At 39.8% G+C, this 50,856-nt stretch overlaps 1 protein-coding gene across 1 annotated transcript; it reads left to right on the top strand.

The window, feature by feature from the left end:
• The first annotated feature begins 793 nt into the window (after positions 1–793).
• Positions 794–20,907, top strand: PSMD12 (proteasome 26S subunit, non-ATPase 12). The gene is made up of 11 exons (XM_031468911.2): positions 794–1,001; positions 7,020–7,079; positions 7,164–7,292; positions 10,507–10,614; positions 12,208–12,312; positions 13,394–13,543; positions 13,632–13,766; positions 14,397–14,509; positions 15,188–15,362; positions 17,347–17,424; positions 18,409–20,907. Exons 1-11 carry the CDS (start codon positions 894–896, stop codon positions 18,616–18,618), a joined length of 1,371 nt encoding a protein of 456 aa, XP_031324771.1. The 5' UTR covers positions 794–893; the 3' UTR covers positions 18,619–20,907.
• The last annotated feature ends 29,949 nt before the right edge of the window (positions 20,908–50,856 follow it).

Below are 50,856 nucleotides of genomic sequence, written 5' to 3'. Positions count from 1 at the left end.
ACAAACAAAAAGGTCTATTCAGCATATATAAAGGGAGGTTGGTGCTGATTAAACTGAGAACTACTAACATCACAGGTAAGCCACTCCACAATTTCCCATTTGCTTTCCAGGATACTGTTGACACATGGACCACAACACATACATCCTCATTTCCACTTTCAAGGATCTTAAGCTTCTTCTTCTTCTTTTTTTTAAAATATAGGGACCCAGAGGGTGTGGATGATAATTTAAAAAAAAAAAAAACAACAACTTTTATGGTCCTTAAGAATTGAAAACAGTCTGATATGCGTGATCTCGTTTGACGCTGGCTCAAGAGTCCTATAGGGAAAGTAAATAAAAATCTTTCTAAAGATTCTTACCAACATAATATTTACCTATTATACTACTGAACCACTGCCGTGTCTTCTCTTATGAGCTTTAAGAGATCCCACAGATTAAGCCACCAAGAGTCTCAAACAGACGAAACCTGAGAACCCTTTTCCTCAGGGTTTACTTCAGACTGCTCACGTAGACCTGAGAAAACCGAGATGCAAGAAAAGTTAAGCGACTTGCCCACGGTTCTGAGAAATCATACTATTTCAAAGCAGAGGTGTAATAATACATATGACAGCCTCTTCTTTTACACTAGCTTTCCTCACCGCAAATTTTAGGCGAGAAGGCTGTCACCAAAGATAAAGCCGGACGAGGCGGGGAAGGGGCGAGTCCCGGCCCCCGGCTCCGCCCCCAGGGCTGTCCGCGGCGGTGCCTGACTGGCGGCCAGCGCAGGGGGCTTCATGGGGTCCTTCGCGCGGGCTCCCGACGCACTGCCTGAGCGGGTGAGCCGGCGGCTTCCGGTGTGGGTGACGAGTGGTGGCCGAAGCAGGGGGACATCGAGAGACTCTCAGACAGGGACCATGGCGGACGGCGGCTCGGAGCGGGCTGATGGGCGCATCGTCAAGATGGAGGTGGACTACAGCGCCACGGTGGATCAGCGACTGCCCGAGTGCGAGAAGCTGGCCAAGGTGAGGGGAGGCCGGCTGGCTGTTGGCGGGCGCCAGGGGCTGAGTCACGGCGCGGAGCTTGCTTAGGCCTCAGGGGGCCTGCGGGCTGGAGCGCTCATCCCCGTTGCCTGCCCAGCCCGAGTGAGGCCTGCGTAAGTAGGAGATCCCAGGTCTACCCGACCAGAGAGACCCCGCAGCCGGAGTACGCTACTGTGTACAGCTTCCCAGACCCTCCCCAGGGCAGATGGTCAGTCACTTCATTCCCGTAGGAGTTGGGGCTCCATAGTGCTTTTTGCCTTTTCACGTTTACTTTAGTAGTTTCTCAGGGGTTAAGGCCACTACAGCATTCAAGCTAGATCAGAGAGTTTAGTTCTCTTGCTCGTCCTGCATCAATTTATGTCGTTAAGTTGCTTACGGATCATGGCGATGTGCCTGGTCTTTGGCCAGGAGAAGGGACAGTAACGTGATAGCGCGAAGATGATTAATACGCAGCCCTGTCCTTAAGGAGTTCTTGGATTAGACAAGTCAAGCGTGGCGTTGAGTGCCATATAAGTATGAAAGCGTTAGTGGAACACAAAAGGAAGCTGTTCATTCTTCTGGTGGGGTAAGGGAGGATTTTACAGAGAAGCTGACGTATTAAAGATTCGGTAAGATTCGGATGGGGAGGAGTCATCCCTGGAGCGGGCACTGCACAAATAAAGACACACAGGCACAGCAGTGCAGAATAACATAATTAGCGGAGGTCGTGAACAGTAGTTTAGCCCGACTGCGTATTTCCCATGAAATAAATAATAATAAATAATAGAAATTTTACTTGATCCAAACATTTACCATGCCCCCTGCTGTGTGTCAGGCAACTTTATGTATCATTTCACATGCAAAGAAACCAAGGCTCAGAATTGTTGGTCCGTCATAATAGTTAGTAATAGATAGAGCCAGGGATCTGACTAGGGTTTGGGTGTTAGTTGAATCAGCTCCCTTATGGGATGTTGTTAAGGATTATACTCAGGGCTCATAAAATTCCTTGATCAATCCAGCCATGAACATTTATTGCTATTCATTTGGGGTACATTCACTAATAGGGTTGTTTTTGTCATTTGAGCTTACTACCTAAGTACATAGTAAATTCAGGGGCAAGAGGAGTCTCAAGTAATACTTCACATTTAGTTTTTAGAAAGAACCCTTTTAATGCTTCCTTTTTTTCTGAAAAAGAATTTAGTGGGGCTTTACAAAAGACAAGGATAGGGGAAAATGATAAAGTTGATACACTTATACTTCTTGGGTTCAGTGCCCTAAGTGGAGGGGATCCATAAATTCATCTCTGAGCTTCCTAGCAGCTAGTATAGAGAAGCATCACCAGTTACACAGAGGTTGGAAAACTCAAAACACCTACAGTGCCAGGCAGATGATCACTCTGACATTTATTGAGTGCTTTTACAGTGCCAGAGTTTCTACTCTTCTAAGTGCTTACATGTATTAACTCATTTGATCTTCATCTTAGTCCTGTGTAGTAGGTATTATTATTATTTTTATTTTACAGACAGGAAAACAGTCTAAGAGAAATTGAGTTACATGCTCCAAAGTCTTCAGCTAGTGAAGTGGTGGAGCCAGGATGCAAACCCAGGCAGACTGATTCTAGGGCCTCTGCTCTCCGCAAGCTGTCCTGCCTAATGAGCAAAATGTAATGAAAACCTGAACTTTTGAGCACCCGCTCAGGGAACAGGGGCAGGAATTCTGCACCTCAGGTTAATCTTTGTTAGTTGGGGATGAAGGCCAAGCCTTGTCAACTCTTCTAAGTTAAGGGAGAGACCAGGAATATGGATTTTTATATGAATTGCCTCTATATTTAGAAACTGGGCACTAAACTGTTTGAGCCAATACTACATACATCAAACAAAACATACCAACGGGCCAAAGGCAGCCCCTGAACCACCTCTTTGGAATGAATAGACTGATATTGTCCGTACAAAGAAATTAATTGCTTTAAAGAAGTACAGCTATTCCTAGAACTGAGACTTGGGCAAAAAAAAACTCTTTACCAGTTTCTTCTGATAAGCTACTGTGTGCAAGACCCATTCAGTGCTAGACATTGGGGTAGAAACTATTATTACACTCATATCACTGAAGAGAAAATTGAGGGTCAGAGAGGGTAAGTGTCTTTTCTAAAGTAACACAGTAGTAGATGTTTTTGACCATTACCTTCTGCTGCCTCTGTGATTGATATTTGAGGACTCTGCATCAGATTGATGAGATAATAAAAGTGATACTAGCTCTTGATAATGGTTATTGTTTCGCCCTTGGATTAGAGAGTTAAAAATTAATCTAGTGAGGGCCTTTTCTGAACTGTAAAGATGTAGTATTTAACAGTTCTTAATACTCAGAAGGTTCCCTTCCAACCCCCACACCCTGCTTTTGGGTTACAGTGTATTTGGCACATGGTTATTCAGGGACAACTTGCATTCTTAAATTGAATATATCCATTGTTTTTCCCTCCTCTTAATGCCTTTTCATTTCATTTGGTCACCTGCAACCTCTTCTCGTGGTTAATACAAGATAAAGAGGAAGTGAAATGTAAAACAGTTTACTGATTGATAGCAGCTTGGACAAAAGACCCCTTCAAGAAATAAACATTTAAAAAAATTGAATTGGCATTGCATTTAAACTATTCATGGTTAAGTTTTTATTGGCCTTTTCTTACTTGCTTAGGTTATTTAACAAATCATTAAAAGATTGGATCCATTTAGGAGTAAAAGGACACAGACATAAACAATGTACAAGATCCAACATGTATTGATGTTGAACAAATGCCTTAGTCATTTACCTCATTGACAAAGACTATTTTAATGAGAAAAGTGAGTCACAAAAGTCCCATGTTCTAACAAGTTGGTTTTGATAGCTCTGACTATCTTGTTCCTCTGATTTGAAAGGTGGCATTGAGGAGGTACAATTTCAATGAACATATGTGAATAGATAGGAAAGGAAGGAGGAAGATGTTTGGCCATAGGATTGAACATGAAGGATAAGGTGAAAAGTGGGATGATGAGAGAATTGGGAGTTGTATTTAATGAAGTTGTTGGTAGTGTCCCTCAGATAGCTCTGAATTGTCAGCCATTTAACTTGTCACATTCGACTTACTGTCACAGTAAAAATCAGGAAGCCAAGATCAGCTGAATAGTTCAGGTCAGTGTCGATCCATTCAGCCCATACTATGTGCAAGTTGGTGCAGGGGAAGCAATTAATCAAACAAGGTCCAACCCTAAAGGAACTTATACACCACTTAGGAGGCAAGACATGCACATTAATAACTATGGTACCAGGTATAAAGGGATGTACCAGAATATCTACGGAAGCACCATTATATGCTTGGGTAGGTGCACAGCACTGAGCTGCTGTGGTGAACAGTATAGATGTTTTCCCTGCTCTCACACTCTAGTGAGATTAGAAGGACAGTGAACATTAAAATAGAATAGAGTTTGGGGTTGTCACCCGAAGGAAATGCACAACCTAGAAGTTGAGAATTATGTCTTACTCAGAGCATTACTGGGAACTGTAGCCTGGGAGGGCTTTCTCTCAGGTGTTTTTGCTTGGAAAAAACCAAACATGTAGTTGACCATCAAAAGATTACTGCTAATCACAAATACAGACACCTCAAGTTAATGATTTTAGTGTTTTTCTGTGTATGAGAAGATGCAAGAGTCTGGGCTTATTGAAATCATTCCTTTGATGTGCATCTTAACCACCTAGGGCCAGTATCCTGTCATAGGTCCACAACATCCTTTGTTTACTGAGATGGCAGGTGATGTTTTTTGTCCACAGGGTCATTGTAAAGCAGAAAGTCAGTGGACTGGAGTGTTAAAGGCGGTGCTGAGTAACCACAGATTTTAGAGAATGTAATCCAAGAACGCCTTTCTGAGACGGTGACAGTGACATTTAATATTTCATTGGTACCTGTAGACCCCGACTCTAGAGTGATGTATGATTCCTTCATGTGTAGGGTACAGTTCTTTAAAATCCATATTTCTGAATTAAAATACTACATAGTAAACTATATTCTGTTAATTTCAATCATGTGACTAATAATTACAAGAGTGACAAGAAGGGACCATCAGTAAGCAGTATCTTGCATTTTAGCTATTTTTGCACTACATTTTGTTGCCAAATAACCATTTCGCTATAGAAATTACAGTTGACCCTTGAACAACACAGGTTTGAATTGCATGGGTCCATTTACACATACGTGAAGATTTTTTTCAGTAGTAACCACTATAGTACTACACCATCTGTGGTTGGTTGAATCTTTGGATATGGAGGGCTGGCTATAAATTATACTCGGATCTTCAAGTGCTCAGAGGGTTTGGCCCCCCATAACCCCCGGCTTGTTCAAGGGTGAACTATACTTTAACTGAAATTACCTTGATGGAAGCAAAGGCATGATTTAAACTAATATGGTTGAGTGTAGTGGAGGGAGCATTGGACCAGGAGGCAAGAGCCCTGGCTTCTGGTTCTGTTGATGAAGTTTTGTGGCTGAGCTGTTTGGTCCTCAGTCTTTTTAATCTCTAAAATGAAGTGAATCTCCAGGTGTCTTTCCAGTTCTAAGATTCTTTGATTTTTATGATTTATAAGCCTTTAACTTTGGAGAATTTATAGATTGTTCTTTGTTCATTTGCTCTGATGGACATTTAGCCAGCGTTTATTGTATGCACGAATCTAGTCAGCTTTCAGAACTGATGCTCCCCTTTGCATAGGAAACATTGTTAAAATGTTAGTAATTGTATATGTTTCAGACTTAATCAAAATAAATTTAGACAATGGCTATACAGTACATATTTTGTGCTGCATAGAAAATTCATAGTTTAAAAGTTATCTTGGAAAATATGGGTACAGTATTTTGGAAAGTCCAAGCATTATTTGTGCCCTTAATTCAAAAGCTGTTTAGTTTCTTTCAACAGTAAAAGAGTAGTACTCATATACTGTCTATGAATGTCATTAAAATAAAAATAAATTTCCTTTATGATTAGAAAATTCATTTATAAATAAAACCCTCATCATTTCTAATTCATTCATTGTTATATCTTTACCTTAAATAAATGCAATTTTTGTGCTGTGGGCTGTTTTTTTTTTAATCAAGATATGTGGTTCCTGATAGATGGCTTATTTTAGTCCTGGTGTATTATCATCTAGGTTTTTATCATATGAATTTTGTTATTCTCATTTCTTAATGTATGTCCAAGGGAGAATGTTTTGTTTGCACATGAGGTAGAGGTTGCTCTAAGTTGATTACTTTTGTTGTAGCGTGCATGGGTATTCTCAGGTAGTCTTCATTTTCTTTAAGCACAATTATAATTTATTTCCAAAGTCATTGAAAAATTAAACCAAGGTTTCCTATCTTTTTACCATCAAATAACCTTTTTATTTCTCCTCAGGACTTCATGTTTTAAAATATTAATGATGGGGAGAGGGTGTAGCTCAGTGGTATAGAGTGCATGCCTGTCATGCACAAGATGCTGGGTTCAATCCCCAGTACCTCCATTAAAATAAATAACCTAATTACCTCCTCCCTCCAAAATAAAAAAATATATATATATATATAAATGGTGGCTTTGTAAAGAAATCATTCATTTTCCCATTATTATTCTTCAAAGACACATGTGACTGCCAGTTAGAAGTCTGTTCAGAACAAGATAAACAGGAGTTACCACACTGAGATGATAAATTGGAATCCAAAACAAAGATTTGATGTTTTTTTCAGGTGTTAAATCATTGTTGTTCTAGATTCACTTTCTCTTAGGCATTTCAAAATGTTAAAAATAGCTTGTGGGCCCCAAGTTGGGAACCACTGACTTACAGAATCCACTGAGGAAGATGAAATCATGAAAAGAAGAAAATCACAACGAAAGTAGTTATAGAGCTGGTCTCGTTCCTCTAAAATAGGCTATTGATTTTTTTCCTTTTCTGTATCAGAAACATCTCATTTTAGACTAGTTATTTGGTTTTGTGTTGGTGGTGGTGTTTTCATTGTTCACTTATCTTTGGTTTTAGGAAGGAAGACTTCAAGAAGTCATTGAAACCCTTCTCTCTTTGGAAAAACAGACCCGTACTGTGAGTAGATTATAGTGAAAACCTCAATTGCCATTAATTTAATTTGACATTGTTCCATTAACTTTCAATATATTTTTATTACAGGCTTCTGATATGGTGTCTACGTCCCGTATCTTAGTTGCAGTAGTGAAGATGTGCTATGAGGCTAAAGAATGGGATTTACTTAATGAAAATATTATGCTTTTGTCAAAAAGACGGAGTCAGTTAAAACAAGTGAGTTCATGATTGCTCAAAAAAAATTCACATTCAAATAAGGACTTTTAGCAAACCTTTCCGTAAATCTACTTTAAATCTGTTAAATATTACAAAATTTAGAGAGTTTTTAAAAATTCTATCCATATTCTCATTGACAACTGCTTTTACTTTTGTTTTCTCTTCTAGTCTTTATATATTTGCATATTTTTACAAAATGTACTGAGTGTTGACACAGCTTTCTTCTATTTCCATGTTGCTCCTTCGTATTTATTATTTTAAATGGTTATGTTATAATCTATCAAGTTGATAATCTGTAATTCACTTAATCATATCTTTTATTAAGCCCTTAATATTTAACTTATTTTTGAGGCCATTTTCAGATTATTGTGACTACTCATTTTGTTTAAAGCTTATGTAAGTTCTCTTTTTTATTTATTTATTTTTATTGAAGTATAGTCGATTTACAGTGTTGTATTAATTTCTGGTGTACTCTTGCTGTTTTTGTGAAGCTGGATTTTCTTTAGTGCTTCCCTGTTGTGCTTGAGACATATTTCAGTGATCTGCTGTAGTGGAAGATTCCACTTTTTACATTTGTATCTCATCTTTAAAATGCTGTTCCCTAAGTAGCTTCTGTGTTTTTATTTTTTTGCTTTCAAATGATAAAACAGAGTAGTAGTGGAACCAAAAATAGAAACATGAGGTTCCTGTCCAAATCCCTTATTTTGTTAATTAGTCTGCTGCTAGAGTGAGTGTAGTATTAGAGTGAGTTAAATTATTTTTTGCAGAAAGCAAAGTTACTGGGCTTGTTTGTTTGTTTGTTTTAAGATAACTTTGCATGCACATAAAATTCACTGTTAAGAATTAACATAGATTTAACTTAGGCACTCTAGTACATGTGAATGTCGAATTCATTTAAATATGCCCTTTTAGTGCTCAGTTCTGTGATTTGAGAGGCCAACATAGATGAACAATCATCTTCCTCTGAATTTTTGAGACTTGCTTTCTATGGGGCAATTTTGAAAGGGCTACTTAATTAGAAATCTTGGGGCCACCTGTGTTAAAATAAGTAAAAATATGTGTTTTATATAGTATTAATAAAGTTCAAAGCACATATCCTAAAATATGGATTTAATTTCATAGAGTTATAAAATTTTAGAGCCAGTAGAAGGGACTGTTTACTCTCACTCTGTTACTTTAGTGATCGAGAAACCAAATTTTATATGTAAGACTCTTGAAATGTGAAGAAACATGTAAGTAGCCTATAGTTTAGTATAGAATATAAATCACAAGTAATCATAGTACATGGCAATCTTTAACAAGTGTCCTAAGATTTTTTTTTTTAATTATACACATACAGGGCAACATGTGATGTTGGAATAGTGGAAGGGTACTAAGATATATGGAAGAGGAAGAGAAAGATTTTAATTAGGTTTCTTGGAGAAAGAGGAGTTTGAGTCAGACTCATAGCCACCCAGTGACATCATCACCAGAACTGGAACTGGAGCTGCTCTTTCTGCCGTAACATGTTACGTCTTCACAGCCGTGGGAAGTGCTTAGGGACGCAAAATGTCTCTTTATTTTTCTTGTGATTACTTTTTACTTCAAACTTTTCTTTTTTTTTTTTTTTTTTTGCTTTATCAGGGTTAGAAAGTAGTAATTTTTAAAAAATAACCTTTTCTAGATTGCTTAAGATTAATGGTTTCTAGTTCACTGTCACCTGAGCACAGGGATCAGCATTACTTCAACCATAGAGGGATCATCTCTTCTTTCTTTTTGAGGGAGGGAGGGGGTAGCTAGGTTCATTTACTTATTATTATTTTTTTAATGGAGGTACTGGGGATTGAACCCAGGACCTTGTGCATGCTAAGCATGCGCTCTACTACTGAGCTGTGCCCTCCCGCCAGGATCATCTCTTTTGTGAGAGAATAGGTGTTCCAGAGCTTTGTACCTACTGAAAGTTACATTTTATAATAAAACCTTTGCCTTCTGGAACTCCTGAAGGTCTCTGAACAGCTAATTTTCAAATTATTTAAAGTCTGATCTGAGCTATGTGAACATTAAGTATTTTTCAAAGAAATCTTTGCAAGGTGCATCATGTGATTTATTTTTTCAGCTTTATGGGGGTATAATTGACAGCAGGATATTCTGTTTACTCTTCTGCTATCTTAAAATATGCTTAATCAGCATTTTCCTCATGACAAAGAGTCCTAATTATTTGTTTTGTTTGGTGGGTAGGTAATTAGGTTTAATCTATTTTAGAGGTGGTACTGGGGATTGAACCCAGGACCCTGTGCATGCTGAGCAAGTGCTCTGGATCCTAATTATTATTATCAATGATTATGAAATGTTGTTTAGAATTTAGATGAGGTGTTGGCAAACTCTGAGCCAGGGACCAAATCCCACTTGCCACCTAAATAAAAGTTTCTGGGGGCAGAGCCGCACCCGTTTGTCATGTATGACACATGTGGCAGCTTTGGGGTTACAAAGGCAGAGCTGAAAGGTTGCCATGGAGACCCCATGGCCCACAAAGTCTAAAGTATTTACTGTGTAAATATTTATTAAAATCTTCAGAAAAGGTTAGCTGACCCCTGACCTAGGTCATAGAATGTTAGAGCTGGAGGAAATGTAGTCCAGCCTGCTTATGTTACCTGCGGGGAACCGTGGGCAGGAGATGCTGTGCCTTTCGCCATCACATACCTTTGAGGTGAGTGTGGCTGGCTGTGGCTCCTCCTCCTCACCCAGAGGATGGAGCTGTTCAACCTTTCTGCCTCTGCCACCGACTCTTTTTCCCTCCAGTCACAGTATCTACTGGTCATGGCTTCGCTGCTGTCACAGCCACTGTTAAACTCTGCTTTTCTCTCCCCTTTTTTCCCCCTTTAATCTGTTGCTATTTCTTCCATACATTTCTGCTTGGCTGCAAAAATGCTAGCTAGCCAGCCTTCTAATAGGCATTGCCAGACATTTCCACCTTTCCTTTTGTGTAATCAGTTGACCAGTTGTAGTGGAAAGGGGTAAAGTCTTTGTACCTGAGGTTTTCCTAACCTTTATTGATTTGTTACTCAGTATTCAGTACTTCTTAGCTAAGGGAGGTTTTGGTATTTTTTTATAGGCATTTCAGTATCTAGAGTTGCTTGGAAAGACCAGATTTGACCATAGCACTTCCATTGATAAAATACTTCCTTTTCCAGTATGAAGAATGAATTTAACTTAGGAATGATTTTTATTACTTTAGGCTGTTGCAAAAATGGTTCAGCAGTGCTGTACTTACGTTGAGGAAATCACAGACCTTCCAATCAAACTTCGATTAATTGATACTCTACGAATGGTTACAGAAGGAAAGGTGAGTTTTCTATTGGCATAACTCGCAGTGATAAGTACTGTTTTGTCTGTATTCAGAGATACTTATGCATTTGAACATTTTATATAAGTACATATTTATATAAGTATTTTTAAGATGAAATACACAAAATGTCTTCACCTTAATTTAACCCATATCTTTGTACATTTCCTTCTCGTGTTATCCTACATGCCTATGAATATACTTAGTGATAATCTTAGTATATCCAGATTTTTCTAGAAATTAGTGTGATCTTATTTCAGATTTACATGTGGTAATAATTAAAGATAAGGTTAATTCTTCACATGGCCTAGATCTGCTTGAGAAGTCTGTGTTTGGGATAGTTAAGGTTTCATAGAGTATTTGCAGTGTGAGATTAGTTTTCAAAATTTCACTGTCTTGCCAGAATTTATTTGTATTTCTTTCGATCCCTTTCTTCCCTACTCACACCACCAATCTAATGTTTCTCTGAAAAGGGCAACTATGAAATGGTGACCATGGTGGATGTTTCTTGCTAGGTAGATTTTTGTGGTTTGGAAGATAGAAACTTAGCTTACACCTAATTTAGATTGCCTCTTTGAGAGTTCCGTTCATTAAATGTTTATTGAGCACCTACCTGTGTTGTGCGAAGTCTAAAATGGGCAGGACACTGTTTTTAACCTCAAAGAGATGAATCGTAGCAGTAGTTGCTGTGCTGGTCTTGACAGTAGCGGTGTGCCTGTTCCCCCCTGCAGCACAGAGGTAGGGGCTGACTGACTGAGGGGCCCAGAGGAGCCTCAAATTGCAAACTGTTGATGGTGGCTTAGCTGGCTTTTTAAGAATGAATAGAAATTCTACTGGGCCAGGGCGTATGGAGAAGGGCATTTTAGACGTAAGGGAAACTATATATAGAGATATCCAAGTAAGAAACTCAGAGTACATTTAGGAAACTGTAAGCAGTTCATTGTTATTGGAGAGGAAGTATTTTGAGGATGGAGTTGGGAAAAGAGACCGCTACAGAGCTAAGGCTAAACAAGTCAGCAAACCCAGTCATGAAAATAAGTTCCCTAGTCTCTATTAGGCTATAGTTACATTTTTAATGTTTAATTTGTTGGAAATCACAAATCTACTACATTACCCATAGCTACCAAAAAATGCTAGTAACTTTTAATACTTATCAAAATCAGATAATTTTAGAGAAAGTAGCCTTGCATTTAAGGAGAAATCAAAATGAGAATATTGATTGAATTTTAGATGCTAAACTGCTACGCCCCTTTGCAAAGTGTGTTATTTTTCAAATAATCCTTTTAAAGGCACTTTCCTTTCTGTGCCATTTATGTAGTTTTTGGTCCTGTTATTTGTTAAACACAGTGATTTAATACTTAGGCTCTCAAAGCAAAGCTGCACAGTATGGATAATGTTTTACAGAGATGTTTTCTTAAAAATTACATGATTGTGAAATGTAAAATGTCACATAGCACTGTTTATACCTGGCGGATAAAGTGCATGACAGCTGCCAGATAAATACTCTGTTGAGCACTATTGTTCACTTCTACCTTGTCAATTTTAACATGATTCTGTAAGAATTTAGATAATACAAATTTCTTGCATTTGTAGATTTATGTTGAAATTGAGCGTGCTCGGCTGACTAAAACATTAGCCACCATAAAAGAGCAAAACGGCGACGTCAAAGAGGCGGCCTCCATTTTACAGGAGTTACAGGTAAGGTGCTGCATTTTAGATTGTGTGAATTTTTACATTTCATCAGCGATATTTTCTTGTGGAAATTGTTTGTTTTGGCACCTTATTACTGTTTTCTAAACCACCAAGATTCAGAGTGAGCAGTATAGAGTATAAAGTTATTCTGGTAGCTGGAAGTTTTGTGATCATGGTCCCAACTGAATTTAGCTGCTGAAAAAGTTTTGAAGAAAAGCAGGATCAACAGATCAGTCTCAGGGAGGGTAAGCTCAGTGGTAGAACGCGTGCTTAGCACGTACGAGGTCCTGGTTCAATGCCCAGTACCTCCATTTACAAAACAACATGCGCTTACTGTATAACCCAGCAGTCCTATCCCTGGGTACCCAAGAGAAATGAAAACTTATGTTCACATAAAACTTGTTCACTAATGTTCAGATAGCTTTATTTGTGATAGACAGAAGGTGGAATCAGCCCAGTTGTTCAGCAAGTGAGTGGATAAACTGTGATCCATTCATGTAATGGAACACTGCTTAGCCATAAAAAGGATGAACTGTTTGATATACACAACAACTTGAATGAATCTTACTATCTAAAGCATTATGCTGAGTAACAAAGACAGTCTCAAAAAGTTGCATATTATGTTTGACATTCTTGAAAAGACAGCTCTGTAGTATTAGAGACAGATCATTAGTTGTCAGGGATTATGTATGGGGGCAGCGTGTGTCTGTAAGGGGGAGCATGAGGGAGTTATTCAGGGTGATGGAATTCTTCTATATCTTGATTGTGATGGTGGTTACACAAATCCATACATGTGCTAAAATTCATAAAACTTTACACCCAAAGAAATAAATCCATTTTACTGTATAATAATTTTTAAAATTTTAATTTCCTGGAGGAAACTAGCTTTAGATATCATCAACACTCTCCCAATAGGTGTGAATGTTCTTATTGTTTATCAAATGTGAATATTTAAGGTCCATTTAGTTTTTCTTTTACTTTTTTTTTTTTTTGAAGTATAGTCAGTTTACAATGTTGTGTCAAGGTCTATTTAGTTTTATTGCAATTTTTAAATATTATTAACTTACTTGGGGATTTACTCTGCTAGGTGGAAACCTATGGGTCAATGGAAAAGAAAGAGCGAGTAGAATTTATTTTGGAGCAAATGAGGCTCTGTTTAGCTGTGAAAGATTACATTCGTACACAAATCATCAGCAAAAAAATTAACACCAAGTTTTTCCAGGAAGAAAATACAGAGGTAAGCCCATCTCTTACTATTAGTTTACTTTAAAAGTGTTTGGGGAAAATACCCATAAGCCCCAATTAATTTTGTCCATTTTTTTCAGAAATTAAAGTTGAAATACTATAACTTAATGATTCAGCTGGATCAACATGAAGGATCTTATTTGTCTATTTGTAAGCACTACAGAGCCATCTATGATACTCCCTGTATACAGGCAGAAAGTGAAAAGTGGCAACAGGTAAGAACATATACTTATTAGGAAGAATTTCTTCCTAACTTTTTCCAGCATTCTTAATGTATGTTGAAGTCATTTTAACTTCTGTGATTATACGCAGTTGTCAGGTGCTGCTTTCTGTTCAGTATGTTGATGATTCACTTCATCCTTGCGGGTTCAGGTGGATTGTAGCAATGCTCTAAGCGATTTATGGCCTTTGAAGAATTGTAGGCTTACTATTTGAAATATATCCAGCAGGTTACCTTCTAATAAAGGTCACAGATAAAGACCTAGCGTTACTCTGGGAAGTTATCTGAAAAAGTATGTATATGTATCATTGAATCACTTTGCTATACACCTGAGACTAAGTAAATCAACTATACTTCAATTGAAAAAAAAAAAAGTCAGCCCAGGTAGTAATCCAAATTAGCAAAAGTTGACTATAATTGTTTTATAATAGTTTTATGAAAAGTAAATATGACAGAAAGACACTATGAAGAAGGTGAAACTTAACAGGACTTTTTCCCTAAGGCTTTTGAGTACAATACTAAAAACAAATATATACAATTATTCCATTAATTTTCACTTTCTGCTGAAGTTTCCATTTTGCTTCTCATCGCACATGTAATCTGTTGTGTTGTATGCCTTTTTTAGGCCCTGAAAAGTGTTGTCCTTTATGTTATCTTGGCTCCTTTTGACAATGAACAGTCAGATTTGGTTCACCGAATAAGTGGTGACAAAAAGTTAGAAGAAATTCCAAAATACAAGTAAGTACTTTTATAATTAACATAGTATGTCTCAGTAGAAGTGCCACTTTGAAAGAAAATTGGTTAACTTCATTGTACACTTCTTAATTGGTTGCTGATAGATTGTATTAGAGAATAAAACTAGAGATAATAAGAGTGGTTTTTAGTACTGCATTAGAAATTAATGTTAAGAGATCGTAACACACTTCATTCTAAACCACTTACCAAGTAGAAGTTTTATTTCAAGCTCACTGTAGCTGCCTTTGGTTAATTAACCATTTGATAAATTTTTATCATTAGTAAATGTTTGGGGCTTTGTGATTTTTGGAAATACATGCTTCTGAAAATTCATTATATAAAACAGGCATAGACTGTATCATAAGGACAGTGGGCTTTTTTTTTTTTTAAGCTATTTTTCTTTTTTCTGTTTCATTAGTAAGTTTACAGTCAGTTAGTCCAGAGATTGGCAGACACAATACAGGAGAGAGCAGAATGTTAAGCAGGGGAATGCTGTATTCAGAATTACTGTGGGAAAAAAAGGTAGTAAAGTTGGTAACATAAATAATCATCAATTTGTATCTTGATCCACCAACAAAATGTTATAAAAACCATGTTTGTTGACATTTTAACATTGGCTGTTGTGTTAGATGAAACTTAAATTTTACAGATTTGGAATATTAAGTTTTCGGTAATTTCCAGGGATCTTTTAAAACTTTTTACCACAATGGAGTTGATGCGTTGGTCCACACTGGTTGAAGACTACGGAATGGAACTAAGGAAAGGTTCTCTGGAGAGTCCTGCAACTGATGTTTTTGGTTACACGGAGGAAGGTGAAAAAAGGTGGAAAGACTTGAAGAACAGAGTTGTTGAACACGTAAGCATCTGGCATGACGGAGATGACAGTTTAGAAGTAAACTCTGCCAAATTTGAGCATAAACTTTCATTTCTCAAGTTTGATAATCAAGTGTTTCTTTTGGATGTTCTATATTTAATTCTTCACTTGAGGATTTTTTTTTCCTACACCCAGTGTAGTAGTGATGTAAATTCATTGTCAAATGTTTATTGTGTATTTCCCAAAGCATATCAGAATTTATCTTTTGGGTGGGGAGAGAGGTAATTAGATTGATTGATTGATTAACGGAGATACTGGGGATTGAACCCAGGACATTGTGCATGCTAAGCATGCACTGTACCTCTGAGCTATACCTCCCCCCTACCCCCCGAATTTATCTTATTACCCCACTTGTCTTTTTTTTCCCCCATCTATCTTTGGCTTTTCAGAAAAGATAACTATATGTTAGCATGCTGTATTTTGAGAGGACCTCTCAAGGATCCAAAATTTTATAGCATGTAAACCAGAAGGAATTTCTTAAGAATATGAGGGATGGGTCTGGGTAGAGAGATTGTTTTCTCTCGGACACTTGGTTTTGGAAATGGGTAACATGTCTTGCACCTGACCTTTGATCTTCTTGGTGTCCCTACAGATTGAATTATGTCCGCATTCATTCACATAACAAATATTTGTTGTGAGCCTTCTGTGTGCCACACACTGTACAAAATGCTGAGACACATGGGAGAATAAGACATGGTCCCTACCTTCAGAATGCTTAAAAATTAATGAGAGGGGAGATGCATTTATAAATAAAAGTACAATAGACTAGAGGGAAGCATGGGAGGAGAGCTGATTGGTTCCACCTGGAAGAACGGCCAGGCAGGACACAGAAGAGTTGATGCAGGGGGAAGATTTGTGAGGAGAGGATGTAGTTAGCATGCAGACCAGGGAAGGTGGTTGGGAGAGTCTAAGGCAGGGCATGAAGGCAGCACACAGCAGGGGGCCTCCAAGAAAAGGGCACAGTGAGAAAGGAAGCTGGAGATGCAGAAAAGCTCTGGATCACAGCAGAGTTTGTATACCCCAGTAGTAAAAACCTAGAGGATAATGACCAGACTTGTATTTTACAAAGATTCCTCTGGGAGTAAGGTGACGAGCAGGCTGGGAGAGAGAAAAGACAGATGAGAAGACTAGCTAAGGGAGGGGCTTTCCGAGCTTGAATTAAGGCAGTAGCCAAGGTATGGAAGAAGAGTGGATGGAATGGAATAAACGATTTTAAAGAAGAAAATCAATAGAATTTAGTCATTGGTTAAATTTAAAGGATGAAGGAAGGTGGAGGAGGGTAGATCTGGAGTGATTCTCATGCTGCCTGAGAGGTTGGTGTTGCCATCGAGCCTGATTAGAAGTGGGAGGAGATGCAGCTTCTTCAAAGATGAGTTCATTTTTCTCCCCACTGTTCCCCGTTTTTCGTTGTGAGTGCTGCTGCTTTGTTAGTAACTTTAACGTTAAGAATAGCAAAGGGGTGTCTCTAACTTTAGCACCATTTCCAGTGAAAATTAGGAAGTTTAATTTCAAATTATCTTTATGTAGTTCTAATGATCAAGTGGTGTTTTCACATGATCTTGATCATTTTTTAAAATTTTAGCCTTTTAAACATTTGTGTCATAATTAGAAAAACTTAGCTTTAGATTCTTGTATTTTGCAAGAATATTTTAGTTCAGTAATAACTTTGAACAACTAATTTAGTTAAGCCTATATTTTGGCTATGTATTTTGACCTAAAAATACATATTTTAAAAGAGTTGTAGAGTGTACTCAGAATAACTTTAAAATAACTACTGAAGCTTAGAATATCTAAGGGTTTAGTTTTGTTTTTGACATTTAGAACCAGCTTCATTCCAGCGGTGGACTATAGAAAAATAAAAGATCTGAGACTTGACATTTTAACTAAACCTATTTGGGTATGAAAACAAATGGACTTTTAGCCTTACTGACAGCTATGCCCTCCCTGCCCTCTGTTCTCCCCTCAGAATATTAGAATAATGGCCAAATATTACACGAGGATAACAATGAAGAGGATGGCACAGCTTCTGGATCTATCTGTTGATGTAAGTAGTAAACATCATTTTTTGTAGCCATTCATTTTAAAAAATCAATTGGCTTGTAAAAATCGAGTGAGAAAATCAATTTTGTTTTATTGCTTAATTTTAAGTTTAGGTGATAGAAAGTTTCCCCAAGCTCTCTGAGCACTCTGAATACCAAAGAATGGCCTAAATAGCAAATTTATAGTTATATTAATAGTAATATCCTAGTTAAAATCTTCACTTAAATATGTTAGTTTCACATTGATTGATTTGAAGTCCAAAGTATATATTTCTATAACAAATATGCTGAGGTTCCCATAAGTGAGCTGTAGAAGTAAGACATGAGGGAGACTGGACTTGCAGTTCACCTGAAGAGGTTCCAGGACGTATTAGAGGAGTATCGTATTCAGGTCCGGGTTTCATGCTGGTAAAATGTACAAGACCAAAGAGATAAGAGTTAAGTGAAGTGGGTTATAATGGTCTGAAAAGCCATTTCTGTCACCAGAAGGAGTCCTAACAGTTTAGAAGAAAAAGAAGAATCGTGGAATGGTAGGGTTAGAAGCCTTGATCCTTGGTTAGTTCACCAGCTCTTATTTCTGGAGGAGAATTAAAGTGTCTTGTCCATGGCTACATACTTGCCAAGTGGCAAAGTATATATTCTACCTCAGCATTTCTGGAAACAAACTAACTGTTTTTTCCCCCTTTTAGGGGGAAACATTGTAAAAGGTAGATCAAGCTGCTGTTGGCAACAGGCTCTTGGGGAACCCGCAGCATTAAGTTTGCAGGGAGATTCTGGCTGAGCCCTGACTCTGATCCTTCTAATCATTCCCTGGGTTCTCAGTAGAATAAGTACATTATTGCAGGAACTCAGCAGTTGCTAAGTATTAATAGTGAATTTTAGCCCTGCATATTCTTGAATGAAGAGTTATTTTCTAAACTTTCCTTAAAATATGTTTATTGTCTAAAATTTTATCCTATCTTAATCCAGTTTGTCCTTCTCTCTTGTAGGAGTCAGAGGCTTTTCTCTCGAATCTAGTAGTTAACAAGACCATCTTTGCTAAAGTAGACAGGTTGGCAGGAATCATCAACTTCCAGAGACCCAAGGATCCAAATAATTTATTAAATGACTGGTCTCAGAAACTGAACTCGTTGATGTCTCTAGTTAACAAAACTACACACCTCATAGCCAAAGAGGAGATGATACATAATCTACAATAAGGGGCTTCGTGCCCTTGATGCTTTTAGAAAAGAGAGAAAATTGGAAGTCATTTAAAAAAAAAAAAAAAAGACTTTTATGGTGTATATGTTGGGTTTTTGTTTTTTGTTTTTTTTTTCCTATTCTCGGCTCTTTTGTCTAAAATTTAAAAGATAGTGAATATGTTTGAGGCCCCTTCGATTTTTCAGTTCCCCGATTTCATTGTTAACTTTGCATTTGCAATTGGTGCAAAAATATGCAATACATTTCTATTGTCTGGCTACTCAAAAAATTGTCATAACTTACCTAAATGTGTTTTTCTATCATTTGAAATCTTTTTAGCTATTATTTGTTTTCATTCAGTGAACAACCATAATTATAATAATAAAAGCAGTATATACATGTTTACTTTCTATGATTACCTGTGTTTCTAGACATTTTGTGGGATAGCAATTTGTTTTTTAAATAAAATAAATTTTGTTGTAAAGCTATCAATTATTTAGTAGAATTTAAAAAGCAACATATAGAACATATAAGAACATTTGGGATAACATTTTGTGATTTGTGAAGAATTTGTATTTTAGTATTGTGGCAGAAAGTCTCTAGATTAAATGTGTACAGAGCTACCCAGTAGGCTATAAATTTTGTTTTTTTTTTTTGAGTCAAACTAGTTTCAGTCGCAGTAGCTTGTTTTTACCCCTTTTCCCTGCCTTGTCCAGTTGTTGAACTAAATCGTCAACGTGTTGACACAGTTTAACACACAAAGTCATTTTTATAAGACTCCTTTGTGGCTTTAACTTACACATCCAGTTACATCATTAATGCTCCAAATTCATTCTCCTTATAGGAGCTTTATTTCCACTGTATGTGCACTGGATAACAACCTAAAATGCTTTAAAAACGACTCAAAAAAAAAAAAAAAAAGAGACTTCAGGCCACCCTCTTGGCAAATGGTATAGAGTTGACATTTTTAAAAATAGAATTAAACAAAAGTAGTTTTACTGTCATACATCTGAGATCACTTAATGTGAGCAAATTTTAGAAGTTTTTTTTAACTTGATTTCAGAGAAAACAAAAATGAAACGATGTTAGGTTATTTAAAATGATGTGTAAATGAAGAAAGTATGAGGTCTACTTTTTTAAAAATATAAATGACAAGACGGGGGAAAAGGCATTCTGGAAACAGAAGCTCTCATAATTCATTTTCCATTTAATGGTCACTGAACTGCCCTATTTCATGATCCCAGGGCTGGAGACAATTGCGAGAACTCTACTATTTTGCTGAGTCATTGTAAATAATAACATAGTATTAATCTCATTTTATTCTTTGGAAATTTAATATATTGGTCACATTAATAACATCTGCTATCATTTATCTTAAAAACTAACCAAAAATATGGCAAGCTCAGAAACATCAGACGTTCACACTAGCAGTAAGAATATGGTTTCAATTTTCTTTTGAATGAAAAGGATAGAAAATAAAGTCATTTTGCATTGTTAATTTGTAAATCAAGTTGGAACTAATTTGAATCTAGCTTCTCATTAATGTCATTAACTTACCAAATCTAGACTGTTTGGCTCTAGAAATATGTTGCTCTAAAGATCTCAAATACTCCTCTTTGTTTTTTATTTAACATGCTCATCTGCAAATTAAGCTTTTTGTTTGTTCTGATTTGGTGCCATTTGTAACTGTCCCAGTGACCAAATCCCACTTGATTAATTGCTCATTCATTATTTTTGTTTGTTTCTTCTGTCCAAGCAACCTTAAGAGTCATTACCAATTTCTTAGTGTTACAAAGAAGAATCCATTAACCTAAGGCAGTAAAATATTTGAGATGTTCAGAACCTAAAATCCTGACTCATGTTTCAGACCTAAAGCTGGCATTCATGAAAAGGATTGAACCACTTTGTTTTAATATGGAGAAGAGAATACTTGACTCGTTTTTATTAGGTTACTGACCAGCAGGAGAGGTCATGAGCCACTGGGTGTTTTTGGTTGGTTGGTTTGGTTGGTTTTGGGTTTTTTAATGAAATACCTTCTACCCTTTTATCTCTATATAATTTATGTTCTTAACTCTGGAGTTCAATCACTATTTCTGTAATTGTCTTCAATTTCCATATGCTTACTATTGAATCATTGGGAAATTCATCTCTAAAATTCATACCGTTCCATTCTATCTCTTTTAAGTGTTAAATGTATGATAAAAATACATATTTTAAATTGTTTTCAGTTCTGGATATAGCTGCAATAAAAGCACTAATTGTGAGTATTTAAGAAAATCTGGAGAATAAACTCATACTTTAAAAGATCACTTCTCTTTTCAGTTCTTTTACTGTTTATACAAAAAGCCATAGATGGTTTTCATTTTTCTTTCAAAATCATTACCTCCCTAAACCTGTTTTTAAGCAGTGGGAAAACATTTTGCACGTTTGTTTCAAAAGCCGCGGGGCTAGCTTTTCCCCCTGAATTCTTTCTGATTAGGGGTTGGTGACAGGCTTGTTATGCTTTGACCAATGGTTCCCTGACTCAGCACATCAGAATCACCTGCAGGGCTTCTTACAACACGGGTTGCTGGGCCCCACCGCCTGAGTTTCTGATCCAGTAGTTCTAGGGGAGGGAGCGCCAAGAATCTTAAAGTCTAACAAGTTCTCAGGTGCGGCGGGTGCTGCTGATCTACAGACTATGAGAACCACTTCTTGAAAATGGAGTAAACGCTAGGAAAAAAAATGTTGAGTTTTTAGAAGATAAGTTTTGTGAGTAAGTAATGCTGAGAGAGCATGGACAGCAGTAAAGCTAGGACTGGGCTGCAGGGTGATGCTTATCCAGTGCCAGCCGTTTTTGAGTCGAGTGTTATGAAAGTCTAGTTTTATCCTGCCCCCTGAGATGTAGAGAAATGTCACTTTTTGAATGGATATAAAGCAATGCCCCTTACTTGGAGCTTAATATTTACTATAATGAAAGAATTGAATGACATCTCTTTGAAGATTGCAAAAGTTTCATCACCTTGCTATTTTTGTCTCTGTGAGATTGGGAACCATGTTAGTCTTTGTATCCATCATTTTGTTACATAGTAGAATCCTAAAAACTTGAGTTAAACTGTTTTAACCACTTAATCTCTTTAAAACTCTTCATTATATCTGGCTGGAATTTAGTTTTGATTCCAACTTCCAGTTTTTAATTACCCTGTACGCATATAATTCAGTGGCATTAATTACATTCACAATATAGTACAACCATCACTGCTATTTCCAAAACTTTACCCCAAACCGCAGCTCTGTGACCATTAGTAGTTCTCCATCCCCTGGTAACTTCTGATCTACTTTCTGTTTCTATGAATTTGCCTACTCTAGACATTTCATGTATATGGAGTCATACAATGTTTGTCCATTTTGTGCCTGGATTATTTTGCTTAGCATAATGTTTTTAAGGTTCATCCATGACGTAGCCTGTGTCAGACCTTCACTCCTTGTTATGGCTGAATAGCATTCCATTGTGTGGATCTACCATATCTTGTTTCTTCATTCATCTGTTGATGGTCACTTGGGTTGTTTCTACCTTTCAGCTATGGATGTACAACTCTCTGAAGTCCTGTTTTCAGTCCTTTTAGGGATATCTGAATACTGAGTTAAAAACATAAACGATTCAGAGGAAGTTGTAAAGATTGTGCAGAGAAGTTCTTTGTACCTTTCACTCAATTTGCACATGGGCTTTTTTTTTTTAATGTATAGTTGGTTTACAGTGTGTTAATTTCTGGTGTATAGCATAGTGATTCATATACATGGATATAGATATATTCCTTTTCATATTCTTTCTTATTATAGACTATTACAGGGTATTGAATATAGTTCCCTGTGCTATACAGTAGGACCTTGTTGTTAATCTATTTTATGTATAGTAGTTATTATCTGCAATTCCTAAACTCCCAATTTATTCCTCCACTGCACTCACCGCATATGGTAGCCATAGTTTTGTTTCTATGTCAGTGAGTCTGTTTCTGTTTTGTAAGTAAGTTCATTTGTGTGTTTTTTTTTTTTTTTTTTAAGATTCCACATATAAGTGATACCATACAGTATCTTTCTTTCTCTTTCTGGCTTACTTCACTTAGAATGATGATCTCCAGGTCCATCCATGTTGCTGCAAATGGCATTATTTCATTCTTTTTTATGGCTGAGTAGTATTCCATTGTGTATACATACCACATTTTCTTTATCCAGTCATCTGTCAGTGGACATATAGGTTGTTTCCATATCTTGGCTACTGTACATGGTGCTGCTATGAATATTTGGATGCATGTATCTTTTTGAATTCGAGTTTCCTCTGGATATATGCCCAGAAACGGGATTGCTGGGTCATATGGTAAGTCTATTTTCAGTTTGTTAAGGAATCTCCATGCTCTTTCATAATGGCTGCACCAAACTACATTCCCACCAGCAGTGTGGGAGGGTTCCCTTTTCTCTACACCCCCTCCAGCATTTATGTTTGTGGACTTTTTAATGATGGCCATTCTGACATTGTGTGAAGTGATAGCTCATTATAATTTTGATTTACATTTCTCTGATACACACATCAGCTTTTAAAGCCAGAAGTATGTTTACATACAAAGGGATGATGTGGTAGACCAGAGAGGGACCAATTCCTGGTAAAGCTGTTACTATTTTCAATCTTATCCTACTAATCATGCAGACAAATTCCACAAGAATGCCTGTTCTCTTGAACCGCCTTCAAGGGGGTCCAGAATCAATGGAATAGGAACCACTTGTGAGCAGAATTATCAGACCAAGTGTCGGCTGTGTTGAACGTGTATCACGTGCATTAAGTCCCAGTAGAACAGTTAGCACTAAGTAAGGCACTCCTATCTTCATGATAGATAGTCTTGTATCTGAAACCCATTAAGGACATTTTAGAGTGTTAAAATCAAAATATCTAAAGCACATTTGGCATCATTGGGACAAAATAAAGGATTATACAGTATGAATCATAAAAATAGCTGAATAAACATTATTTACACATTCACACACAAAACATCTGGGCTAAGTTTTCAGAAACTTTAGGCTGTAGAAATAATGTTCTCAACAGCAGAAGCTTTATCTACAAGGAAGAAAGTGTCACAGACACACCTTTTCTTAATTTTTCTGTATTGCCATATATACAGCCTTAGTGTTTAAGACGTAATGAGTACCAACTCTGCAGTAAAAATCATCTTTGTCTTTAAGAAATCTAGTATTACCAAACTTAGTACCCTATTTAATTTCATATCTTAATTTGAACTTTGGACTTTTTTCTTGAACTGGGAAAGAGAACTTTCTGGTTTCATAGTGTGTGTTTTTGTTTCTGTTTTTAAAGCTTAAATGTCACTTGAAAATGCCAAAAGGAGAAAAGTTAAAACAATACAATGCAAACCCATCTTGCTTGATCAAGATTTTAGCATTGTACTCATGTAAAATTTTTGAGGATTTAAAGAATTAGCTAAGTTTAAAAGAGCTAACTAACCTTCAAGAAAGAGCAAAGACAATGCTGGGAGAAAACAGACATTTCTTAAAATGCATATCATGTCTGCTTCTGCTGAATGCACAACGTAATGCCTCCGTCCAGAATACTAAACAGCCGGTTTCCCGGTGCTTCCACATTGATTTCCACTGCGTGTAGAATGCCGGGCAGGTATTTTAGTCACAGTGTTCCCACTTAATGAAAACGCTGTGTAAGACCACATCTCCTTCACCTTTTAGAATGCAAACCTTGAAAGAGAAGGATAATGTAATTTTCTTCTGCTGTCAGTGCTTAGGAATTATAGTAAGTGTTTGGAAATAAATTCTTCCTCTGAGACTTAGATTTTAATAGCTATATAGCCTGCACCAAAGCAGATGGCTCCCTGGCTGGCTAAATCTGACTACAAGAAGGTAAGCTTCTAGAGACCAACTTTTATAACTAGTTGACAACTAAATGCTTAACATCTGGAATAGTGCCTAGCATTTGGATACAAAATGTGTGAACTATGAAGAATAAACAGATAATTTGACTAGCTTTTATATATAAATATATAAAATACATATACATGTATATAAAAATATATATAAATAATATACATATAAAATATATATATAAATAATATACATATAAAATATATATATATTCACATATATATATATACATATAAAATATATATATATTCACATATATAATATATATACACAAAGTCAATTAAGGAATTAGCCAAAGAAAAATTAGAATCACAGAAGTACACACTGGTGTGTGTCAGAGAGAGATCCTCAGCTCACCAAATCCAAGTTTTCTGGACTTTTATTTTAGACAGGGCCATCCTAGATGTGGAAATGGGTACAGGAATTACAACCCCAAATCCATGATCCCCTTGATGGCAACAGTTCTCTCAAGGAACTGAAACAGTGTGCAAAATAGCCTAAAATCATGTAACGAGCTCACCTGGTCGGACTCAATGATCAATAAGCAAACTTAGGATGGTGATTGAATTTATCATAAAGTTCATGATAATTTGTGAGGTATTACTGAGTACCAAGTATTATTTTCAAAAAGATAAAATTGAATGTAAAATGGTTCAGTCATGTGGAAAACAGTTTAGTGGATCCTCAGAAACGTAACCAGTAGAATTACCATATGACCCAGGAATTCCACTCCCAAGCATACACCCCAGACAACTGGAAATCGTATTCAAATGCTTGTACATAAATGTTCATAGCAGCACTTTCCAAAACAGCCATCAGAGGATGAAAGGATAAATAAATGGTGCTATACTTATATGATAGAATATTATTTAGCCATGAAAAGGAAAAATCAGGAATGCCGATACATGCTACAGTGAGGCTGAACCTTGACACATGCCAAGTGAAAAGAAGTCAGACACAAAAGATTACGTATGGTATGATTCCATTTATATAAAATATCCAGAATAGGTGAATCCAAGAGGAAAAGCAGATTGGTGCCTGCCGGGGATTGGGAGGAGAAGAGAATGAAAGTAACTGTTTAGTGGATAAAGAATTTTATTTTGAGGTGATAAAAATGTTTTGGAAGTGGATATGATTGTACAACATTGTGAATGTACTATTTTCCACTGAATTTTTCACTTTAAAATGGTTAATTTTATGTTATGTGAATTTCACCTTAGTTTTTTTTAAGAAGGTAAGATCATGACTCATGCTAATATAAAAATACTCATATCAAAGATTTCATTCAACTTATAATTAATTAATAAGGGAACCCAATAAGAGGTTAAAACCATCTCAAAAGGGTATTTATATAAGAATAAAACTTCTAGTTAAATACAGAATTTGTTAACATCCAAAAGGCCATGCACTGTAATGTCTCGACATTATCTATTTTCCCAGACAGGCATTATTTACATCACTAGTGGATACAAACCTATAAATTAATCTCTGCTCCTGCAGAATTTTAAAATAGCCCAGACAGTGGAAAGTCAGGATCAGCACTGTACTGAGAGAAAACCCAGCAATCTCTTTTAATTCCCAAGTTTAAAATACTTCTTTCTATACTTAAAAGTGATTAAAATGGTACATTTTATGTGATTATATTTTAATAAAATAATATAAAATTCAAATGAGAAATAATATGTATATACATAGATGTATACAGAGATACATACATAATTTTTCTGACATCGTCTGTGTCTGCCTACCAGCAGAGGAAGGGTTGATTGCATGATCATGTGGCTGACAAATTTCTCATTAATGACGAGTAAATGGTCACTCTGGTGTTACACACCAGTATTGCAATGGATGGATAGTATATATCTCTGAAAAAGGAACCTGCTCTTTAAGCTGGAAACACTGGGTTTCTGTGCCTATAAGCCCAAAAGTCAGACTTGGCCTGTAGAAAATTCACCAAGGTAACAAATGTGATCTGGTGAAGTCCTTCTTGAAAGACAGGTTTTTGCGAGGGGAGGGTATAGCTCAAGTGGTAGAGTGCATGCTTAGCATACGTGAGGTCCTAGGTTCAATCCCCAGTACCCCCATCAAAGAAAAATCCTAATGATAAATAGATAGGCCTACTGAGCTCCCCCTTCCTCCACCCCAAATTAATTTTTTTTTTTAAAGACAGTTTTTGTACTCTCCCTGGACAAAGAGAGAAGAGAGTCCTTTTCTTATTTGAACTTTCACAACTTCGTATTTGGCCTGAAGTATTTTTTTTTCAGATCTTGAAATCAAATGTTTAATCATTTATGTACGTCTCTGGATTTTGAGATATACTGTATTATCGAAATAAGTCTGCTAAACTCCAATGACTATTGAATGCTTGGGGATAGATTCAGGCAAATAGTCACTACTTGAAATCACTCTAAGTATACTCAGTTGTCAGGTAAGAGTTGGATGGGATACAGGTGTCCCTAGAAGGCTTATTATGCCTTTGTGAGGAAGTTACGCTCCTTCCCCTGAGATAACTATCACTCACTTCCTTCCTGGCTTTTAACTTCCCACGCTATTTGTGAATGTTTACGGCAGGGTTTTCTGCTGAGTGTCCAATATTACATTCTAGCGCTCTTTCTGTCAAACACATTTTCAAACTCTTTATTAGTCATAGTCGTTACACTGCAGATTGGTAGCGTTGCACTGGGTGCCATGTCTTTTGAGATGGTATCATCATGACATGTGTTATGTCATGTAATTATGCATCGATCCACCCCGGAAAGAACCTGTACAGAGAACCGGGGCTCTGGGGCTTTCTCCCCCACTGAATGATGTGGAGGTAATTTATTGAGCTGTTTCTGCTGTGTCCCCACTGCTAGGGGAGACTCAACACCCAACAAGCCAGATATTTTCCTTCTTCCATTCCGAGAAGACTTTGTGTTTCGTGACCCATCTCCCTTTCCCAAAGGGCTACATCGTATGAGTCGAGAGGGGAAGTTATCAGGATGCTCCCTCCTCTACTCCTGGGTTGTCTGAGGAATAAACAGTTTACTCAGGGAGGCAGATGTTGTGGGAGGATGAAGAGAAAGGAGGCAGGACTCCCTTGTGGAGCAGAGAGTTTATTACATCCAGAGTGATTACACCTTGAAACCCACTTCACTTTTGGTCTTATAAACTATAAGGCATAAGACAATGTTATTGTTTAAGCCATTTAGAGTCTTAGTTTCCTGTTATTTGGCAGCCCCAAACATCCTAACATACTTAACATATGTAAAATCTGTCCAAAAATGTACACAAGACAGACCATGCAGACACTCTGCTCTGTGCTTTGCTTTCTTCATTTAATATGTCTTGGGAATGTTTCCGTATCTCCTTGTACAGACCTACCTCCTCTTTTTCATGGGTGTGTTGATTTTCAATGTATTAAATACCATCATTTATCAACCAGTCCCCACTAACTGAATGATTGTTTCCAGATTTTTTAATTTTTAATTTTTAAGTTATTTTATTATTTTTTCCATTTTACCCCCAGCTTTATTGACGTATGATTGACAAATAAAAACTATATATATTCTTCTGAAAGCATCCTCTTTAGGAGATGGTTGCAGGGCTGTGTTCTGGAAGCTGGACTGGAATGGGAACCCCATGTTAAATCTTTGATGTGAATAAACACCAGATTATACCCTTAAAAAAACTATATGTATTTAAAGTGTACAATACAATGTTTGAATATATATATATATATATATATACACATTGTGAAGTGATGACCATAGTCAAGCTAACTAACATTTCCATCACCTCACAAACCTCACATTGTTACCCTGTATGTATGTACGGCGAAAACATTTAATATCTACTCTCTTAGGAAATTTCAAGTGTATAACGCTATTTTAGGATCTGTATACCCTCAGCAACTCTCACCAATAGCAAATAGTGAACATATCTGTCACCTCCCAAACTTTCCTGGTGTCCCTTAGTAATCCTTCCTTCTTGTCTCTCCCCACTGTCCCCATCATCCTTCTTTTTAATGAAGCCATAGATTTTTATTGTATTGAATATCATCATTTATTAACCAGTTTCCATTTTGTTTGAATAGTTTTTCCTAGTTTTTGTTCTTGATTTTTTCCTCCCTATTACAGACACTGCTGTTGTAAACATTCCAGAACATCTACCTTGGTTGTCCTCACTGATGTTTTGCTTCTTATATTCTTATAGTCACATTTGAATTATTATTCAAATGACCTGTCAGATAGCTCTCATGCACCACTTGAGATCTTCTTGTCTTCATCTGTCACTTGTCCAGCCACAAAGGTGTGGTCATTTCTGTGTAGACACAAAGGATTTCAAACTGGTGTGGCCACAACATATCCTGGGTCTGCTCCACCATTCTCTCCTCCTGCCCTAGGACTTCCCTGTTGACCTAGCAGGACCCCAGCTTGGCGCCCACACAACTCTGTGTTACCAAAAGGGAGGGGGACTTAACATCCCATGAGGTGACTCTGCCAGTCAGAGAAGGGAGTTGGAGGGTTGCTTCTGCGCCCTTGGACACAATGTCCTAAGACGCAGGTCACATGACTTCTTGGAGGACAGTCCCCTAGGACTGAGCAGTCAACCACACTGAGAAACAGCAGGTTGAATAATGCATCTTCCTCCCGTTATTACCTCTCTCTTCTCCTGGGCCTCCCCACCCAGGTCCCTGCCTCACTCCTGCTCCCTGAAATCGTATGCCCTAATACATTCGGAGCACATAAGCTTATGCCTCCTAGGCTGTGTTTTCTGGGGAATCCAGGCTAAGACAGTTGGTATTTTCCACATGACTCTACTGACTTTAAATTAAGCCATCTGTAAATCTTCCTAGTGATCAAAGCTGCAACAAAATACTGGGATTGTAAGGATGGTAGACAGCAAACAGAGACCTGCTCCCTCCTCTTCTGGATAAGGGGGGTGTAAGAGTACGAGGGGTCAGAGACTTTGACACACACATTTCCTGTAGCCTTACTTACTGTGTCCGCCTCCTCCCCTCTCTTCTCTCCTCTGTGCCCTTTGATCTGTCTTTCATCTCTACCATCCTTTTGAAGGGGCCCTTTTGAGGACATCAATGTACTCCATCATTTCACATCCAATGAGCAGGTGTCCCAATGATCAGCTGTCCCATTGCCATCTTATTTGGTCTCTCAGCAGCATTTGGCTCCATTAACCAGTGCCTCATTGAAACATTTTCTTCTCCAGGCTTCTATGCCAGAGTTACCATCACACCCTACCTCAGTGGCTGTTTCTTCACCAACATCGCCAGACTGCTGGCTGTTAATGGAGGGTCTGGGGTCTCTCCCCTGCTGTCTTCCCGTTTCCATCCATGCTCTCCCCAGATAATCTCATCCAATCCCAGGGCTTCAGATACATGTCTAGCCTGATGACCTTCAAGTCACTATCTGCTACCCTTGCCTTTCTCCCTTGAACCTCAGACTCCAACTATCAACTCATTTCCCCCTGGATATCTTGGAGATGTTGATTTGTCTTAGGTCAGCATCTTCACATGCTAATCTCTCTCTTCCTAAAATACTCTTTCCCAGATCTTGACATGGTTGGTTTCTTTTCTTGGACTCTTTCTTCTCATTTGGGTCTCTGCTTGAATATCATTTCTCCAAGAGGACTTCCCTGACCTCTCTGGTTAAGATGGTCCTTGTCCTAAGATCCTCTCTCTCCCATCATCCAGCTTTATTTTAGCCACATCACTTATCATTGTCTGAAATTATCTCATTATTTATTTTCTTCCTTTTTATTTCTTTGTTTAAGAAATGACTGTCTCCCTCTCTAGAATAGTGCCTGGAATACAACAGGAACTCTTATTTGTTGGATACGAAATACGTATTTGTGGAATTAATGAATGGTGGATGGTAGCCTTCTGGGCTGGCTACTTCCCTTTGGCAGGCTGTTTTAAATGAGTTGGGACCAAGGAGATCAGAGGATGGTTTGCAATCTTTGGAAATAACTGGCTTTTCTGCCCATTAAAAGATACATTTTCCTGGTCTCCCTTTCATTCACTACATTTACAATTATTATGCTTTTGCCCAAAGAGTTAGGGTCACAAAGAGCTTATTAGGTTGCGAGAAGCAAACATCATCTTGTGCCTCACCTCTGTATCTGATGGTCTTGGAGAGTGTCAGAGCTTGGAGGAGGGACCCGAGACATCAGGGAGGAAATGTATGGTGAATCCTGTGGACAGGAGTGTCCTAAGAACCCTTAACCCCGGGGCTGACTGGCTCAGCAGAGGGGTTAATCTGTGGTCCTATTGCTGGAGCCTGGACGCAGATTCCCCGCTTCAGACTCCCTTAATCAATAGCTGTGTGCCCCTGAGTAACTCAATTCACCTCTTTGTACTCGAGTTCCCTACTTGTATGGGAATAATAATAATAATAATAATAATAATAATAATAATAATAATAATAATAATAATACCTCTGTCTAGAGTTTATATAAGAATTAAATAAGTTTATCTGTCCTAGTAAAGTATTTGGTAAAGTTTCTAGGATGGATTTCTAGCTAATCTGATAAAAAGGGCCAAACTTGAGGCGTCAAAGAGCAAGCAATCTTATGGTTCTTTTAGGGGAGTATTTAGCTTTGCCTCACGTTTATTAAACAGGTTGAAAATTCCCTAGGTCCCTCCGGCACCACTCCCATCTTGCTTCTTTTGCTCTTTTCTAGTCTCCTTTCTCTCTTCCTTAGAGGAATAGGGGGAAGGAGCAAAAGCGGGGGAAATAGGCACCCCCTCCAACATTTGATTTCTTTTAAGTTTGTTTTTGAAGAATGGGACTTCCTGGAGAAGCTGGCCTGGTCCTTGGAAGCCACTAGGGGGCAGCTCTGCTCACGGGTCCCAGCCCATTCCCCCACAATCGCTGTAAGGAAGGTCTGAAATTCCTTCCCCTCCCCTCTCCTGTTCTCCAAAGGAAAAGCTGGGCATGTGCTGAGGAGGCTCAACCTCTCAGACAGCAGCCGGAAACAGTTGCCTCCTTTTTGTGGACGCCAGTGGCCGAGGTATGAGCAGTTGAGAGTTGCCCAGGGTCTTGGTGCTAGTCCTGTGCATCGCAGCCCCAGGAATGAACTGGGGCTGCAGGAGAGGCAGGGCTGAGCCCTTGTGGTGACATGGAGGGACAGGACTGGAAGGAGCGGAGTGGGAGGATGAGGAGGGAAGGAGGCCAAAGGATGGGTCTCTCTCCCTCTTTCCCAGCATCCACATGATTGGGCTCATCTATGAGGCGAGACCCAAGAAGAGGGTTGGAGTGGTTGTCCCCCTCCCCATCTCCCAAGGCAGGAATCAGAGAGCCTGACTCACTGTCCGAACTTCACGGGGACAGGCAGGGGCTTTCCTTCCACAGGTCTTTATCAGACCCTCCACCTCAACAGACAATCCCCTGCCCACCCAACTGAGGGAGAGGGGCTGTCGTGTGTGTGTGTGTGTGTGTGTGTGTGTGTGTGTGTGTGTGTGTGTGTGTGTGTGTGTGTGTGGCCCAAGACCCAAGTTCAGAGCCCACTGGGCCTGGTATTAGTTTGCTCAGGCTGCAGTAATGAAATGCCACAGACCAGGGGGCTCAAACAACAGAAATTTATGTTCTCATAGTTCTGGAGGCTAAAGGTCGAAGATCAAGGTGTCTGCAGGGTTGCTTTCCTCTGAGGCCTCTTGGGGCCTCTTCACGTGCTCATGCCTCTGCGGGCACCCTGGGAGTCCCTCTCTTCTTTTAAGGATCAGGACCCCACCCTAAGGGCCTCATTTTAACCTAATCATTTCTTTAAAGCACTTATCTCCAAATACTGTTACACTCTGAAGTTCTGGGGGTTAGGCCTTCCTCCTATGGATTTTGGGGACACAGTTCAGCCTATAGTTGGCTGTGACTCACTGGATTCAGTTCTCTTCAATGTCAAGGACAGCGTGAAATTCCGTGGGTGTGGAGAAAAGGGGACCCTCCCACACTGTTGGTGGGAATGTAAATTGGTGCAGCCACTATGGAGAACAATATGAAAATCCCTTAAAAAACTAAAAATAGACTTACCCTGTGATCCAGCAATCCCACTCCTGGGCATATACCCAGAGGGAACCCTAATTTAAAAAGATACATGCACCCCAATGTTCATAGCAGTGGTATTTACAACAGCCAAGACATGGAAACAATCTGAGTGTCCACTGATAGATGACTGGATAAAGAAAATGTGGTGTGTATATATATATATACAGACAATGGACTACTACCCAGCCATAAAAAAAGAATGAAATAATACCATTTGTAGCATCGTGGATGGACCTAGAGATGATCATACTAAGTGAAGTAAGTCAGACTAGGAAAGAAAAATACTGTATGATATCACTCATATGTGGAATCTAAAAAAAAAAAAAAGGAACACAAATGAACTTATTTAAAAAACAGAGACAGACTCACAGGCATAGAAAACAAACTTATGGTTACCAGGGGAGGATGGGGAATGGGGGTGGGGAGGGATAAATTGGGAGTTCAGGATTTGTAAATACAAACTACTATATATAAAATCGATAAACAACAAGGTCCCACTGTACAGCACAGGGAACTATGTTCAACACCTTTTAATGGCTTATAATGAAAAAGAACATGAAAAAGAATATATATATAAATGAATCAGCATGCTGTACACCAGAAATTAACACAACACTGTAAATCGACTATATTTCAATAAAAAAAATAAAAGGGAACCAGAGAGTTCACATCCTCCTATTGAGATGACAGAGGCAAGGAGGGGAGGCCAGGTTGGGGAACTCCCATGAGGACAAGGGTGACCGTCCTCTAGGGGCCGGTGGGGAACCAGGGAAAACTGTGAAGGTGCTGGTGGTGTGAGGAGGGATGGTGTGAACTGTGCCCAACTTTGTGTGGTCGGTGCCCGGCTGTTGGTGGGCAGAGCTGGGCTGTCCCTCCCGCACTGGGGCAAGAGGCAGGCCCTGCAGAGACACATGACGTGACACAAGAAGGCGCCACCTACAGCGGCTACATGGTCCCTTGGGTGGGGAATCCGATGCTCTTCTTAGTCTTACCTTCTTGTGTGTCCGCCGGAGGATGGAGAGTGAAAAACATACTCGGGCCATCGGGCCAAGGGGACTCACTCGAAGCCCGGGAAGAGTGTGAAAGGGCCCTGACTTCACAGTGGGAGAACCAGGACCTTCCTTGACACTTACTGAAGCCCTCCTCCTGTCCTCTTTCCTCCATTCCCACCTCTGGAGCTATCCCTCAAGAGATCGTAGCAAGCGGCAGCCTCCAAATGATGGTGTGAAGAGGCCGTCCCTTCCCCTGTGCTGTGGTGCTGCGGTGTGTGAGAGGGCAGGCCACTCAAGATGGCTGTCCTCTTGCTCTCTGTACATCCGCAGCCCAACCAGTCCCTGCCTCACCTACACCCTACCCACCTGGCTGACCTTCCCTCTTAACCAGAGAGCCTAAACAGTAAATGCCTACATACTTGCCCTCCGCCCCAGCTAGCGATGGTGCTAACGTTTAGATCAGAACTATCACCACTATGATAGTTTCTCAAAGGGGCAGTGAGGGGTGTGCTCCTGTGCTGGTTTCCCTGGTAACCGATGAGTCAACCTGCCATCGATTCCCTCTATAACTGCTCACCTCCCTGTCCCACCAGTAACAAAGCCTGCTGCCACGTCCTGCCTGCCACCTGCCGTCCGTGGTGGACTGTCGATCCAGGACCCTTTTCTTTGGATGTGTGAGATTCCCCCATCCATTAAACCACTGGTGTCTCTGTCGCTGACTCGGCTTTTTTCTTGAGGCTGGGCAAGTGCGGGGCTTGCAGGCCTGCAGGACGCAGCCTGACGGTGAGTCTGAGTTACACCTGGAGGTAGTGAGTCGCAGCTGCAGCAGCGGTGAAACTTTCTAGCTCTTTCTCCCCGCCACATACTTCTCTAAGGCTGGAGCCAGCTTCTAGCATTCACTCAGCTTCAGCCTGACCTGTACCTCCCCACGGTATTCGTAACCACTAGACCATCCCCCAAAGCAACTGGAACATTCTCAGTGCCATGTTCTAAGGCTCCCTCCTGCCCAACCTAAGGCTCCCTCCTGCCCAACCGGCTATAAGATGAGAATTCCAAGGGAGCAACTTCAACTAAGTTATGAAGAGGCCGTGATTCTGCTGTTCCGAGGTGGCTGTGCAATAGCTTCCCCACAGGGTTTACACGAAGAAAATTCATTCTTTGGGCAACGAGGGGCTACAAAAAATCTAACGATAGTTTAAGAAAAACCCCAAAAAGACCAGAAATGGATTTCTGTGGAATCCAGAGATTACTTGTGCCATCCCCAGCTCTCTCCTATTTCTTGGGATGAGCTCAGTTTTTCCTTCCAAGGAACATGCCGGCTGTTTCCAAAGGACAAACTGTCTATGTCATTTTCCACAGTGGCGGCTGGTGTGAGCAACATGGTCCCAACATGGCTGAGCAGGCAGGAAGGATGGTTGAAATCGAAGCAGAAAACAACTGGTCCCCTCCCCACCCAACCCCCACCCCCAACTTGGGTCACACCCTCCGAAGTGTGAAAGGTGGAGATCTGAGAGCTATGCATCTGGGAAAGCCTTTGTGGAAAGTTTTCCTGGAATGCCAGGTGAGGGGTGTGGGGCAGGGCGCTGGGTGGGGAGGGAGACGTGAACTCTGCTCTGGGAGTTAAGACTATATTTTCCCCGGAGAAAAAAGACATCTGCTCCTGTGTTTCTTGCCACGCAGGCCCACAATCAGGGAAACCAGAGCAGCGGCAACAGAGCAGGGGTGTACTCTGCCTCTGGCCCTCCAGCCGTCTCCCCTCCTCCCCTCAGCAGCAAACTCATTGTCACTGCCAAATATTTCCAAGAGGGTTCCCCACCCATTTTTCCGCAGCCCACACCTTCCCCCATGCTGAGGGGCTACTGGGTTGGTGGAGTTTAAAATGTGTTTACGGCTATAGAGTAACACATTCTCGTTGCTGGAAAATTTTAAAGTACAGAAAAAATGTGAATGAGAGATCAATAATTACCTGTTATCCAACCAACTGGAGACTATCACTGATAATATTGCAATATAGTTCATCCTGGTCTTGTTTTTCTTTTTTTTACATATATATTTTTATTTTATTTATTTATCTTTGTTTTAGGGGGAGGTAATTAGGTTTATTTACCTACTTATTTATTTTAATGGAGGTACTAGGATTTGAACCCAAGACCCGGTGCACGCTAAGTATGCACCCTACCACTGAGCTATACCCTCCCTCCCAGGTCTTGTTTTTCAATGCATTCTTTAAAAAACTTTTGAGATATATATTTATTATATTTTTTATATATATACACACACACGTATTATGTACACACACACATATGTATATTACATATATAATCTACATGTATATATAATCCTTTTATTTAGAATTTTCCACGTGACAGTCTACCATGAGAATTTTTTCCGTGGGTGTTGTCCTTTTGAAAGAACTCCTCAGACATTAAGGACACCTACCAGACAGAGCCTGCGGGGCCAGGCTGCCTCTCTTTCCCTCGCCAAGAACGCACAGGGTGTCAGCCGTCGGGACCGGGCAGAGACTGATCCTACCCCAGCCTGGTGCTCCCTTCCAGGGTCAGTCAGCTCTTTGCCTGCTCAGCTTCGTCCCACGGGGGCCTTCCGAAGCTTTCCACAGCTTCAACATCAACGATGCTTTTGTCTGCTCCCCTTGGGCCAGCGGCTGGAGAGTCTGTTTTTTGTGTCCATGATGGACGCAGCCCAAGTTCGACGGACCCGTGTACTTGCTCAGTTTCCCTTGATGGCTCCGCTCCAAGACGGCTCAGAAGCCAAGGAAACCAAAATCCCTGCCTCTGCAGCCAAAATGGACGGGCTGTTTCCTGATACTCCGTGTGTGTGTGTGTGTGTGTGTGTGTGTGTGTGTGTGTGTGTGAAAGTGAGTCCCAGCCTGCGACTTTACTCAAGTTAAAGTATAAAACAGCTCCGAGCACAGCTTTCCCCCTGCTTTCATGCACATAGGTGACGGAGCCCTCCCCAGCTGACTCAGTTATCAAGAGTAAGCGACTGAGAATGGAAATTTTTGCAAATGAATCCAACCAACAGCTGGACCAGTGCTTTGTTGATGATGAAAATAATCAATGTTTTAGCAGAGGAATAGCTGCTTCCTCAGGTGTGAGCTATCTTGTAGTTCATTTTATTCCTTGTCATCAGGTACCAAAGTTTGCAAATAACTAATTTTTTTATTGTGATAAAAAAATTTACCATTTTAACCATTTTTATGTGTGCAGTTTTGTGGTGTTAAGTACATTCACATTGTGGTACGACCCTCACCACCCATCCATCCATCTCCAGAGCTTTTTCATTTTCCCCAACTGAAACTCTGTATCCATCAAATAAAAACTCCCATTTTCCCCCTTCCCCTGGCCTTTGGCAACCATTACTCTACTTCCTGAAAAACGATTCATTTTTCATATAAATCAGAGAGTTTCTAGGTTAGCCTTGTATCATCATTCACATTGATTCATCCATTTATTCATTTAACAAATATTTACTGAGTGCCCATGCCAGTGAATAGAACAAAACACCTATCTGTGTGAAGCTTTTGTTCTTAAACAATAAAATGTTAAAAAAAAAAAAACCATAATCTAGCAATAAATGCTATGTAAGGAGAGAGTTACCAAGATGGTTTCTCCGAGGGTATGAAATTTTTGATGGAGACTTTAGCGAAGAGAGAGGGAATTATGCAAAAAATCTGAGGGAGGAGTATGAGGTGGGTAGTAGGGGAGGCAGGGAAGGAAAAGATGCACCAGCCCTGAGGAGGTCTAGTAATTACAGGATTTTTGCTCCAGGTAGTAGACTATCCCATCAAGAATGGCTTAGACCACCCTTTCTTAAAGTGAGATCTGTGGAACCCTTGGGGACTCCCAAGACCCTTTTAAGGCATCCATGAGGTTAAAGCATTTTCATAATGACACCAAGACCGCCTGCCTTCTCTCGTAAGTGTGAAGTGGAGGTGTTCCAGCGGATGTGATGTGTGAGATCACAACAGATCAAGTGCAAGATCAATTGTTACTAGAAGCCAGCCGTCTCCTGTTCACTCAGACATTCAAGAGATTTGTAAAGAGGTAAAACAGCCACTCTTCTTACTAATTCTTTTTCTTTTGGAAAATACCACTATTTTCTTCCTAAGTCCATGTTGTTTATATGAACAAGAAATGGTTTTATTATCTTCATTAGAAAATAAAGAAATACATAAATATTTAAACTTTTTCTCTGCCTCAGTTTCTAACATGGTAAATATTGAGTCATAGACACATTAACAAAAGCTTTTTTGGGCCCTCAGTCATTTTTAAATGCTTATAGGGGCCCTGAAACCAGAAGTTTGAGAACCACTAGCTTTAACCCGTAAGGATATTCGTTACCGCACGTAATCGGAGGTGCAGAGTCAGAGTGGTGGACCCTGGGGTGGAGGTAGTGGTTCAGCCATGACACTGAGAATACAGGTGCTTTCCAACTTTCCATTTGGCCCCTCTCTCAACTCGTCAGCAGCATCCCTTCGTCACAGTCAAAGACAGACGTTTGAACAGTTATAGGCATTGCAGACATGCACATACCTAGCCAAGAAAGGCATTTCCTCCCACGAGTCTTTGCAGTAGTGGAAAATCTTTCCTAAAAACTTTCTTTCAGATCCTGTTGGCCAGGATAAGGCCACATGCCCACTCTCCAGCCTTCAGGAGTCTGAGAGATGAGTCTTGGATTTTCAGCTTCTATGGAAGGGGGTCCTGCAGCAGGAAAGTTGGTGGGGGGAGGGTGCTGTGGGGCTGGAGGGTTGGGAAAGCATGGCCTGGTACAGAAGCAGCCAGCTGGCCAGGGTGGGAGCATGAGAATGCTGTCGGTGACACGTGTGGAGGAAGGTGGGGAGAAGGTTAGGATCACTGCTTTAGCTTAGAAAAGTCATTACATCTGGGTCTGAGGTTGACCTGGGTCCTGGGTACTTTCTGATAAAGTTCAATCAACAGCAAGAATGAGGTCCAGATGTTCTGCTGGATGAAAACTTGATCCAAATTTGGAATCTATCATTTTCACTTCCTTAAAACTTAAGCCATAAGTCAGCAACTTAAGCATTGGACTTTTCATGAAGTATTTTAATTTCTTCACTGGGCTTTTAATTAAAAGGTAGTTTGATTTACAAAAGCCAAGATATGGAAGCAGCCTAACAGATGAATGGATAAAGAAGATGTGGTATAGCTATACAAAGAAATACTACTCAGCCATAAAAAAGAATGAAATTTTGTCATTTGCAAAAACATGGGTGGATTTGGAGGGTATTATGCTTAGTGAAATAAGTCAGATGGAGAAAGATAAATACTGTATGCTATCACTTACATGCAGAATTTAAAAAATAAAAATCTAGTGAATATAACAAAAAAGAAAAAGACTCAGAAGAGAGAGGAGGGGAGGGGCAAGGTAGGGGTAGAAGATGAAGAGATGCAAACTACTATGTATAAAATAAGTAAGCTACAAGGATATATTGTACAACACGGGGAATACAGCCAATATTTTATAATAACTATAAATGGAATACAACCTTTAAAAATTGTGAATCACTATGTTGTATATCTGAAACATTTAATATTACACATCAACTATACCTCAAATTTTTTTTTTAAAGGTTATCTGATTGATGGAAGGGGAGCAGGAAAGGACTACTATAACATCTAAAGTGGGATTTATTTGATGAATTGCATGAAACTGTCAGAACATTTGCTGCAACTCAGGTAGAAAGAGGCAAGTATTCCCATAATATGTTAGTCTGTAGTCAAGAAAGACATTTCAACTGAAATATGTCAATTCCTGAATCTGGAATCACATAGACATTACTGATGTAGGATTTGCAGGAATCATAGGTAAGGCATTTCGTAATTATGGCACAAGTACCAGGTTTTTACCTGGAAAGTCTGGGTTGGTTGGCAGTTCCTTGTATCTCAGACTTGGGCTGTACCTTTCCTTAGACAAAAGGCAGAAAAGCAGGTGATCCCTAAAGACAGTATTCCTGTGTGCTCTTTGTTGTCTGGGACTGGACTCCATAAAAAATACCCAAACAAAAACCCAAGCCATACGGGTCACAGTTTTGCTTGCTCCTTGTTTTATCATTTCTCACCAATGATTTTTTTTTAAAGTTCCATTGAATGCTTATTGATAATCTTCTAAATGCTGGACACTGGTTAGTTGATCCTTGACACAAAAATAGAATTGATCAAGTGTCATAAGCTCCAGAAATTCTCAAATGGAAAAATTTCATGGCCTTGAAAAGTTGGTTTTTAGATATAGTGTCACATGATTTCCTTTAGTCAAAATGGCCCTGTATCTAAATATCTCGGTTAGAATGTACTTTGCTTAATTTTACAAAAACCCTCAGAAGGGAAGTCATGGGATTTCATGATGGGAATTCCAATTTTGAAAATGATGACCCGGACATGGGACTGTTGGGGTGTTTATGCTGTGTCTGTATTCCAACAGCAACACACCATAAGTTCTGTACTGTAAACTTGGTTGTCTGGCCTAATCTAGGTGATAAAATCTAGCCTGAAAAAAAATAGAGATTTGTTGTTGTTATTGATGTTGTTTCGTAACCGAAGTTCTATTTATGAGAGATTTACTATTTAGGTCGGACATCTGCTGACTCAGTTTTTAAAGAATTTGCAAACGTTCCTTCCACAGGCTCCCCCAGCCTGCGGGGTAGAGCACAGAGACACAGATAATGATTGTAGTTGTAACGAGACTGGATGCACTGAACTTTTTTATCCTGCCCCCATCCCCAAGGTGCCAAGCCTGTGGTGGAGGGAGAAACTTCCTTGCAATTCCGGTCTGCCGGCCATCATTGTCAGCCAAGGTAGGGTGCTTTGTCATGTACCGGTGGGCAAGGAGAATGTGCATGTTCTGAAGCCCAGGGCTTAACGGATTAGCTTATGGGAACCGGTCAAAGCTGTGCTAATAGAAGGAATGCAAATGTCCTATGTTGTCCAGACAGGACAGGGCTTTGGAAGAAAATTAATCCTGGCCAAGGCAAAAGACGTTTGATTTTAAGTATGCTAGGAGAAACCAGCTGCAGGTCCAAATGGAACCTCCCCCCATCTTTGAAATCAGAGCTCACGCTTCCCTTCTCCCTGGGAAAGCTGGGAAGTACTGAGTTCCTGGAGCCCAAAGGCTGCTCTGCAGAAGCCTCAGGAACCTGGCAGAGGAGAAAAACAATCAACATCCTTTTGACACCAGAGGCTTGTGAAATTTGCAAGACACAGAGGAGGAGAATAGGCTTGATCCTTTCTGTGAGGAAGGGTGATGGATGGCAGAGAGAGTGGGGGAAGGATCCTAGAAGTGGGGCGGGGCTACGGGCAAGGGCTGCCTGGACAGAGAGAAAGGAGAGACGTGCAGAAACAGAATTCTCTTTCTGCCACATCACAGAACAGTCCAGAGGTTGTCTCTAAATTATCAAAAGAAAAAAAAATGAATTATATTCAGAATGCTGATAGATTCAATATATTCCACATGTAGCAAGTGGTTAGGTGTTCGTAGAAAGGAGGTGTATTGAAGAAGTGGTAATGCGGATGCATCTTGGCCATGACCTTGTATTCTCTAGCAGGTACCACAAATAATAGTTGGTTTAAAACAAACCCAAGAAGTTCCCTAAGAGAAATGGCAAAGAGAACTTTTTTTGCAGGGTGAATGGTTGAACCTGCCCACATGGCTGATTGCAGCTTCCCCAGTAGGCCTGCTCCTCTTGGGTGTAGACATTGGACACTGGATGCTCTTAACTTCTTTTTCAAAGGTGAAAAAGAGATGTGATGTTGAGAACGCCCATCCTCACCTCCGGGAGCAGAGTAATGGCAACTATGAGACAGATGAAGTCAGGGTAGGTGGCTCTGGTTTCTGCAAAGGCGAAGTCAGAGAGTCTGTCCAGCCTTCTCTCCCTGGCAAATCCAGCCTTGGATTCCAGCCCAGGCCAGGAGCTCAGTCAGGGCTGGGCTCGAGGGAGGGTGTGCTTGGTCAGCAGTTATGAGGCAATGGAACAAGAGTGAAATTGGGTTCTGAGCAAGGGTGGGTCAGGCCTGGGTTCTGGGTCATGGTGCAGAGTGGAAACTGGTGTGGAGACTTGGGAAGGGACAAACTAGGAAGCAAGTGTGAACTTGAAACGTCAAGTTTGAAATCGGGATTTGAAGGAGTAGGTTGGCAGTCCTGAACTGACAGGAAGATGAGACTGGGAGAATGAGCTCAGAGGAAAATCTACACAGGTAAGAATTTTTATGGAGTGGAATGGATAGAAACGTTGAGAACCAGTGTGAGGTCTGTGGAAACTAGGACCTGCTGTGGCCCTTGGAAAACCAGGATGGCTGCCAGAGAGAAAGGGCGCATACTGTGGGATACTTCCCAGGGGAAAGGGGAGGGCAAAGTCTACTTGCATTCAGGGAGTTCCCCTCTCCCCCGACTCCCCAGCAGGCTCCAGCCTTTTTAGTTCACACAGTGTCTCTAGCTGTTCTTTGTGGAGCCAGTAATTGGGCAGGTGTCGCTGGTGTGGGTTCACTCTTGGGTGGGTGCTCTTTGTTGCTAATAATCCATGATGAGGGGGTTGCTGATGCCTGCAGGGGATCTTGGACAAAAGAAGTACCCTCTGCCTGGTCTGGATAACTCTCTGATACACACTGAACACTAATTACTGTGTAAGCAACTCTTTCTTGAAGAGCTTAAGAACGGATCCAACGCCACCTGGAGTGGGAAGGGGAAGGTAGCTGGAAACCATATCCTTCCCTGGCTCAGTTGTTTTCAACTGGATTAGACTCAGCTCTCTCTTTTTACCTAAATGTTTTGTAACATTTTCTATGTTCTCTTGGAAAAAGATTCACACATGAGATAACCTACCGACACGACACACATAGTTCCAGAAACAAAACCAAACCCCACAATATAAAGCCCCCGTATAAAGGAGAAGTAAACAGAAAGGAATTTGTCATAAAAGAATAGGAATAAAATTTTAAATTTCCATATGTAAATGCTTGGGCTTGATGACACTAGAAGACATAAAGAAATAAGAATATTCTCTCACCTGTGGACAGAGTCACCATGAATGAGACACTGTAAGGCAGACTGGTACAGTGGATGGTGTTACTGACTTAAATACCACAAGCAGTGTAGACATCCTTTCCAAAAGAATAATACTTAGTTTGGGGTTTTTTTTGGGGGGGGAGGGGGTATAAGTAATCAGGTTTATTTGTTTATTTATTTAATGGAGGTACGGGGGATTGAATCCAGGATGTTGTACATGCTAGGCATGTGCTCTACCACTGAGCTATACCCTCCCCACAAAAGCATAGACTTAGATTCCATTGCTATGACCACCACTAGGTGCTGATGGAACTGGAAACCTACCATGCACAATGCCAATAAAACTGAAATGTCCTTGGCATTCTAAAAAACCAGAAATTCATTTTACTACCTCAGGAGGTAGAAGGCTGTTAGCCTTTTTGCAAGATGTCTGAGAGGGCTGCAGGACAAGTTCAAGTATCAGCAGCCACAACATACCTGAAAATAACCACTTTTTCCTAATTCTCAGACTCTTTCACTGCATCTGGCTTTCAGAGCTATTGTAAAATTCAGATGCCAAGGTAAGTCAATGGGAAAAAAATAGTCTTTTCAACAAATGGTCCTGGGACAACTGAATATCTACATATAAAAGAATTAAGTTGAATTCATATCTTATACCATCCACAGAAATTAACTCAAAATGGATCATAGATTTAAATGTGAGAGCAAAAATGATAAAACTCTTAGAAGAAAACAGGCATACATCTTTATAATCTAGGGTTAGGCAATGATTCCCTAGATATGACACCAAAAGTGCAAATAATAAAAAGAAGAATTTGTAAATTGGATTTTATCAAAATTAAAAACTCTTACACTTCAGGTGACATCATGGAGAAAGTGAAGATAACTCACAGAATGGGAAAAACTAGCATATTCTGTAGGTGATAAGGGACTTGTAACCAGACTATATAAAGAGAAAACTCTTGCAAATTAATAAGAAGAAAACAATTAATATTTTTAAATGGGCAAAGGATTTGGAAAAACATTTCTCAGAGAAGATACAGACATTGTCAGTAAGCACATGAAAACATTCAACCTCATTTGTCCTTGGGGAAATGTGAACTAAAACCAAAGTGAGATACCACGTGATACCTATCAGGACGGCTAGAGTAGAAAAGACGGTAACAAGTGTTGAGGAGGATGTACAGAAAGTGAAGCCCTCGTTCACGGCTGGTGGGAATGTAAGATGGTGCAATCACTGTGAAAAACAGTTTGGCGACTTCTCAAAATGTTCCCACATGACACAGCAATTCCACTGTTAGGAAAAAAAAAAACGTCCATACAAAGACTTGCACAAAATGTTTGTAGCAGCGTTGCTCACGATAGTCAAAAAGTGGAAACAACCCAACTACCTATCAACTGGTGAACAGATAAATAAAATGTGTTACATCCACACAGCGTAATACCAATCATAATACAAGCGAATGAAGTACTGATATTTGCTACAACATGGATGAACCTCAAAAACAGGAGGCTGAAGAAGCCAGTTATAAAAGACCACATGTTACATGTTTCCATTTATATAAAATGTCCATAAAAGGCAATCGATAGAGACAAAAAATTGTTCAGTGGTTGCCGGGGATTAGGGGAAGGGTGGGGAGGGACTTTAAATGGGTGCAAGGTTTCTTTTCTGGTGTGATGAAATGTTCTAAAATTAGACAGTGGTGATGGTTGCACAACTCTGTAAATGTACTAAAAACCATTGAATTGTATAATTTATTTTTTTATTTTCTTGTAGGGGGAGGCAATTATGTTTATTTACCTATTTATCTTAATGGCGGTACCGGGAATTGAACCAGTGCCTTGTGCATGCTAAGCATGCACTCTGCCACTGAGCTGTACCCGTCCCCAGAATTGTATGCTTTAAATGGGTGAATTTATGGTATGTGAATTACATCTCTATAAAGTTTTTTTTTTCTTTAAGAAGTAAATTTGATTAATTCAGGGGCATTTGTCTCTGAGATAAATAAAACTTCTTTCAACTTAAAAAAAAGTTTATCAATGACTTCAAGTGCAGTTCCTAGGGCCTATGAGCTTTGTAAAATCTACAAGAAGATTTTTTTGAGACCTAAAAAAAATATATTGGCTTTTGACTGTAAAAAAAAAAACTTATTTGAAATTAATCAAAAGCTGACAACATATAGTAGGTCAACTAACCAATGAAAGTCAATTCATATGAAACTAATATGCATACACATAAATTGATGTACTATGGGATGTGGGTGTATTTAGTGTTTGACATGATGTTGAATGAGACTCCTACAAGCAGGGTGCCAGGACAATGAGGTTCTAGGACAGGGAAGCTGCCTTACTTAGCGAATTCTTTCTTTCCTGTAGTCTTGCTTCTCTGTGGGCCTCCAAGTTCCTCAGACTTAATGATGATAGACAGTGTTCAAGTTTCTGCTTTCCAGAAAGTTCGTTATCTTACACAGAAATCAGTGCAATTTAATGCAGTTTTATGACAGAGCAGGGCGGGTGCTCTCACGCCACTCAACAGAGGAAACTAGCCCCCGCCATGCAAGGCACCTGGTTCTAAATCACCCAGGAATGGCACTTATCCTGTTGTAGAAAAATGTCTGTTCACATTTGTGCCCCCTACATTAAAAAGTGTGCTCCCTGAGGATTTGGAGCTGTCTCATTTATTTTGAATCCCAGGGACAGTGCCAGACACATGCTCTGGGCTCAAAAAGAGAGTTCTTAGTAGGGAAATTACTTTTATTTATGGTGTTTCTGGAGACAACCTCTACATGCTTGGGTTCCTGCTTTCATGTTTGAAATTTCAATCCTCATATGTCAATAGCATGGCCTAAAAAGTAAATAAATAAGGGGGGAGGATATAGCTCAGTGGCAGAGCATGTGCTTAGCATGCATGAGGTCCTGGGTTCAATCCTTAGTCCCTCCATATAAATAAATAACCAAATATATAGAAAACCTAATTACCTCCCTCCCAAAAAATGAAAAAAGTTTTTTTAAAGTCAATAAATAAAAGTTTTTAAAAATACATCAGTTTCAATCCTCCTTGGGAAAGACAATAAGAGAAAAAAGTGTTATAAAATCACTATTGGGCAACCATTGTAGTAATAGCTCATTCATGCAAGAATCATCAATGAATGCTAAAATTAGTGGGTGAAAGTTGGAGGATTATCAGGGTATTTACACAGTCTCAGAATATCTCTCCACAAGACTGTGATATCATGATTTATAAGAAATATGTATTTGGTCATTCAGATGACCCAAATATATATTTCTCACATATTTGGTCTTCATTTATCGTTCTTGGCTCACACCTCCCAAAACCTTTGGAATTTCCTGAGCTACAAGAGCAATGGGATAATATTTGGTCTCTTGTCTTGAGTTCCTGAAAACGCTTCGGGGAAAGTGACTTTTGGATCCCACCCAAGAGTAGGGGCCGGTTGCCAGGAAAACCAACCATGAGATTAGAGGGTTGGAACTTTCAGTCCCCATCCCCCATCTCCGGGGAAAGGAGCCGGGTTGGAGGTCGAATGAATTGCCAATAGCCAATGATTTAATCAATCATGCCTGTGTCATGAAGCCTCCATAAAAACCCAAAAGGAGAGGGTTTGGGAAGCTTCTGGGTTGGTGAACACGCGGAGATTTGGTGAGAGTGGTGTGTTCAGAGAGAACCTTTCCCATAACCTTCCCTTTGTATCTCTTCATCTAGCTCTTGATTTGTATCTCTTAAAACCCTTTTATAATAAATCAGTAATCTGATGAGTAAACAGGTTTTCCCAAGTTTTGTGAGGCGTTGTAGAAAATTAATCAAACTCGAGGAGAGAGTTGTGGGAACCTCTGATTTATAGCCACTCGGTCAGAAGCACAAGTAATAATAACGTGGGCTTGTGACAGGCATCTGAGGTGGATGGTGGTCTTGTGGGACTGAGCCCTCTCCCTGTGGAATTCTGTCTCTGGGTAAGTAGTGTCAGAATTGAGTTGAATTCTTGGATACTCTGCTGGTGTCTTGAGGATTGCTTACTGGTGGGGGGAGTCCAGACCACTTGTCTCATATTAGAATTGGTTCTGGAAACACTTTTCCAAAGATACTTATTAATTTTACAAAGAGAAAATAATAACTTTCAGTTGGGAAACCTGGCAGACACCATCCTAACCGATAGTCAAAGTTAACATCACTGTTAATGGGACAAATTGTCTCCCGATATGATGCACTGAGAATAAAACAGCATAAACTCCGGAGGATTCCGGCCCCAAATGCACAGGCTGAATCCAATCATGAGAAAGGCATCAGATGTACTGAAACGGAGGGACGTTTTACAAAAGAACTGTCTCCTCCAAAATGTCAAGGCTAGGAAAGACAGGGCAAGATAAAATTTTTTCCAGGTTGAAGAGGATTAGGAAGACACTAGGACAGAATGAGGCAGATCATTTGGAGTTTTCTCTTGTCCTTTCTTTAGGGCATTAGGGACATTACTGGGGCAAATGGCAAAATCGGGAAAAAGTCAATAGGCTCGCTAATAATATTGGATAAGAATTAACTTTTCTGTTTTTGATCATTTTGTTGCAGTTATGTTGCCGCATAACCCCCTGTTTTTAGGAAATACACACTCGATGTGTTAACTGGTAAAGGGGCAACGTGTCTGCAACTTACTCTCAAATGCTTCAGGAAAAAAAACTGATATAAAAGAACACTAAAGCAAATGGGGTAAAATGTTAACATGTGGGGAATGTTGGTGAAGGCTGCATGGAACTCCTTGTACTATTCTTGCAATTTGTTGATAAATCTGCAATTATGCCAAAAAATAAAGGTTACAAAATGTTAAAATATCTTCTGCCTCTGGTCATTAAAGCCATTATTGGATGTCACTTGTGGCACTTGAAGGAGTCTGGTAAACATGTGAAAACTAGTCAAAAGGATTTGGAGTCATCCAAACTTCTTCCTTTCTCGGCAAGGCCCATCCTTCTGTGTGGGTCCAGAGTTTGATTCATGTGCGATATGATTGGATAAATTCCATATGTGAGAATGTACATTTGGCTACATAGCTTTCAAAAATAATGGTGGCTTAAATGTGATAGAAGTTTAGGGGGAGGGGATAGCTCAAGTGGTAGAGCACGTGCTTAGCATGCACAAGGTCCTGGGTTCAATTCCCAGCACCGCCCCCCAAAATAAATGAATAAACCTAATTACCCCTCCTCCCCCCTAAAAAGAAAAATGTGATTGAAGTTTAGTTTCTCACTTGAGTAACAGAAGCTGGCAGTCAGTCTAGGGCTGGGATGGAGGCTCCCCAATCAACAGAGACCAAATCTTACTGCTTGATGTGCTCAGTGTGTGTCCTCATGATCCAAGCTCCAGACAGCACATATCTCTGTTCTAATCAGTAGGAACTAGGAAGGAGCAAAGAAGGGTGTCCCACGTCCACTTTTAACAGCATTTTTTGGACACTGCCCATAATGGTTTTGATTACATCTCTTTGTTCCAAGGCAACTTCTAGCTGCAAGAGAGGCTGGGCAGCCACGTTCCATCCAAAAAATTAAGGAGGAAGAGGATGGTTATTTGGATGAGTAAATAAGCTCATATTCCAAAGCAAGATGAAAGTAATCGATAAGGAAACTCTCAAACCTGTGACTCAAGTGACAGAACTGGGGCTGCCTGGTGACACAAAGGATAGTGGATCTGGGAGTGGGTGGCCTAGTACGTGTATGTGGAGACTGGAGATGTTTGGAAAGAAAAGAAGAAAATGGAAGCAACCCCATGGATGCTGTGGAAAATAGTATGAAATACAGTTAAGGCCTCTGCTTCAGTGACTACAACTCCAGCTGAACAGGGAAGAAAGGAGGAGAAGGAAAACTGGACAAAAGAAGAGACCGGGCAGAAAGGACAAGGGGACCAGGCAAGGGAGAGGTCAGGAATACCAGGAGGGTGAGTTTCAGCTGTTGGAGCCGGTGGAGGCTGGCTCTGTGGTGCCTGGGGCCGTGGCCTCTTACTCATCTGTAAGGAGAGTTCCAGGAGGCACAGCTTTATCTGGTGAAAGCAACCACCATCCACTTCCAATTGTCATTTGTAGTGTCGGAGACGCTCCTGACTTCAAATAAAGCCTTTATGTAACTAAGTCACGTGAGCGAACGTGGTACAAGGGCCAGGAAAAAATTTTTTTAGGCTACACTGAAAAGAAATCCAGCTGTGTGCAAGTAGGAATTTGAATAACTACTGATAACTCAACCCATGGCTTTGATGCCGTCTTCTGGGCCACCACATCTAACTGTTACCCGAGGGCTCATTGTTGTGGCTCCGAGGAGGTCTGCTGAATACCATGAAAGCTGGTCATAAGGCTTAAAGTCAATAGACTTTTTTAAAGGCCCCTTAAAAAAACCCACCTTATATCCAATAAACACTTGGCCCTTCTCTTGTAAGGGGAATCATCAGGGGTGTTTACCTTTCAGCCAAGCCTATGGGGCCAAAAGACGTGTTTAGGCAAAATTATGCGCAGTTTCCAAGGGAATGGGCAAGCTTGTTCACAAAGCACTTCATTTATAGCAAAATGTTTACATTATAGCATCCCAGGGCTGGAAGGGACCCTTCTTTTTGGGTATAAATATTTCTACAGAAGGCTGCAGAGACTGGAGTTTGCTTTGTTTATGGAAATCATTTCCACCCCACTCATGAGAATTTCTCGACGGTAGACTTGGGCTGTGCCAATAATTTCAAAATCTAAAACTGGTGGACGCCTGCAAGTTTTGCAAAATACTGTGCAAATCTGGATGCGAATCCCTTTGAAGGGTTTAGGCCGCGGCTGGGGGCCTGTGCCTGCTCCCAGGACATCACCCCCCTGAGGCCTCAAGCTGTTCTTTAGAAAGACAGAGGGAAACCAAGATAATAATCAAAGCAGTGACAAGGCAGCAGGAAAGTTCTGGTGTCTCTGAGTCTAGACCCAAGTACTGCAATCAAACAAACTGCTTGGCCCATTAAAAACACACTGACGGCAACACATTTTTGTTTCGTAACATATGAGAAGGCAGATTGCCAAGTACTTGGTTATGAATGTGGAATCCATAAAAAAAAAAAGAAAGTCCAGCATCTTGTCACTGTCTCCATAGAGGATTAACCCTCTAGCATCAGAAATGCCATGAGAGATTTAGTCAAGTCATTTGAACATGAAACTTTCTTTCTTGGCAGTGACTTTCTGTCAGATCAGTAAATCAGCTTCCAGGGAGTCCTTTTCTGTATGTAAACTGGCCCCCTTAGGTGGAAAGTGTGAGAAACCTTCCCCAAACTTTTCTACTGAAGAGTTTATCTGCAGGAAGAAAGATTAAAGTTAAACTAAATAGAACAGAAAATGCCTAAGGGTTGTTTTTTCCCCTAAAAGTGAAATTTGACTTATAATTAAAACATGCTTTGTTTTTTAAAAAGGACCTTAGGGGTCTTTTCTCCCCCGACCCCCAGCTGGTTCTTAGGTAAAACCCCCATGACTCCTTTTTTTTTTTTTTTCTTTTGGGGGGTGGGGGTGATATTAAAAGAGTAGACTCCTTAATCATTGAACTGAAGGAACTTTAAAGACCATTTAGTCCAACACCCCAGTGTGATGGGCAGGAAGGCCCAGAGAAGTGAAGGAAGCCCAGGGTCTCTGGGCAAAGCAAGGCCTGTGTCACTCACCCTTGAGTCCGAGCTTTTCCTAGTATATCCAAATGCTTCTAACGACCAGGCTAGCCATGCGCGTCTGCGACTGAACAGCTCCACTCTGAACCCTCAACTGTGAGAAACAGGGGAGTTGGGCTTGTGGGCCCTGAATGCCATTTCCAGTTACAACAGGGTCCAGGATGAAAACGTCCTCAGATACCTGCTCCTGCTTGAGTGCCATTTTCCTGTGGAAGAAATCTCGGTTCCATGGCAAATGCCCAAAATAGGTTACCGGGGTTGCAGGTCTGTTTTGTTTGTTGGCTTATTTGGTATTAGTTAGTAATGGGAACATGGGAGATGAAAGGCGGGAAGAAAATAAATGGGTATTTTTTGAAACTCCATGCTTTAAAACTGGAACCTTTGAAAGTAAGAGCTATGGGTGAGGGCTATCGCTTAGGTGGTAGAGCCATGCTTAGCGTGCATAAGGTCCTTGGTTCAAGTCCCAGTACTTCCTCTAAAAGTAAATAAATAAACCTTTTATTATCTCCCCCCCTAATTTTTTTTAAATCAAAAAAAAAAAAAAAAGAAAAGAAAAGAAAAGAAAGAGCTAATTTTGCTGCAGACTTATTCTGTTCAAGCCATGATCTG

Source organism: Camelus dromedarius, chromosome 16 (genome assembly GCF_036321535.1).
Source record: "Camelus dromedarius isolate mCamDro1 chromosome 16, mCamDro1.pat, whole genome shotgun sequence".
Taxonomy (NCBI): domain Eukaryota; kingdom Metazoa; phylum Chordata; class Mammalia; order Artiodactyla; family Camelidae; genus Camelus; species Camelus dromedarius.
Note: the sequence above shows the minus strand (reverse complement) of the source record. Positions and strands in the feature narration are given on the sequence as shown.

Bases quoted from the DNA above. Each gene is read 5' to 3' on its own strand.
- PSMD12 (XM_031468911.2), top strand. From the start codon at position 894: ATGGCGGACGGCGGCTCGGAGCGGGCTGATGGGCGCATCGTCAAGATG. The intron at 10,615-12,207 runs GTGAGTTTTCTA...TTGCATTTGTAG, and splicing joins GAATGGTTACAGAAGGAAAG to ATTTATGTTGAAATTGAGCG. The intron at 17,425-18,408 runs GTAAGTAGTAAA...TCTCTCTTGTAG, and splicing joins TTCTGGATCTATCTGTTGAT to GAGTCAGAGGCTTTTCTCTC.